Consider the following 72,089-nt stretch of genomic DNA (forward strand, 5'->3'; position numbering starts at 1 on the left):
GTACTACCTAGGGTCCTTGAGACTCTTCCGAACTCTGACACATTGGGGCTGGTCTTCCAATCTTTTATGAACTATTTCTTTAAGTATGGTCCTGGTGTGAGCATTGCCCGAGGTCCCTGAGGCCCTTTATGCTTCAAAATTGCTATGTTTGAAGGCCTAGTTCCCAGGTTTATTTTGGGCCTGCTAAGGCTCCCTATAGTGTAATGGGTACTGTTATGTAATTTATTCATTCTGGGCTGTAATAATCTCTGTAATAAACAGATTTGGTGCTTATTAGTAAAATTGGGAGGGGGGGGGTTCCTTATATCTTTGTTAAACTCGGGTAGACATCCTGCCTATAGGTTTATTGTGTTAATTTATTATGTGAATGTCATACTTGTAGAGATCCTGCCTATAGGATTTTTTCTAATTGTTTGTGACTCTGTATTTCCACATTTTTGGCATACTAGAGATACTGCCTATGGGTCTTCTGTTAACTCTGCATTAGGAATCCTGTTTATACAATCTACACATATTTTCAATCCCAACGTGCATTAGTGATCATGTATAAAAAGATTCAATTTATGTGAATTAACAAATTTTCCTTGAAATTTTACTAAAAAAATATTCTTCCCATGTATGATTAATGGATACCATGCCTATAGGAAAAAAAAATCAGTTTCAACTTAGATACCATGCCTATAAGAATAAAAGGAATCAGTTTCAAAACCTAGAAATCATATATATAGGATTTAAACTAATAGATGTCATGCCTATAGGGTGAAATCAGTTTGTGAACTTACAAACCATGCTTATAGAGGTTTAAATCAAGTCAACACTTAGAGATCATGTCTATAGGAGTTAAGTTAACTCTAAAAATTAGAAAGCATGCGATGTTTTAAGCGTCAATACCACACAAGAGGGGGTGATTTGTGTGGTACTCAATTTTTGCTATAGAAGAATATGGTTCTTCTAGGTGTTCTAACTACTACTTTTGCGGAATAATAAGTACATAAAATAAATAACACAGAGATTTTTACGTGGAAAACACCTTGCTCAAAAGGTAAAAAACCACGACCTACTACTCAGTAGGATTTTTCCAAACTTCTACTAAAATCACTGAGCCAAAACAGCATTTACAAAAACTCTTTGTAAACCTAAGGATTAACTCTAATCCCGTTGTGGCACACAACATCCACTGTTGCGACAACTTCAAGTTAGCTATAACTTGAACACTCTAGGTACCTAACATAATTACTTCTATGAAAGCTGAAAGGTACAACTTTAAACCACCTACTACAATTGAACTAGAATAAAAGATAGACACAATGGAACTGATTCTTCTATCTCGTTCAAGTAGCTTCAGGAGTGCACACTCAAATCACACATAATTTGCTTACAAAATTTCCTTGCTCTTTTGCTCTCAATTTAGTTTAACTTCAGCGTATGTGCATTACCTATAAAAGAGAACAATCACTATCATTTAATAGGTTAGTAATCAGAGTTTGATTGGGACTCAATTGCTGATCTTCTATCGTAGAAGAGTTCATGAAGATCTCAAACTCTTATCCGGATTCTGTTCTCTTCATATAAGGGGACTTTCTCCCCTTATATAATATGCAACCTTTTCAATCAGATTAGGAGATATTGCTGCTTGATTAGTAGGACTTATCTCCTTCACGTACATCTCACATGTATAGGTTGATCATGAATGTGCTTCACAAGATGGACCTTGTCCATAACTGAGTTCATTTGTCATTCTTCAAAACTTCACATGTTCTTAGGCCAACAAATTCCCCCTTTTTGATGATGACAAACTCTTTGTTTTTTACTTATTTGGAACTTGTAGGAACTCAACATAACCATCAACACTAAACTTAGAAAATTCACTTATCATCAAGGACCAGGTTAATTAGGTTATAAATATCACATATTTTTAGAATCACAATATTTCTTCCCCCTTTTGGCATCATCGAAAAGTTGCATACGATGTATGATACCCAGATTTTAATAAATACTCATGGCCACTGGGGCAACTGCAAGTGCAATCATGGTGCAATCATTAGTAATCAACAAGCATATTTAAACTATCAAGGACAGATTAATCATTGAACAAGAGAGAAACAACAGTTATCATTGATAGAGATATGTTGCCACCTACAATCCACAAAAAGAAAGAAAAACATTCAAACCAAGAGCAAAAATAGAAAAATCCCGAATCTGGGTCACTAGGGGTACTGAACAAGTTCAAGAGACAGAAGCTATGAGTCTTAAGGCTTGGATGAACTGGAGGGTTGGGTTTGAATTTGGAGAAGATTCAGCATGTTCTAGAGAATTCCATCATTATTCTCCTTTTCTTTGGCAAGCTCAGTTCTGAGACCATCCCTCTCAATTTCCACTTTAACCACACGAGCCTTGAGCCTAGCAATTTCAGCATCCTTGGCTGCACATTCCTAAACCAGAGTCCTAACTTTGCTGTTGATGGGTGTCTTCTGGGATGAACCAGGTTCAATTGGGATGGCATTGACTGGATAATCACAGGCAACAAGAGTATTGATGCCAAAATGTTCCTTTCTAGAGGCCATTTCCCATTTCTTTAGAGGCATGTTTAGCCTGTCTAGAACCGTGGTTAGTATAAAGCCATATGGAGTAGCATGAGCCTTGGAGCCATTTATGACCCTGTCTAGCAGTTTGATAATGAAGGCAGGCCAATTGATTTGATTTCCTCTCTCCAGGCACTCCATAAGAACCAGATCCATGTAGTTAGCAGTGTGCCTTCTCTCATGTCTGGGCAATAAGCACTTGTTGACAAATTCAAACACAACCTTGTGCTCAGGCCTCATCTCACTTCTCTGCACAGCCCTGGCTTCATTCACTTCTTCTGAATCATAAAACCTTTTGGTGATTGGAAGGGCAGTAGGGAGGGAGTCCAGACATAGCCACCTTTGCCTTGTATAGTCATCAAACCCTTCAGATGGTATGTCCAGGATCTCTCCTAGTTTTTCTGCATCAAACTGCACTTGGACTCCATTCAATAGGCTACTGACAACTCCATCCTTAACAACAGCATTGGCCATAAATTCAATCAGCTTATTTCTGGCGAGCCTACCATCCATCTGAAGGACCATGTCCTTCCATCCCTGAGCAGCTAAGGCATCCACCAATCTCATCATTCTTGGTTCCACCAGGTCCTTCAATAGTCTACCCTTTAAAATATTTCTTCTGCCAAAAATGGCAAGCTTGTCCTGTTCCTTCGCAGAATCGTTTTCTTCTTCTTCTCCACTCCAGTCATCATCATCAAAAACTTTTGATTGTTTGGTTTTCACTGCAGATCTTGTCCTCTTGGCTAGTGTGGGTTTGTCAGTCACAGGCACAGAGGAAGACTTCTTGGAAGAGGTCTTGGGCTTTTTAGGCTTAGGTATAGGAACCTCTACTGTTATACCCTTTTCTTGATGGACCAGTTCTATCTCTTCTTCCTCAATAGCCTCTGAGGATTCTGCAATATTTCCCTTTCCTTTATCCTTTCTCTTTTTCTTACTTTATTCTAAGGCCCTTTGTAGATCAACTTCACTCTATTTCACCTTGCTTCTTGTGGCTCTACCCCTTGGCAATGAGGAGGCAGTAGGTGTTGGGGATGAAGCCTTTCTTTTCTTGGAAGGCTTAGGAACATTTGGGGATTTTGTTGTGGGAGTTCTGCGTTTCTTTGGGTTATAGCTTACCCCAACCTTTTTCAGTAGATCAGCTAGGGTCTCTTCAGTAGATGAAACAAGTTCATCTCTCTGTATGCTCAGATGAACCAACCCCTCAGCAGCTTCCCCAGAACCACTTCCCCCTGACTTCATGCCACTCTCTTCTACCCTTTCATGTTCAACCCCACAGATAGCAGGCACTACATCTTTCCCAATTCCCCTCTCTTCACCACATGCACCCTCTCTCTCTTTTTCTTTTTCAAAATTCTTTTTACCTCCACTCCTACGTATCCCAGGCAATTCAACATCCCTAATTGGTCCAACCAGAACAAATTTAGTCTCTAGATTTTCAATCACAGATGAACTAACCTTAGAAGGAGATTCTTGAATCTTTTCAGAGTCAGAAAACCCATGTCTTTCCCCCTCATTAGTGGATTGATAGGATTCAGACTCAGAGTTGGAGTCGGAATTTGGAGCTTGGCGTTCTTTCACTTCGCTTGCTTTCAACCTTGTATTTAAAGCCTTCCTCAGAGCCCCAGATGCTACAGTCTTTCGAGCAAGCATTTTCACCCTTCGTAGTCTAGGTTTTGGAGATGCACTGGGAGGAGTAGTTGAGGATGAATTGGAAGGAGATAGTGGTGGAGGAGTTCCAGGATTGTCTTGTGGGTTAGACATGATTGTAGGTTTCTTGAGAGAATTTGGGAATTTTTGGAGAAGTGGCCAAGTGAAATTGAAGAAAAGTTTTTTGACGGTTTAAAATTATGATGAAGGCAGGAGAGTTGATGTGTATTTAAAGACAAATACACAGTTAATAAGTAACGATAGCCTTTTGCAGTGGTCAATTAGAGTCTAATCAACCTGGAATTCTGATTTTGAATGATCGATTTGGCTTCCCTAGATATTAGGCAAAAACTACGATTTAGATTTCTAGGTGGACGGAATTGGTTCAATGCTAACAGATAGAATTTTCTAGGAATTTGAAAAGTATAGGACTTCTGCTCATGATTGAATGATTAATCTTTCTAATTGTGCAGAGTATAGAAAACATACCTGAGTTTTCATATGAACCCATACTGATGAACCAAGTTCTTCATTTAGTAGTCTCTTGAACATGCCTCAAATGACATAATAGAGAAAAAAATTTAAGAGATTAGTGAGTCATATAAACACATGTCACATGAGTATACTAATTAAAGTATGAAGTTGAGTAAGAATTAATCTAGATATTTACACAAGTTCAAAATTCCTAGCCAATTTTTTTTCATTGTGCATCCCGAGCTGGACCTATTAGGTGATCTTAATCATCCCTAATTCCAACCTGTTCCTCTCAAAGTTTTCTCTACTCAGTGCTTTAGTGAAGATGTCAGAAATTTGCTTATCAGTAGCACAGAATTCTATAGAGATCAATTCTTTCTCATAGTTGTCTCTTAAGAAGTGGTGTCTAACATCTATATGCTTAGTCCTCTTATGATGAACAAGGTTCTTTGTCATACTTATAGCACTAGTGTTGTCGTAGAATATAGGAATGCAACCAACTTCAATGCCAAAATCTACCAGCTGTTGTTTGATCCATAACAATTGAGCACAACAAGATGCAGGAGCAACATATTCAGCCTTAGCAATGGATAAACCCACTGAATTTTGCTTTTTAGTGGCCCAGGATACAAGACATGAACCAAGAAAGTGAGCTATACCTGAGGTGTTTTTCCTATCCACAAGGAAACCTGCATAATCAGCATCAGCATATCCTACTAGATTGAAATTACCACCTTTGGGATACCAAAGACACATATCAATGGTGCCTTTCAAGTATATTAGTATCTTTTTGATAGCAGTCAAGTGAGACTCTTTTGGATTGGCCTGGAAGCGAGCACTAAGCCCTACACTGAAGATTATGTCAGGTCTACTAGCAGTAAGATACAAGAGTGAACCAATCATACCCCTATACAACTTTTGATCAACTGATGAACCAGGTTCATCAATGTCTAATTTTGTGGCAGTTGCAATGGGCGTGTCTATTTCCTTTGATTCCTCCATTTTAAACTTTTTGATAAGCTCTTTTGCATACTTCTGCTGTTGGATCATGGTTCCATTTGGGCTTTGTTTGATCTGTATGCCTAAGAAGAAGTTAAGCTCACCCATCATACTCATTTCAAACTCAATCCCCATTAATTTTGCAAAATCCTTACTTAGCTTATCAGTGGTGGCCCCAAAGATTACGTCATCAACATATATCTGTACCACAAGGAGATCCTTACCTTTTTACCTTAAGAATAAGGTATTGTCGATTTTACCTCTTTTGTACCCATGTTCAAGCAGAAATTTGAATAGTCGTTCATACCATGCTTTTGGAGCTTGCTTGAGTCCATAGAGAGCCTTATCTAATTTGTACACATGCTCAAGACATTCCTTGCTCTCAAACCCTGGAGGTTGTTTCACAAACACTTCTTCTTTCAGGTAACCATTTAGGAAGGCACTTTTGACATCTATCTGATGAAGATTGAATTCCATGTGTACTGCAAAGGCTATGAGGAGTCTTATTGCCTCTAGTCTTGCAACTGGAGCAAAAGTCTCATCATAATCTATGCCCTCCTCTTGGCTGTAACCTTGGACCACCAGTCTTGCCTTGTTTCTTGTAACTGTTCTATCTTCGTCAAGTTTGTTTCTGAAGACCCATTTTGTACCAATAACTGATTTGTCCTTGGGTCTTGGAACTAGATGCCAAACTTGACTTCTCTCGAACTGATTGAGTTCATCATACATTGCATTCACCCAATCTGCATCCTGCAAATCCTCAAAAATATTTTTAGGTTCAATAAGAGATAAAAAGGCATCAAAAGCACACATATTCTTTAATTGTGATCTAGTTTTGACTCTAGATGTTGAATCAGTGATAATTTTCTCAATAGGATGAGAAATTTGATACTTGTGAGGTTTCATAACCAACTGGTTTCTGCCAGATGTTTCTCCCATGTTCTGTTGCTGAGGAACAGGCTCATGAACAGGTTCTTTTAGAGGGTTTGTTTCAATTCCTCTTCGATCAGTTCCCATGTCAGGTTGCCTTGAATGGAAGAACCTGTTCCATCGCATGTTCCTTCTTTTGGTGCCACTTTAACTTGTGTTGAGGCTTCAGTCATATCCTTTACCAATCCAATGGCTTCATCTTCATGTTCCTGTCTCTTAAAAAGAAAGTTAGTTTCTTCAAACACTACATGCACACTTTCTTCTACACACAAAGTTATTTTATTGAACACTTTATATGCTTTGTTATGTGAAGAATATCCCAAGAATACTCCCTCATCACTTATGGGATCAAACTTACCTAGAGAGTCTTTTTCATTATTGTGCACAAAGCACTTGCATCCAAATGCCCTAAGATGGGATATATTTGGTTTTCTCCCTTTAAGTAAGTCATAGGGAGTCTTTTCAACAAGAGTTCTAGTCATGCATCTATTGATAATGTAACATGCAGTGTTCACAGCCGCTGCCCAGAGGCTGTAGGGCAATTTACTAGAAAGAAGCATAGTCCTAGCCATGTCTTCAAGAGTCCTATTCTTTCTTTCAACTACTCCATTTTGTTGAGGAGTCCTAGGGGTAGAGAAGTTATGATCTATACCATTCTCATCATAGAATTCAGCAAACTTAGCATTTTCAAATTCAGTTCCATGATCAGACCTAATGGATGCAAGTTGATTTCCTAATTGTTTATGAGTTTTTCTAACAAAAGCAGTAAACATGTCAAATGCTTCATCTTTAGATGTTAGAAATAGTACCCAGGTAAATCTAGAATAGTCGTCAACAAGTACTATTACGTATTTCTTTCCACCTCTGCTTATGGTTCTCATTGGACCACAGAGATCTATATCGACCAGTTCCAACGACTTGGGTGTGCTTACCTTTTTCTTGCTTTTGAAGGATGATCTTACCTGCTTCCCCCTTGCATAGGCCTCACAAATTTTGTCTTTCTTGAATTTGATGTTAGGTAACCCTATCACCAGTCCTTAGAGACTAATTTGTTTAGCTGATTCAGACTAGCATGACCAAGTCTTTTATGCAACAGGAGGGGATCATTATCCAACACACTTTAACAGGTGAGTTCATTTCTAAAAGAGTAGACAAATCTACAATGTAAATATTGTTAACTCTTTTTCCCTGCAAAATAATCTTGTCAGTGGTAAGGTTAATCACAAAGAATTTAGTAGAGGTAAATGCTACAAGGTTACCTCTGTCACACAGTTGTGACACACTGATCAAGCTGTATTTCAAGCCATCTATCAAGTAGACATTCTCAATGGAGTGAGAATCTATCTTACCTACCTTTCCAACCCCAATAATCTCACCTTTCTTCCCATTTCCAAATGAGACATTACCTCCCTTTAGGTCCTCAAGTGAAAGGAACTGGTTCTTGCTTCTAGTCATATGTTTTGAGCAGCCACTATCCATATACCATATTTAGCTACTTCCCTTCACTTGGACCTGCACAAAGAAATCAAGGGTTAGTCTTAGGAACCCAAACTAGTTTGGATCCCTTTCTATAGGCAAAAGGATAAATCAAATTCCTTTTAGCCTACCTAGGCAGCCTATTTTTCTCTTGAACAAAAGCTTGTTCTTTTGACTGACCTTTTCTTTTGCATTACATTCATTTTTGTAATGGACAGTCTTGCAACAGTGTGTGCAAATTTTGTTCTCAGGAAGAGTGAGGTACTTACCTTTAGGGTCCCACTGAGGTGCTTAAGTCCCATAACCAAGTCCTCTTTTATTGCTACTGTGATGTTCTTGTAGCCAGGAAAGTGCATCAAAAGCCTTGTTCCATTTGTAAGTTCTGTCTAGTTCATGTTTTACCTTCCGTAGATCTTCTTTTAAGACTATTATCTGCTCATCCTTCCTGTACAACTCATCCTTCATTTTCCTAAGTTTTCTTCTAGAGTGAGATATGTGTGACCAGCTTTCTTTTTACCTGTTCCTAGTTTCAGTTTTAAGTTCTCAGACCTAAGTTCTAGGACACTGGTGTCAAGTTCAAGAACCTGGTTCTTCAACTCAGCATTTTTACTATCACTCTCATTAGCCCTAGACTCTAGATTTTTGCACTTGGCTTTTAGGATCGCACATTCCCTAGACAGATCTTCCTTCTCATTGTTAATTATCTTAGACTCATCAATGAAGTCTAGCAATAGCTGAGACAACCTTTCTTTAGACAAGAATTTGATCTTGTCTTTGAGATGAATGATGCTTACCTCTTGTTCATCATCTGATTTTCTAATGGCCATAAGTGTTTGTTCATCTCCAGCTTCATCTTCTGAGTCCTCATCTGATGTTTCTCCCAAGCAACAACCATAGCCTTTGTTTATCCTTTGTTCTTTTTTGGTTGAACTTGTTCCTTCTTCCTGTTCCTTCATTCAGCCCTTTCCTTCTTCCACTCAATTTCTCATTGAGGACAGTTCTTGATCATGTGATCAGTCTTACCACATTTGTAGCAGCCCTCGTTGGTCTATTTCTCAGGAGCCCTTGGTTTGTTGAAGGTTGTACCTTTTGAAGAATACTTTTCTCTCATCAGGTACTTTTTGAAATCTCTTGTAATCATGGCCATTTCATCATCCTCCAGATCTGAACCTTCAGCTATTCTGAGAACCAAACTTCTTTTCTTCTTGGGCGCATTCATTTTCATGGTTTGCCTTCTTAGTTCATAGGTAGTGAGGTTTCCAATCAGTTCATCCAGTTTGAGGGTAGCAGTATTCTTTGATTCCTGAATAGCAGTGATTTTGCTTTCCGAAGAGACTGGCAGAACCCTTGTCAAAATCTTCTCAACTTTGTCTTCTTTAAGAATAACCCTTCCAAGAGACTTAAGTTCATTTGTCAGTGTGGTGAACCTTGTATACATCTCCTGAATGGTTTCTCCTTCCTTCATGGTGAAATTCTCATACTGAGAATACAGTAGTATTCCTCTGAACCTCTTCACTTGATGTGTTCCTTCATGGGCCACTTGCAAAGTGTCCCAGATTTCCTTAGTAGTGGTACAACTTTGAATTCTACTGTACTCGTCTGGACCCAGTCCACACACAAGCCATTCCATGGCCTTGGCATTCTTCTCCCTTTTCTTCAAATCTTCAGTAGTGCAGTCAACTCTTGTTTTTGGCACATCCACTCCTTTAGCATTCTTCTTTGTGGTTGCTAGAGGACCATCAGTGACTATGTTCCAGAGTTCATAGTCTTCTCCTATGATGTGATCCCTCATCCTGTTCTTCCACCAAGAATAGTACTGACCATTAAAAAGTGGAGGCCTAGCAGTGGATTGCCCTTCCCAGTTCGCAGGTGGTGCACTCATTTTGATCTTTTCCTAAGGTGTTAGCCTCTTCAAGGATAACCCGCTCTGATACCAATTGATGTTTTAAGCGTTAATACCACACAAGAGGGGGGATGTGTGTGGTACCTAATTTTCACTATAGTAAAACCTGGTTCTTCTAGGTGTTCTAACTACTACTGTTTGTGGAATAATAAGTACATAAAATAAAGAACACAAAGATGTGGAAAACACCTGGCTCAAAAGGTGAAAAAATCACAACCTACTACTAAGTAGAATTTTCCCAAATTTCCACTAAAATCACTGAGCCAAAATAGCATTTACAAAAACTCTTTGTAAACCTAAGGATTAACTCTAATCCCGTTGTAGCACACAACATCCACTGTTGCGACAACTTCAAGTTAGCTATAACTTGAACACTCTAGGTACCTAATACAATTGCTTCTATGAAAGATGAAAGGTACAACTTTAAACCACCTACTACAATTGAACTAGAATAAAAGATAGACACAATGGAACTGATTCTTCTATCTCGTTCAAGTAGCTTCAAGAGTGCACACTCAAATCACACATAAATTGCTTGCAAAATCGCCTTGCTCTTTTGCTCTCAATTTAGTTTAACTTCTGCGTGTATACATTACCTGTAAAAGAGAATAATCACTGTCATTTAATAGGTTAGTAATCAGAGTTTGATTGGGACTCAATTGCTGATTTTCTATCGTAGAAGAGTTCATGAAGATCTCAAACTCTTATCTAGATTCTATTCTCTTCATATAAGGAGACTTTCTTCCCTTATCTAATATGCAACCTTTTTCGATCAGATCAAGAGATATTGCTGCTTGATCAGTAGGACTTATCTCCTTCACGTGTATCTCATATGTATAGGTTGATCATGACTGTGCTTCACAAGATGGACCTGGTACTTGACTGAGTTCATTTGTCATTCTTCAAAACTTCACATGTTCTTGGGCCAACAACATGACTATTGGATCGAAAGGGGATAAAACATGCCTTTATGGATTAAAATCGGTAACTCACTTAGAAACCATGCTATAGGTCTATAATTAAATAATTCGCAGAAACCATGCCTATACGACTCTGTTAACCAGTTCTAGGTTTGACCAATTTTGGGTTATCACTTAGGCAAAAATCAGTAGGGATTGCTAATTATTCTAGGCCTAAAAACTGTGATATCTTATTGCCTAAAAATGCCCAGATTCAAAGCTTCATAAAATCAGTAGGCAAACCAGTAGGTCCCGATGCTCGCCTTAATAAACTGCTTCTTTATATTCTGTTCTGCTCATCTAGATATCCTGTCTATAGAATCCTAAATTAACAAAGTTTGCTGATTTAATTACGTCCATTTGTTGTCTACTTGTGGAGGTCAATATGAGCCCCTATTTGTTCTTTAGATGAAGTCTTATCTGAATTTTTGTTTGTCGCCTAGGTTTTCTCATTTTAAGCAACATAGGTTAGTCTAGAACCACCCTAAATAGAGGTCCTAAATACCTCCAGGACCATAAGTAAGGGACGGGTAATGCACGCATAGGGTATGGTTTAGAATCAATTAGTGCGCTTAAGTAACAACTTGAAGATAGTAAATGGGTAGTAAAGGAAATGATATCCCATGCGCTAATGCTATGGGTAAAACCCCGACTTGAGGGAGTTGCAAAGCATTGCATGGAATGATCCTATAGGCTAAAAAACTTAGGACCACCCCCTATACTCCTGTGTAAAAAATAAGTTGAATATTGTATCTGTCCAAATTGTTTTCTTCCCTTTTAAGAATAATTCTCTTAATTAATGTTCGACCGAGACTCACCATTGTGGACCTCGAGGGATGCCTAACACCCTCCTCTCAAGGTAATTTCGAGCCCTTACCCGATCTCTGGTAATGTAAAGTGGTTATATGAGTTAATTGCTCTAGGTGCCCTAACGCACCTTAATCCGTTAGGTGGCGACTCTTTCAAATCCAATTCCCTACCCTCACGGAAAGGAGTTGTCCCAGAAAATGTCGAAACCCAACTTCGCGAGAAAAAGGGGCGCGACAGCATGACGATTCTACTGGGGATATCTTTATGCTATTACCATAACGAACTTGTCTGTGAATTAGTCTTTAAGCATGTCTTTATTATTCAGTTAATACTTGCCCACCTCTTCCCATTCTATGTGGATTTATTTGCCTAGCCTTATTCATTTATGATTTCCCTCCCCTACTTTATCACGTTTACTATGGAAACTGACTTGTCTCCTTGTTTTTCTTTTCTTAAATGTCTTTACAATTATTAAATACCGCATTTTATCATTATTCATCATGTAAACACTTGGCAACATGTTACTTTCTTTTGCATAACTCATACTCAACATCATATTCCACTCGTGCGTACTAATACCATAGCGGCACTTGATGAGCGTCCGCGCTCTTCCTAAATTAAATTCGGAAAGGCTTATTTGTGGTAAAACTAGTCGATTAGCGGTGCAGTCGATGGTTCCATGCCTTCCCCCCTCAAGTTGTCCACTTGAGGGTACCAGTCTAGACTTCTATAGAAACCTTGCTCTGATAAATAACTGTACATGCATCATAGTCAAGCCTAGCCGGAGTTAATATGATGTCCGCATAATAACCCTCTAAGAAAGCCTTGTCCAAAGTCCACCGAGATTTCCATAATCCCAATGGACGCAATCACGATATGTGCATTATTTGGAGAGATAAATGCCGACATGCTAATTGTTAATGTGTAAGTAGTCGAATTCGGAGGGGCAAGGGTCTAACTATGTTCATTTTGCAGAAAATAAGGCACGAAGTCCCCAGGTTCGGCATGGTACGAAGTATACCACCGCTGTTGTTAGACTGGTGGGAAAATATTTCGCCAAGCGATAAATCACGTGAAAAGGGTTCTTGGAAATCTACCTTCATTATTGGACATCCAACCAAACAACATGCTGATCGAAGCCGCTACTATGTTCTTGGATGGAGAAAGAGCTATATTCCATTTTGGTGACATAGAAATGACTCCTCTCCTGGAGGAAATTGGAGGGTTCACTGGATTACCATGGGATAGTCCCGGTTTACTAGTATCAGAAAACTGCAAGACTAGGGGGTTTCTGAAAATGATGGGCCTGAGAAAGAATGAGGACTTGGAGTGCTTGAAGAAGACTTACATACCCTTTGACTTCCTCTATGAACGATACGAACACAACAAATCCTACCGTATCTTTCATGACGAATTCTCCTTTACTTCTCTGGGTTGGACTCATCACAGAGTTTTTGTATTGATCGTCTGCTTTCTAGGTATAATAGTGTTCCCAAGCCAAGGGAACAGAATTCACACCAGGTTAGCCATGGTAACCAAAGCTTTAATTGAGGCAATTGAGGTACAAACCTATACTATTGTCCCGATGATTGTAACAGACATATACCGGGCTCTAGATCGTTGCAAGAAATGGTTCAAACACATTGAAGGTTGTAATTGCTACTACAACTTTGGTTGTTAGAGCATCTTCAGAGGGGTCAATACCGCCAAGAGTTTCCACGAAGACCATGGAACGATCACATCGCTTTCCACCATCCTAAAAGAATGACCTTTATCCCAGACAGATTTTCGCAGAGAGAATGCTACAGAATGGCCACAGTTTTTCAACAATTTGACCGAGGACCGGGTTTACTAGATGTTTGAGTGGTTCCCTACCGATGAATTCATCATCAGATCCAGGGATGTTCCACACTTGGTGTTGGTTGGGTTAAGAGTAATACATCCCTATGTTCCTATCAGGGCCATGAGGAAAGCTGGTAGAAAACAAGTCATACCACGAGTCTCCAAAATGAGTCATTACAAAGGCCATTTTTCGGGCTGACGCCGTTCCATACAAATGTGAGGCCCAGCACATATGGCACTAAAGATTATCATAGAAAAGGATACCATTGAGCCAGAATGATATTACGCATGTCATGTATACTTCTACCCCTCATGGTTAGAAGATAACATAGCAGGAATATTCGAGCCAAGGGTTGGTCAAGGAAACAGGGTCATATATGAAGTCGATGAAGCACAAGTGAAGTGTGAGAGGCTACACAAGAGGGTCCTTGAATCTGAAGCAAAGAACCTGAAGCAACACAAGTTCGACATGGAATCAATCAATGAGTGGAAAGAAATGGCTACAAGGTTGGAAGAAAGATTGAAGTACTTGGAGTAGGGTCTAATGGAACTAGAAGGGAAGATGAGGAAAAGGGTCCTAGATTGTCAGAATGTAGAGGGTAACGAAGGAGGACATCTAGCAAGGGCATACCTGCTGCTGTACATGCACGACCTGGGGAATCTGATTGATGGAGCCAAGAGGGCCAAATGTGGGGAAGGTCCCTCCGGGACCAAGTAGATTAGATTTATCCATTTTGAGTCATTTTGTAATCCGAATGTAATAAGGCAGATGCCAATAGTAACTCATTTATTTATCATCGTTTTTAGGTTCGTCTTATTTATTACATTAATAAAATGAGGCATTTATCACCAATAAATCTCTCAAAATCTACTTGTCGCTAGGCCTACCTCGGGCACAACGAGATTCCCCAAATTAGGACGTGAATTTACGTTTCCGCAATACTTGTTTAAATCCTGCAAATGCTTTTCAGAATCCTTACTGACTTGTCTACTTTTTTCTTTTCTTTATTTTGATTATTCCAGTCTCACGAAATACAATAGAGTGAGACTATCCAGTTAGGAGTTAGACTAGGAATGTCATTGGTCATCTATTGATGCAGGGCTTTACCTTCTAGTTGTACTATACCAGCCATCTATTTCGTATTTTGTATTTCGTATTTCGTATTTCGTATTTCGTATGTTGTATTTCATATTTCATGTCTCTTGTATATTGTTGTTATTTTTATCACACATTTTTATGGTACTAATATATCATCTCCTATTGCTTTTTTTGAGCCGAGGGTCTCCTGGAAACAGCCTCTCTACCCTTCGGGGTAGGGGTAAGGTCTGCGTACATATTACCCTCCCCAGACCCCACTTGTGGGATTATACTGGGTCGTTGTTGTTGTTGTTGTTGCTGTATTTTGATTATTCCCATCCCCTAAGGTTGGTTCGCACATACTAGCATCATCAGCATATCACACCAGATCAAGAGGTCCTCCTCCTCCAAGTAATCCGAAAAGCAAGAGAAAGGCTAAGATGGATGATATGAGTGGGATCCAGAAAGAAAATGATGTACATGCTGAGAATGTTGAAACTTCAGACGGTCGGAGTACTCCGACCCAGAATGATTTGGTCCTACGATTGGAACAGAAAATACTGGAGTTGCAAGGAGAACATTAGTAGGTCTGCAACTTGGCGAACCTCTCCCTCACCCTAAACGTCCCAGAAGTTAACCAACAAAATGCTCAAAACACACCAAACCAACGTCCATAAAATCCTCCCGCACCCTATCAATACGCAACTCCTCCCCAAAATCCTAATCCTCCACCAATACCTACTCCCCCTCAGTACCAACATCTTCATACTCAATACCCACAAACCACTTACCATACTCCTCAGAATACCCCACAACCTATCCCCGATCCGTAAAACTCAACCAATGATCACCACTACACTCCAACCCCCGGCACCCACCAAAACAATCCCATATACATGAAAACCTTAACTCACTCTGCTTATCCCATCCCATACACTCCAAATGTCGAGAAGGACCTGCTCATTAAGAACATGGACAAAGAGCTCAAGAAGATCACAAGCCAAGTCTAGGGTATTGAAGGAGGTAAAGGAATTGAAGGACTGAATTATAAGGATCTGTGTATTCAGCCAGACGTGGAACTACCGGAGGGCTATAAACCTCCTAAGTTCAAAATGTTTTATGGAACGGGTAACCCAAAGGTACATTTGAGAACATATTGTGATAAACTCGTGGGAATTAGGAAAGATGAAAGGATTCACATGAAGTTGTTCATGAGGAGTCTCCCTGGAGATGCCCTATCTTGGTATACCAGTCAGAATCCCAAGAAGTGGGTTAATTAGGTAAGCATGGCATCGGACTTCATGGATCGATTCAGGTTTAACAAAGAGAATGAACTGGATGTCTTCTACATACAGAATCTAAAGAAGAAACCAACAAAGACTTTTCACGAGTATGCTACTCGATGGAGGTCAGAAGCTACAAAAGTCAGGCTAGCATTATAGGAAGAGCAGATGAACAAATTCTTCGTCATGGCCCAGGATTAATGGTAATAAAAAATCACAAGTTCTCCGACATCATCAAACTCGGGGAAAGTATTGAAGAAGGGATCAATAGTGGGATGGTAACCAATTTCGAGGCATTGTAGGGCACGAACAAAGCATTACAGTCAGGGGGTATATCAAAGAAGAAAGAAGTAGGGGCAGTAATGGTGGCCCAAGGTCCGAAATCTCCACTCACATACCAAACACCTCCACCTACATACCAACCCTCACCTCCCATATATTCTCAACCCACTACCTCCTATCACACTTATAACACCCAGCCAGCCTAGCACCATTCACCTCCAACCCGTTAAAACTATCAAACACCCAGACCCAATTTTGATCGCAGGTTGCCCAGACAATATACCCCTATTGCTGAACCTATTTACCAACTATATGAAAGATTGAAGTATGCCGGATATGTCACCCCCATTCCTGATGTTGCAATGGAAAACTCCTCCTAGTGGGTCAACCCAAACAAAACATGTGCATGCCATTCTGGCATGAAAGGGCATGCTATCGATGAATGTCGCACTCTGTAAGATAAGATTCAAAGCGTGATTGATATCAAAGTCACACAAGCAAAGGAAGCCACGCCAAATGTTCGCAACAATCCCCTCCCAGATCATATGGTTGAAGGAGTAAATGTGATAGAAACTGATGATAAATGGCATCCTGAGGGGTTGATTGGGCTTATTCGGCAAGGTGATGACTCTAAACCTGCAGTCACACTCACTCATATTGTGGTACAGATACAACCGCCAGTCGAAGTTGAAGTAGTCGCACTAGTCCCATTCAAAATTGAAGTAACAACACATGTGGTCACACTAGCTCTATTTTAAGTAGAAGTATCCACACCCTTCACTATGACAATAGCACCCACACCTCCTTTCAAGTCCAACGCCATACCCTGGGATTACGTTGCTGAAGCTAGGAGAAAGGGGAAAGTAAAGATGGAAGAATCCGGTGCCGCACAGGGGATGACCAGAACTTGAAGGATCTATACACCCGAAAATTTGGAAGGAACAATCAAGGAAGTTGCTACCAAACAACCCGTCATTGAAATAAGTCCAAACTATCTTTGGAGGCAAGTATAAGCAAGAGAATACAATGTCGTTGATCATTTGAACAAGACTCCCGCCCAGATATCCATCCTGTTGCTATTGCAAAATTTTTGAGGCGCATAGGAATGCTATGATGAAGGTGTTGAATGAAGCTTATGTACCCAACAACATCACCAGTGGAGAGATGGACAACATGGTAGGGCAAGTACTGGAGAGTCACAAGATCACCTTCCACGAAGATAAACTACCACCTAAAGGATTAAGTCACAACAGGGCACTACATATCACAGTACAGTTTGAGGAAAAATTCATTGCCAGATTCTTAATAGATGGGTGTTCAAGCCTAAACATTTGTCCATTGACTACTCTGAAAAGGTTGGCCAAAGATTTCCATGAGATACGAGCAGGGAGTATAAACGTGAAGGGGTTTGATGGGTCTTAGAGGGCCACAATTGGGGAGATTAACCCTTGTCTGCAGATGGGCCCAACTTGGTTCGATGTTAACTTCCATGTCTTAGACATATGAGCTACATACAATTTTCTATTGGGATGACCTTGGATACATGCCGCTAGGCTATGGATTCCACGCTACACCAAGCCATGAATATCGAATGGAAGTATTAGGAGGTAATCATTCACGGAGATGGAAGTAACCCTATTTAAACTAGTCAAATTGTCCTGGTTGTCGAGAATAGAAGAAGGCTAGGTGGAGAAACTTATCACTGCTTTGAGCGTGTCAATGCAATTAAGAAAGATAAGTGGTGGAGTAACAAAATAGAAAGCATACTGGCATGGTCTAGGTATGAACCCGGCAAAGGGCTTGGGAAGAAACTCCAAGGCATTACCAAACTGATACAGTTGAAACGTCATGGCACAACTTTTGGGATAGGATATCCATACACCTGGCAAGAATATAATGATTGGTCGCCACCGTGGCATGGTCCTTCTTACCCTGTCGAGCAGCTAGTGCCACATCTGAGTCAGACTTTTCACCAGGACAACACAATATGGGGATCTGCAGAGGAGGAAGGTTTGGTTGGGTTGAGGAACTTGTTTCTAAAAGACGAGAATATGGATTGAAATGTGATAGTTGAGGAGGAGGAAGAAGGCCTCACCATTCAGACTGTGGAGAAGGGAGTTATTCTCAAGAATTGGACTGTCACACTATCCCGGGCCCATCGAGTTCCTCGGTAGCTTGGCAATTTGCCTGACCTATTTTAATAGCCATTTTAGGTATTTAAGATATTTTTAGTATTTTATTTTAAAGACGCATTTTGTTTCGAAATAATTGCTCAAGCCATCGAGCCGTACCTGTTTTGGATATTTTCAAAATTTAATTAATGCATTGTTATTTAGTATTCATTATTATCTTTTATATTTTTTTTCTACAACATTATATTACTTTTCCTGATAAACCGATGACTGTGACATGTAATGAGATAACACAATATAAGGATAGTAACTAAGAAGAAGAGGATGAAATACCTGAGGAAGTTGTCAGAGAAGTTGAGAATTTTGAGAACAAACCTATGTCCAATCTGGACGAAATCGAGGCAATCAATTTGGGAGATTCCGAAACCGTCAAAGAGACTCGCATAAGCATTCACCTATCACCGTTAGAAAAGGAAGAATAAACTTGTTTCCTTAAAGAATATGAGGATATTTTTGCATGGTCATATGATGATATGACGGGCCTCATTAGCTCATAAGTTGCTCACCAATCCAATGTGTCCGCCGGTAAAGCAGAAACTTTGAAAGTTCGAACCAGACATGAGCCTAAAAATCAAGGAAGAAATCACTAAGCATATCAAAGCCAAAGTCCTCCGGGTAGTTATATACCTAACTTGGTTAGCCAACATCATACCGATTCCAAAGAAAAATGGAAAAGTTAGGGTATATGGCGACTATGGGGATTTAAAAAGAGAAAGTCCCAAGGACGATTTCCCACTGCCAAATATACACATCCTAATCGACAATTGCACCAAACATGAACTCCAATCCTTTGTAGATTGCTTCACAGGCTATCATCAGATTTGGATGGACGAAGAAGACGCAGAGAAAAAAGCCTTCATCATACTGTGGGGAGTGTACTACTACAAAATGATGTCATTAGGTCTAAAGAATGTTGGGGCTACCTACATGAGAGCCATGACTACCATCTTCCATGATATGATACACAAGGAAATAGAGGTGCATGTTGATGACATCATCATCAAATCTAAGAGGGCCACAGATCGCATAATAGACTTGAGAAAGTTCTTTGACACTCTATGAAGGTAAAATTTAAAACTGAACCCCGCAAAATATGCATTTGGGGTTCCTGCAAGAAAATTATTGCTCATCAGCCACCGAGGAATCGAGTTGGACCCATCAAAAGTGAAAGTTATCCAAGAATTACCACCACCAAAGAGCAATAAGGACGTGATGAGCTTCCTGGGGCCTCAACTACATCAACCGCTTCATAGCGCAGTCCACATTAATATGTGAATCCATCTTAAAAATGTTGAGGAAAGATGTTGAAACCAGTTGGACTGAAGATTGTTAAAGGCTTTAGACAAAATTAAGGAATACCTATCCACACCACCAGTCCTAGTCCCGCCGGAACATGGAAGACCTTTGCTACTCTATTTTTTCATACTAGATGGGGCTTCCAGCAGTATTTTGGGACAATGTGACGAGACAGGAAGAAAGGAGCAAGCCATTTATTACTTGAGTAAGAAGTTCACACCTTACGAAGCATAGTATTCTCTGCTAGAATACACTTGCTGTGCTTTGACATGGACAACTCAAAAATTGAGGCATTACTTCTATGCCTATACCACATACCTCATATCCAGAATGGAACCTCTAAAGTATATATTTCAGAAGCCCATGCCTACCGAGAAGTTAGCTAAATGGAAAATATTGTTAAGTGAGTTCGATATCATCTATATAACTCAGAAGGCAGTCAAAGGACAAGCATTGGCAGACCATCTTGCTGAAAATCATATGGGAGGAGAATACAAACCACTGAAAACATATTTTACTAACGAAGAAGTGTCATTCGTAGGAGAGGACATTGCTGAAGCCTATGACAGTTAGAGAATGTTCTTTGACGGAGCTGCCAATTTCAAAGGAGTAGGTATTGGAGCAATTTTAGTATCAGAGACAGGTCAACATTATCTAGTATCCACCAAGCTTAGGTTTCCTTGCACCAACAATATAGAAGAATATGAGACTTGCATCATGGGGCTCAATTTGGCCATCGATATGAATATATAAGAGTTGCTAGTAATTTGTGATTCAGATCTTCTATTACATCAGGTTCAAGGAGAATGGGCTACAAAAAACACCAAGATACTACCATACTTGTATCATGTGCAAAAATTGATGAAGAGGTTCACAAAGATAGAATTCAAACATGTGCCTAGAATTCAAAATGAATTTACAGACGCACTATCCACCTTGTCATCAATGATACAACATAAAGACAAGAATTTCATCGATCCTATCCCAGTGAGGATACATAATCAACCGGCTTACTATGCTCATGTTGAAGAAGAAACGGATGGAAAACCTTGGTTCCATGACATTAAAGAATATTTGGAAAAGGGAGAATACCCGGAACAGGCGAACCATACTCAGAAATGCACATTGCGCAAGCTGTCCAATCACTTCTTCCGAAGAGGAGGAACCCTGTATAGAAGAACTCCTAGTCTGGGATTGTTGAAGTGTGTTGACGCAAAAGAGGCTTCCAAATTGCTTGAGGAGATATATGCCGGAACTTGCGGACCACATATGAACAGTTTTGTTCTAGAAAAAAAGATACTCAGAGCGGGATATTTTTGGATGACCATGGAAACAGATTGCATCTAGTACGTCCAAAAATGGCACCAATGCCAGACACATGCAGACATGATAAAGGTACCACCAAATGAACTCAATACAACAAGTTCACCTTGGCCTTTTGCTACCTAGGGAATGGATGTCATCGGTTCGATCGAGCCCACTACTTTAAACGGACACCAGTTAATTTTAGTGTCCATCAATTAATTTACAAAATGGGTATAGGTTGAATCTTAAAAAGCTATAACTAAGAAAGTTGTCGCAGATTTTGTTAAGGATCGTATTGTTTGTTGACTCAGGGTTCCCAAGTCTATCATCACTGATAATGCCACCAATCTCAACAATGATCTAATGAAATCCATGTGTGAAACCTTTAAAATCAAGCACAAAAACTATAAAGCATACATGCCTCAAATAAACAGAGTTGTGGGAGCTGCCAACAAGAACATCAAGATGATACTAAGGAAGATGGTAGAAAATCACAAACAATGGCACGAGAAGTTACCATTTGCCCTATTGGGGTACAACACCACAATCCGCTTGTCAACTGGGGCAACTCCCTATTTACTGGTTTATGGTACCGATGTTGTCATTCCCGCTGAGGTAGAAATTCCTTATTTAAGGATCATACAAGAAGCTGAACTCGGTGATGCAGAATGAATAAGGAGCCGTTATGTGCAACTAGCCTTCATAGATGGAAAAAGAATGAATGCAATATGTCACAAACAGCTTTATCGGAATACAATGTCCCAAGCTTTCAACAAAAGGGTCAAACCAAGATAATTCACACCGGGGCAGCTAGTGCTGAAGTGGATCTTACCACATCTGGATGAAGCCAAAGGGAAATTTTCACCCAACTGGCAAGGTCCTTACATGGTTCACAGGGTACTAACAGGAGGAGCACTCATACTTGCAGAAATGGACGGAGAAGTTTGGCCAAAACCTATCAATTCAGACGCAGTCAAGAGATACTATATTTAGATTATTTACATTCCTTCATCTAATGTAACTGAATTACGCTTGACCTGATTCCCGTCTAAGAGGGGATACGTAGGCAGCCCTGTGGGTTTGGTCACATCTTAATAAAATCTTCATTTCCCCAAAACTAGTAACTGGGGCATAATTTTAAGGAGGACCCTTAAAATTTCGGAGCAAATCCAGTCGACGTCATCATATGCAAGACAGTTAAAGTAACTGGGGTAGAATTTTGAGAAGGATTCTACAAATTCTGAAGCAGGTCCAACGAACTCTGTCACACGCAAAACGACCGAAGGATCACTCACCAAATTGCGGTAGAATTTTGAGGAACCCTCAAAATTCTAATGCAAGGAAGTCGCAATGTCTCTAAAAGTATCACAATTATTTAGTTCATCCAATATTATATACCACTATATTTTCCAAATTGATACTTTTTCATCAATAAGTGCATATTTTCGAAAACATTATTTCTATGGTAGCCAAGTGTTACCCAGGATAACTTGAATAGGGACTCTAGAGAAAAGCAAAGCAGATCAAGCAGGCAAAGGCATAAACCAACCTTCCCTGCAAAACTCACAAGTTTTCTTTGACTACAGTGACAAGGAATAACCACAAGTACGTGCGCCTTAAATCAACACCTTCAATCAAACCACCAAGCGCAAATATATCTCTAGCTATGAAATATTCTACTCTCGTTTGCTATTTGTCCATATTTGCATAAGGCTAAGCATTGCCTTCTCTTTGCATGAGACAAAGCCCTCTCTCAAATCTTGCATGAGGCTAAGCCCTGCCTCCCTATTCGCATGAGGCTAAGCATTGCCTTCTCTTTTTATGAGACTAAGCCATGTCTCAAATTTTGCAGGAGGTGAAGCCCTGCCTCCCTATTTGCATAAGGCTAAGCATTGCCTTCTGTTTGTATGAGACTAAGCCATGTCTCAAATCTTGCATGAGGCTAAGCCCTGCCTCTATATTTGCATAAGGCTAAGCATTGCCTTCTCTCTGTATGAGACTAAGCCCTGTCTCAAATCTTGCATGAGGCTAAGCCCTTCCTCCCTATTTACATAAGGCTAAGCATTGCCTTCTCTTTGCATGAGACTAAGCCATGTCTCAAATCTTGCATGAAGCTAAGACCTACCTCCATATTTGCATAAGTCTAAGCATTGCCTTCTCTTTGCATGAGGCTAAGCCTTGTCTCAATTTTTGTATGAGGCTAAGCCCTGCCTCCCTATTTGCATAAGGTTAGGCATTGCGTTCTCTTTGCATGGGACTAAGCCCTATCTCAAATTTTGCATGAGGTTAAGCCCTGCCTCCCTATTTGCATAAGTCTAAGTATTGCCTTCTCTTTGCATGAAACTATGCACTGTCTCAAATCTTGCATGAGGCTAAGCCATGCCTTCCCATTTGCATAAGGCTAAGTATTGCCTTCTCTTTGCATGAGACTAAGCCCTATCTCAAATCTTGCATGAGGCTAATCCCTGCCTCCATATTTGCATAAGGCTAAGGATTTCCTTCTCTCTGCATGAGACTAAACCCTGTCTCAAATCTTGCATGAGGCTAAGCCTTGCCTCCCTATTTGCATAAGTCTAAGCATTGCCTTCTTCTTGCATGAGACTAAGCCCTGTCTCAAATCTTGCATGAGGCTAAAACCCCACCTCCCAAATTTGCACAAGACTAAGCATTGCTTTCTCAAGAGACTAAACATTGTCTCCCTCTGCATAAGTATTACCCTGTTCTGAACTTTGCATTATATTCTTCTCTCAGGGTTAAACGCTTCCCCCAAGCAAGAACAAGCTTTTTCTTGTTATCACCTCCGATATCATGTTCGGCACTTCATGGGCTAATATATAGCCAACTTGCCCAAAGGTGTCATTGTCCAAAGGCATCGTCCTCATAGCCTGAAGACGCTATGTCATGGCATGAGGATCTCTCAACACTGCACATCATTATTCAAAGGTGTCATGGTTTAGAGGCACCATTTTTATGGCCCGAGAACATCATTTCATGGCCTGCGAATACCCCATCTCATGATTCATGGCCCAGTACGTCATGGTCTAAGGACATCATCCTCTCCGTCCAAAGACAACCTTCATGGTCCAAAGGAAACTTGCATCATGTTTAAATTCCTGCAGTAATCTACACACTTGCATGCATCATGTTTTACGTTTTGTAGGAAATCCAGGAGGTGACCGTTCTTCATACAGGAGCAACTTTCACCCCGGTTTTCACTCATACAATTTTTATCTTGCTGCTATCTCAAACATAATCGATTCTCATCAATTACTCGCCTTTACCCCATGACCGTTCAGATACCTGCCCTGTGATACATCTGTTATGCTTCAGACTCATATCCATAACTCCGTATAGACCCATCTGATACTATCCTTCCCAAAAGGAACCCTTTCCAAAACATACGACCATTCTTATAACAATTCCATCGGTTTCATTCACCGTTGGGTCCAGAATTATACATGGCCTGATTCCTGTAAAATCAGGGATATGTAGGCAGCTCAGAGACCAGGGTGCGGCCTATATTTTTCAAACATCCCATTTGGTCAAAATCGGTCATTATTTCTTTACCTGACAACTCTTTCATCCTTCTCGGGTAAAGTGGGGAAGCTATTGATACCTAATTTTTCCCTCATACATTTTAAATATGCATATATATTTTTAAAAAATAGTGCACATGCATTTACAAACATACACAAGTATTTCTATAGTTTTTCTATAATTTTTAAAGCTTTATATCAAGTTATTTCTGTATTTTTATATACAAATATCCAATAATTATCTCTCATATCATTTTTATGATGATTTAATCATCTAAATTTATCATTCATGCCCATATAGTGCTCAAATATTTTAATGGCATTTTTTATAATTACATTTCCATTTTAAGGCTAGAATTGCACATTTTGCAATAATAGCCCATATATATGCATAATTATATCATTTATACATAAAATACTTTCTATATTTTTATAATATTAAGTAATTATTTTAATTCAAAAAATAATATTTTTTATTATTTATAAATTATTTTATTAAATTAAATGGGTATTTAACACATAGCCCCTCTTCAATTAAATTTCCGGACCCCAGCCCAATAACTAGTCAGCCCAATTATCCTAACCCATAACCCAATACCCAAACCCCACTACCCTACCTGTCTAATAACCCGCCCAGCCTAAAATGAATCCTGGCCATTGATCTCAGAAGATGAACGGTCCAGGATCGACCTTCCTTTTTTAATTATACTAATCCTAAACCCTACCCTCATTTCCCCCCAACGCGCCGCCACTGGATCCCTTCTCTCATATCTTCTCTCTCTTACCCCCTATAACCCTAGCCCGCTATCACAAATCCCCCTTGATTCATGGGGTTTTCCTTCATTTCATGCCTTATTCGGCCTCATCTCTCTATTGGTTGTATGATTTTCATGTTGCTTGATATGAATCTCAAAGACTCGAATCAAATCTAGTTCAAAGTCTCACTTTTCTCGACTATTCCGTCTATGTTCACTCTGAAATCTGTAAGCACGAATGTTTTGGTATTTTTATAGTTCCAAATCTCTGGTTCAAACCAGATTTGATTCGCTTCTATCTATTTTCATGAACCTAGCTATTTCTGCTTCAATCCGTTTAGATCTCTCTAGATTTGGAGCGATTTTGTGTTTGTTTGGTATTTTTCCCCTTAATTTTTTTTTTGCTTTTACTATTATTGTCAAACGATTTCATTTCCCCTAAAAAGCTAGGGTTTTGGTTCTAATGCATTTCTACAAAATATGTTTTAAACATTTAAGTGTTTTCATCTCTAATTTTTTATTTACTTCTTCGAATGATTTGTTTACTTAATTTAATTAAGCTCTATATATCTGTCTTTGTAGTTCATAGAGTTTTGATTATTTGGCCATTTATTCTACTGTTCTTGCCCGTATACCTTAGCTCTGCCAATTAAAGTGTTAATTGATTTACTTGCATAAATAAGGGTTTGAATTTAGTACCCGTATTTTCTTATTAAGTTCTTACTTGTTCTTACCTTATCTGTGTACCTGTACTACTGGCTGATTTTGTGTTACTTACTCCTAATTGATTTCGGAATTAGTTACTACTTTATTTAACCTCATTCTTAGCTACTGATTGACTCTGTGTGAGATTTTGCTTAAATTAAGTGGTACTTATTTGATTCTGTCCTCTTAATTGATTCATGCTGACCTTAACTGATTGGTTAATTGATTTTCGTACCTTTTTTGTGTGCAATTAATTTTCATACCTTTTTTTACTTTATTGTATGTTATAAAAACCCTTTCTTTGCCCTGATTTTAAACACGGACATGCGTTAGAACCCATTGAGAAATAACTTCTTCACTAAACAACTTCACAACTTTAAAACTTTCTATTTCTTAAAAACTTAAGTTCTCTCTTTGTTCTACTATTCTGGTTTCTGCACTATTTGGTCGGCTGAAAGCCAAGGCCTAACTCTCTGGAATTTGGCTACTGTTGCATCCCTATTTGCTTTCTTCTCGGCTGGTATGCCTTAACTCCTAGTATTCCATTATGTTCTATATGCTTTATTCAATTAGTCTATTTTAAATTACAGCATGATTCCGTTTGCTATATGACTGCCTGATTCCACTTAGTGATGTTGTTAAGCTAAGCTATATTCAATAATATGAAACTCTTCCTAATTCAGTTCATGTTCTGAACATTGCTAGAAACATGTGATCAATGTGTGGCTAATTCATGTGTCATGTTTGTTTACTAATTGTTTCTGTGCTTTAGCCATGGTTGTTTTATATTAGCATCTAGCCTAATCAAAAATGCAAACTTGTTCGAACTATGTGCTGAACATGAATTTTGTTTATTCCTTGGTGCAATCCTGTTGCTATTCTGTATGTACTAATTTCTAAACTTGTCCCCCCTTATCCTCTATGTACTGGTTTTCAAACTTCTACTCTTATTTATTTAGGTTCCTACCACCCCCAGTGTGTGCACTGCCTAGGGTCCTTGAGACTCCTACGAACTCTGACACGTTAGTGCTGGTCTTCCAATCTTTTATGAACTATTTCTTTAATTGTGGTCCTGGTGTGAGCATTGCCTAGGGTCCTTGAGGCCCTTGGAAACTTTGACACACTAAGAACCTAATCCTATGTGCCATGGATGGATCCTCCTTTATTCTTCAAAGTTGCTATGTTTGAAGTCTTGGTTCATAGGTTTATATTGGGCTTGCTAAGGCTCCCTATAGTGTAATGGATACTGTTATGTAATTTATTCATTATGGGCTGTAATAATCTCTGTAATAAACAGATTTGGGGCTTATTAGTAAAATCAGGGGGTTCCTTATATCTTTGTTAAACTCGGGTAGAAATCTTGCCTATAGGTTTATTGTGTTAATTTATTATGTGAATGCCTAGAGATCCTGCATATAGGATTTTTTTTCTTCTAATTGTTTTTGACTCTGTATTTCCACATTTTTGGCATACTAGAGATAATGCCTATAGGTCTTCTGTTAACTCTACATTAAAAATCCTGTTCATAAGATCTACACATATTTCCAATCCCAATGTGCATTAGTGATCATGTATATAGGATTCAATTTATGTGAATTAACAAACTTTCCTAGCAATTTGTTTTAAAAAAATATTCTGCCCATGTATGATTAATAGATACCATGCCTATAGGAAATAAAATTCAGTTTCAACTTAGATACCATGCCTATAGGAATAAAAGGAATCAGTTTCAAAACCTAGAAATCATGTCTATAGGATTTACACTAATAGATGTCATGCCTATAGGGTAAAACCAGTTTGTGAACTTAGAAACCATGCTTATAGAGGTTTAAATCAAGTCAACACTTAGAGATCATGTCTATAAAAGTTAAACAAATTAGAAAACATACCTATAGGATCTAAAAGGGATATAACATGCCTTTATGGGTTAAAAACGGTAACTCACTTAGAAACCATGTTATAGGTCTATAATTAAATAATTCACAGAAACCATGCCTATAGGACTCTGTTAACCAGTTTTGGGTTTGACCAATTTTGGGTTATCAGTTAGGTAAAAATCTGTAGGGATTGCTAATGAATCTGGGCCTAAAAACTGTGATATCTTATTTCCTGAAAATGCCCAGATTCAAAGCTTCAAAAAATCAGTAGGCAAACCAGTAGGTCCCGATGCTCACCTTAATAAACTGCTTCTTTATATTATGTTCTTCTCATCTAGATATCCTGCCTATAGGATCCTAAATTAACAAAGTTTGCTGATTTAATTGTGTGCATTTGTTGTCTACTTGTGGAGGTCAATGTGAGCCCCTATTTGTTTTTTTTTACATAAAGTCCTATCTGAATTTTTGTTTGTCACCTAGCTTTTCTCATATTAAGCAACATAGTCATTCTAGAACCACCCTATATAGATGTCCTAAATTCCTCCAGGACCATAAGTAAGGGATAGGTAGTGCACTCATAGCGTTCGATTTAGAATCAATTAGTGCGCTTAAGTAACAACTTGAAGATAGTAAATGGGTAGTAAAGGAAATGATAGCCCATGCGCTAATGCTATAAGTATAACCCCGACTTGAGAGAGTTTCAAAACATTTCATGGAATGATCATATAGGTTAAAAAACTTAGGACCACCCCCTATACTCCTGTGTAAAAAATAAGTTAAATATTGTATATGTCCAAATTGTTTTCTTCCCTTTTAAGACTAATTTGCTTAATATAAGTTCAGCTGGGACCCACCGTTATGGACCTCGAGGGGTGCCTAACAACTTCTACTTAAGGTAATTTCGAGCCCTTACCCGATCTCTAGTGATGTTGTTACATCTCGCATTTTCATACGTTAAAAGTTTTGTCTTCAGTGAATTGACGTAGACTTGGGGATGCAATCATCTTGACGTTAACGTATTTATGCTAATTATAACAAGCGAGAAATAAGTGTCATGAAGGATAAAGGGTACACGAATTAAAGAAAACAAATTTCGTTGAAAGTAGCCAATTTGGGATAAAATACGGGTTGAGCAATAATACCTGATAATTATGGACTAGTACCATACAAGGTACCATATGAACATGATAGTATGATATATAAAGTATATTAAAAATAAGTAGAATTTTAAGTAATTTGAGATAATTTTTAATTACGTGGGTAATTGATTAATTATCGGGTAGCGGGATATTACCTAATTAATTAATTTAATATTTTAAGATAATCTTGCCCCCCATGTGGCAGCCCTCCCTACCAAGACAATGACTCTTAAAGTCATTTGAGAGGTGGCAACCTAATGACTTATATTGAAGACACCTTTTCAGTATAGTAGTTTGAAATAACCAAGACAATATTTCATTAAAAAGACCCCATAATCAAAGGAATAGGAACGTTAGCCATTTCTGTCATTTTCTATTTCTTAGAAAGTGTTAACCTTTTAATTTTCCAAACATTTTTAACCAGAAACTGAATACTTCCTTAAGCAACGAAATTCTTCAACCAATCCAACGAAAATTGTTAAAGCTTTAGCAGCATAAAATTTTGCGATTACAAAAGAATACGGTGCAATCTTCGCCAAGAATATTATACGGAGTTTTTCCTACTCCAGGTATGTTAAGGACATCCCTTCTTTCTTTTGGCATGGTCCAAATTATACTGAAGAAACGAGCAAACACACAACTTCCATAAATTACTCCATTCATAGAGATACTAGGGGTGTCTATATTCTTGATTCCCCATGAGAATTATTATTATCTTCTGTTCAGGGGTCTCATAATAATACACAGTTGAAAAAAAGTTTATCCGAAAGGAATATTGGGATTTTTACGTATTTTTATGCATTTCACCCATTTATGCATATGCATTGACCCATGACCAGATGGTGTTGTATACGCGTATATATGTAAATATATGTATATGGGATATGGGAAAAGGTTACGGCATTATATACGTACCACCACCTGATCAGCTGCTATATGTCGATGATATTGCCCACAGTGGCCAAGACAATATGATGGGATGTCCTCAGTGGCTTAATGATATAATATACACCCATACCTATGCACGGCACGACATTTATACGCATGTTCATGACATTATAAATGTTTTAAAATTTACAAAGTTATTCAGATTTAAAGACGTGTTTCTATATTCAATGTTTCACCTATGTCTTTTACGTACTAATTTTCATGCCTTACATACTCAGTACATTTTTAGTACTAACGCCCTATTTCATGGGGCCTCCATTTCATGCCCGCAGGTGCAGGTAGGTAAGCTGACGGTCCCCCTTCTTAGGGTCCCTGATTAGTGAGAGTTGGCATGCTTCACTTGATCCGGAGCTGCTTTTGATTTTGGTATGATATGTTTATAATATATATATATATATATATATATATATATATGTGTGTGTGTGTGTGTGTGTGTGTGTGTGTATGTGTGTGTGTGTATGACGTGGTTCTGTCCCGTCTTTGTACAGTTGTGTTTTCTTTAGAGGTCTGTAGATAGTATGTCTAGTTGGGTAGTATAGGGCCTTGCCGGCTTCCAGTTTTGAGATGTATAGTTCTCTATAACAGCCTTGTCAGCTCGCCCTACGTATGTTGCACGCATATGTATGTATGCCTTTTGGGGCAGATTTCCTTCATGTACATTATTCTCGTAATTCAGCAGATGTTATTCAAGTTTATTTCTTAGACGCATGCTTAGAAATTTTTGACAAGTAAGACTCAGGCACCCGTCGCAGCCCATCGGTTTGGATCGTGATAAAAGGGATATCAGAGTAGTTCTGTCCTAGGGTTATCTGCAGACCGTGTCTAGTAGAGTCTTGTTTATGGGTGTGTTGTGCACCATACTTATAAACAGGAGGCTACATAACATATAGGATGTTATCCTCTCTTCTTATCCTAGATAGTGCAGTATAAGAAATTCATGTTCCTAATGATATGTGATATTTTAAGAAATGCATCCAAACACTACAGCCACCCAGAAGGGAAAGTCCGTGGCTAGTGAGACTACTAGTCAAGCGCCACGATTTACCAGTGCTTGAGGAGAGTCTCATGGTAAGGTTCCATCTCAGACTTCACATACCCTGCCCTTTCCACAAGAGCTTAGAGGGGAACCAGCTCCAGCGCACACCCTGTACATTCAGCACCTCAACCGAATGCACCGGGCCATGATATGAGAGATGTTATTTAGCTATTAACCCAATTAGTAGTTGCGCAGGCTCGAAATCAGGAAATAGGTATTGGTCATGCAGATAGGTCCATCAATGCGAGGGTTCGTGACTTCATTAATTTAAACCCTCTGGTATTCACTGGAGTAGATCCAAATGAGGACCCTCAGGTATTTATTGATAGAATGAAGAGTACGTTAAGGATAATGAAGTCCACTACGACTGAGTCAATTGAGCTAGCCTCCTATAGACTCTGAGATGTTGCAGTTAATTAGTACGAGCCTTGGGAATTGTCCAAAGGTGAGGATGCCCCTCCAGCGGTATGGCAGGAGTTTACAGAGGCTTTGCTTCGTCATTATCTACCACCAGAGCTTATACAAGCCAGAACTGATAGGTTCTTGTCCCTTCGGCAGGGCAACATGAGTGTTCGGGAGTATAGTCATTAGTTTGATTCATTGGCTAGGTATGCTCGCACTATTGTATCTAAGATGGAGGATCAGGTTCAACGGTTCGTGATGGTACTAGAGCCTCACTTGCTTAATGATTGTATGTCGGTCTCACTTCATCCAGACATGGATATTTCTCGTATTCAGGCATACGCTCAGGGTGTAGAGAAGCATAAACAGAAATAAAAGGGTCGAGCGTGAGTATGATATGGCCCAGAATAAGAGAGCGAGGCCTTCCGGTCCTTCTATTGAGTTTTGAGGTGATCAAAGGCAGCAGTACCCGAGGTATCCATCCCAGCCATCGGCTAGTGTGCCCCTCAGTTTGACGGTAAGAGATTTGATTGTTCCTCATATTTAGGGTCTGGTCAGAATTTCAGGGCCTCAGGTTTGTAGTATAAGGGTGAGTCAAATCAGATGAGTCCGCTCTTGCCACGGTGTGCTCAATGTGGTAATAAGTATACTGGGCAGTGCCATATAGGATTAGGTGTTTGTTATAGTTGTAGTTATCCGGGCCACATTATGAGGGATTATCCGATGAGAGGTGATGCAAGCATAGCTCAGCCAGCGGGATCTGTAGCTAGTTTGTCATTATCAGTACGCCCCTGGCAACATCCACAAGTACTAATGAGTCGTGGTAGAGGTAGAGGCAGAGCATCTAGTTCAAGCAATCCTTAGTACCACATTTATGCGTTGGCAGGACGACAGGACCAAGAGTCATCATCTGATGTTGTTATAGGTATATTATCAGTCTCCTCATATGATGTATATGCACTAATTGACTCAAGTTCCACCTTATCACACATTTCTCCGTTAGTTGCTAGTATGTTTGGAATAAAACCTGAATTGGTTAAACCTTTTGAGGTCCCTACACTTGTTGGGGACTTAGTGATACCTAAGCGAGTATATAGGGATTGCATGGTAGTAGTTCATAGTCGATCTACCGTGGTGGACCTAATCAAGTTGGATATGGTAGAATTTGATGTTATAATGGGTATGAATTGGTTTTTTTCTTGTCATGCCAACATTGATTGTAGATCAAACATAGTTCGATTTCAGTTTCCAGAGGAACCGATTTTGGATTAAAAAGGTAATACGGTGTCGCCGAGAAGTAGATTTATTTCCTATCTCAAGAAAAGGAAGATGATCAATTAGGGCTGTATTTATCACTTAGTTCGGGTTCAGGATATGGAAATAAAGTTACCAACCATTCAACCCATCCCAGTGGTTAATGAGTTTCCCGATGTTTTTTCCGATGAACTTCTGGGTTTTCCGCCAGAGTGAGAAATTGAGTTTGTCATTGACCTACTACCAGATACTCACCCAATATCTATTCCTCCCAATAGGATGGCCCCTGTAGAGCTGAAAGAGTTAGAGGAACAACTAAGGGACTTGCTTGAAAAAGGCTTTATCAGACCTAGTACATCCCCGTGGGGAGAACTCGGTCAAATATATCCTTCTTTTTGGAGGATCATTTACATGCTCTGATATTTCTCCAATCAGGCCGAGGGAATGACCTTCACTCTCGATCACTTAGTCAGGTTATACAACCCTCATCTCTACCGAGGTTTGATCAAGCTTCATCCTTGATCTGCGAAGACATTCTTTTCGAGCATCGATGAGGACAAGGACCGGGGGTGGATGAGCCGGTTTTTCAAAGTGAGGACATCAGACATTATCCCAGCTGATAGGATGCCATTCCCGGAGGAATGGAATATGCAGCGTAAGTGTCCCTACTTCGAGTTTGTTTTATTGCCCCTTCTTTCCCCTTCTGAAATGATTTTCTTTTGACTATGCATCCACCATTTGGTACCCCTCCGCGGTTCAGAACCTTTCGGGGTGGATCAGACAGCTAGACTCTGTCTTTCTTTACAGCGGGCGTGCTTGGCGTGATTTGGCAAGGACGTAGTGGCAGGCTAAAAACCATGGTAAGCACTTCTTACTGTCGTTGCAAAATTTCTTATGAGTATTCTTTGTGGTGGTGAGTTTGATATGTCACGCTCGTGTAGGCCTCGTGGACGGTGTGTCGATGAGGCCGGCTCCTCCTGGTGAAGAAGGTGTGAGCACCTAATTTTTGACAATATTTAATTTTTTATCACTTCTTCTATGTAAATATTTTAGGGGTTTTAACCTACAATTTTTAGCTTTGTTACACTTTTTATTATAGGGTAAAAATACAAAATTTTAAAAGGTGAATTATTACTATTACTATTATTTTATTTTTATTTTTATTTTAAAATAATAAAAACATTCCGAAAAATATTAATTTATTTTTTAATTTTCAGGAGTGATTTAAAAAATAAAAAAAGGGAAGTATTGAATAAAAAAATAAAAGTAAAAGTAGGTGGAATGCTCTTTTAAAAAGTAAAAGAAAGTAGAAAATTAAAAAAATAAAAGTAAAGTTTTGTGGAAATTTTAAAAAAATATAAAGTAAAAGAAAGTTGGAATTAAAAAATAAATATAAAGGTATCTGAAAATTAAAAAAAATTTAAAGTAAAAGAAAGTAGCATTTTTAAAAGAAAAGCAAAAGAAAGTGGATTGTTTTTTTAAGAAAAGTTAAATAAGTGGAATTCTCTTTTAAAAAGTAAAAAAAAAAGTGGGATTTTAAATAAGATAAAAGTAATTATAGTTGGAATTTAAAAAATAAAAGTAAATAAAGGTAGGATTTCTTTTAATAAAAAAATAAAAGTAATTTGTAAGTGGGATTTCTTTTAATTATAAAATAATAAAATATTTTTTTTAAAAAAAATCTGAAAAATCTCGAAAACTTTGCTATTAATAGAAGAGAAAATTTGAGAATAAAAAAAAAAAGATCAGAGGGGGAGGAGACAAATTAAGGTTGAAAATTTTCATTAAATTTTTCTTTCAACATTTCGGGCCTTGAATCTTGGGTTTGAAGAATAGTTGATAGAGATTTTGTTGTTGCTGCTGTATTGACTCTACAACTTTCAGATTTTATTCATTTGAATTCACTCTCTTGTAGGTATGAATTCATGCTCTTGAGTTAAAAAATGTCGGAACATCTTTATTGAAGCAGAAACAAATTGATTTGGTTCTTTTGATAAAGTTTCTTTCGTATTGGATCTGTTCGCATGAATGATGTTTACAAATGTTAACGTTATTTTAGTATGTTCATGACTCTGTTTCGTTTTTTTCTTTCTTTCTTTCTTTTTTTTACATTTTTTTTTATTTTTCTTGGGTCATAACTTGTAACCAGCAGGTAGTGTTTTATTTACATTTAGATTTCAAGCCCATGTAGCACCATGTTCATATTTTGAAATTTAAAGAAGTATGTGAAGTTGAACAATTTGTCAACACTAAGATGGAAAAAAAATAGATTGCATTAGTGGAAGGATCTTATCTTCAATTTATGTTATTGGCTGCATATTTTCTTAAATTAACCATGTGAAGATTCAACTTCCTCTGCTTCAAAATGGTACTATAGAAGTTATAGTGGTGATACTACAACTTTCTATTTAGCATAGTGTTAAATAAATTAATTACTTTAAGTGTTCTTTGTTATAATCAAGTTTAAAATGCATTTTTGTATGCCCATGTTTGTTTTGTTCCTTCTGGTTCATCCAAATAGTTCTCAGCATGGTTTCTTTTTCTTTTTGTGCTCATATGGTCATTTAAGATTCATTATGTTATAAAATTTTGTTAGTTTCTTTCTAGAATTTGAAAACGAAAGTCGGTCTTTTGAAGATGATATGGAGATGAACCCAAAGCTGGCATCTGTCTTTTGTTATTTTCACATAAATGCCAACTCCACCTTTCTGAATTATAGTATGCTATAACAAAAGGCTCCAGTGATATACATGTAGCTAACCCATTTCTTTAGGCCTTTTGTACTTATCAATTTATACCACTCCATCCACAATAAAGCCTCAAAACTCATGGCCCTCATTTAATTAATTTTAGATCCTTAGAATTCGAGGCATGCCATTTAGCGAATTTTCTATGGCCCTCGCAAAGTTGAAAAATGCGTAGTTGCTTTAGGCGCGTAATATAAAATTACCTTCCTAAACTCGGGTGTGTATTTCATGTGACCCAAATTCAAATCTTAACAACGTTAAATAAAATATGTCTCAGACTACAGGTGCATTTCATGTGGCGTGGTCCAAAGACGTGTTTTAGATGACGTTGAACTTAAAAATAATTAAAAGCGATTTAAAGTTAAAAATGCACATAGGTTTAAAAGTATTTTAAAATCAGATAATTGAGCCAAAAATAATAGTTGAGCGACCGTGCTAGAACCACGGAACCCGGAAATGCCTAACACCTTCTCCCGGATTAACAGAATTCCTTACCCGGATTTCAGTGTTCGCGAACTGTAATACAGAGTCAATCTTTTCCTTAATTTGGGATTTGAGCTGGTGACATGGGACACCATAAATTATCCCAAGTGGCGACTTTGAATTTTTAATAATAAATGAATCCCGTTTCGATTGTCACTTTAAGTTGAAAAACTCCCTTATATCCTTTCCGGGGTGTAGGAAAAAAAGGAGGTGTGACAGCTCTGGCGTCTCTGCTGGGGATAAGAACCCAGAATCTCTGGTTCAGGGTTCAGAATTCGAGCTTAGAATAATTGTTGTATTTGGCTTTATTTATATCTGATTTTATTCACATGTTTGGGCCTAATGTGCTAAGTGCTGCTTTTTACCGTTTTGATATTATCTGAACTGTATATAAACTGATACGAAACACTTCTCTTCTCATCTTCGGGGATGTGCTCGCTAGTCAAGACTCCCTATTATGTTAGTGTGATACCTTGAAATAAGAAAGAGGCTCGGACAAGTTACTAAGCCGGATGACCTTTTGGTTCCCGGTACGTAGCCCCTCCTCGGCTCGAGTTGTCCGCTCGGGTACACAGTCTAGAACACATACCCAGGTTTTGAACCTAGAATAACTCAGCCTCATACGGGATCCCTAGTAGGAACGTTTGTTTGCATCATATGCATTTGACTTTGGAGACTCAACGCAGGGGTTCGGTCTGTCTAGGACAGGTGTACCCGAAATGAAAAGACCATCCTGATGCATCTTACTTGCTACTTGTGCATTCATTTGCTTCGGATTTGCATGTTGACCGGCTCATAGAGAAAAAGTTGAAAAGGAAAATGTGGGGACTGAGAGAGATAATTGTCTGTTTTTGAACACCAATGTCCAAAACATACCAAAACTCTGCCAAAATTTTGAAAAAAAAAGAGAAATTTTTTTTGAAAAAAAAAGAAAAATAAAGTTGGTTTTTGTTTTGTCAAAATTGTCCGAACTAAGTCAGTTTGATTTTCGCCAGATGTGGGATACGTAGGCAACCCCCATCGGGTCCAACTTCCCTTTTGCAAAAATAGCCCAAAAGAGCAAAAAAAATTATTTTATTTTAAATAAGTAGGGTGATGCCATTTTTGTCTAAAATAGTCGAATGTCCCCAAAAGGACGTTGGAAGGCCGTTTTAGCAAGAACAACCACCTTTGGTCCCTTTTTCAAATTTTTGGCTGGTTAGCAAGCACAGCCTTAAAATCTTCTCCCCGGAAGTGTTGAAAGGTCGTATTTGCAAAGCCGGGTTTTATTTTTGAAATGAAAATTTCACAAATTAACTTTTCTTGAGTCAAATGAGTTATGATTTTGCTTAATCACCCTAATAAATGTGCAGAATGAGCACGAGTCAAAATTGCCAATAACAGTCATGAACAAGATCCCTTTGGAGCTGTGTATGTGGTGGGAAGATCTGGGTAAATCAGGGCAAGATAAGGTCAATCTATACTTGGGAGGACTCACCGAGTTGTTGAAGACCAGGCCTAGAGGGTACATCATAAAGGCATTGGTTACATTCTGGGACCCGGTCCACATCGTTTTTCATTTCTCATATTTTGAACTCACCCTAACTCTAGAAGAAATAGCTGAATATATTGGGAGCGTTGAAGTTCCTCTGAGACACAAGTATCTGGTTGCTCCAAGAGTCATCGTTGTGCATAAATTCCTAGATTCCTTAAAGATAAGTAGGAGGTCCATAACCCAGATTTGGCCGCAGGATTTTCCACTCCGCAATTTATATACCAAAGATACGGGCACATAAGAGGGTTTAACAATCCAGAAAACAAAATTTGTAGCAAAGGGAACCACCTCAAATGGGAAGAACACAGGTGTTTTGCTTTTATGGTGGTCTTCTTGGGACTTCTGGTGTTTCCTAGGAAAGATGGAAATATCGACATACAAATAGATGGGGTTGTCAGCACTTTGCTTACTCAGGCCAAAAGCACCCTCGCACCCATGATAGTAGCTGAAATCTTCCACGTTCTTACAACCTGCAAAGCCGGAGGAGACTTTTTGAGGGGTGCAACTTGTTGCTGCAGATGTGGATAATCGAACATCTATGCCATCATCCTCAATTCCTCAGTTATGGGTCGACAGAGAAAACCTACATAGAGGAATTTTATACGAGGGTTGATAGGATCAGCTTGCCAGAAGGGGTTATAGAATGGGTATCACATCTCCGTTCCATCAGTACAAGTCAAATAGAGTGGACGTTTGGGTGTCTTCCCGTAGATGAGATCATATACATGCCAGCTTCCGGGCCTCATTTCCTTTTGATGGGTCTCAGGAGTATCCAGCCTTATGCCCCATACCGGGTTTTGAGACAATTAGGGAGATATCAAATAGTTCTCAGGGATGAAGACATTAGTCGCCATGTGGTCGAGATTGGTCCCGATGGTCAGTTTCATGAAGCAGCAGTCCGCCAAATTTGGAGCGAATGTCAGTACTTGACGGCGAACACTCGAGTGCGTGATCTGTCTAGAGGTGAAGTTGCACCAGTATATCTTGCCTGGTATAAAAGGGAAGTTGAGTTTGGAAGGCCGGCCAAAAGACCTCATCTTCAAGAATTTGTCGGAGCATCACAAGAGCAATGGGATTGGCTGGCCAAAGAAAATGAGTACAAAGCTACCATAGGCAGGCTAGAAAAACAAGTCATGGACCTTCAGTTTGAGAATGGTTTGCAAGCTGCCGCGGATGAAGGCGAGAAGAAAAAGCTAACTCAGGAAAATGAAGCCCTCAAAGCCCAAATTCAGAAAATAAGAACAGCTGCTAGAAACCCGGATAGAAGACGAGCGGATGAAATGCTTATAAGCAGTCTGAAAAAGAAAGCCCTTGAGTGTCAAGATGACCTGAAAAAGTCTGAGGCCAACCTAGCCAAAGTCCGGGCACAATGGGCAAAGGAGGCGGAAGAGCAAGCAAAGTTTGTGAAACAAATGAAAAGAAAGTATGAAGGGACAATCACCAGCCTGAAGAGAAAAATGACTACCCTCGAGAATGAAGTAGCCAAGCAAGCCAAGGACTTCAAGGCTGATAGGGAACACTGTTATGATTTGATGGCTCAGATGGAGGAAGAAATTCAATAGTTGCAAAATCAACATCTCCACGACACTCAGGTGTTAGAAGCCCAGAATCAACAGGTCGGGCTTCTGCTTCAGGAAAAGGGTAGAATCTGAGAGCGGGTCATTGCAAACTATATTGTTATGAAATGCCAAGCATGTGAGGATATGACTCGCACCACTTTCTTCGCGGCAGTGATGACGTTTGTCCGACAGATAATGAGTGACTTGGAGAGGCATCAAAGGGATCTTGCATATAGGCCCGTGGCGAGACCGAATGATGTCCTGCGGGCCCTAGGAGCATTTGAGGCATTAATGTATTCGTGATTTTTTTACTTGAGTCTGTATTTTCTTTCTGTTAAAGTCTGTTAGTTTCTTTTGAGCCTGTTAGTTTTTGAGTCGTTATAATCAAAGTATTTGCTTTTTGAAAATCCCAAAAATATTTTATTACTTATTTTTACACTTATACCCCAGAACTACGCTCGGTCTAATTCATGCGGGGTCATGATACGTAGGCAATCTCCATAGGATTCGACCATAACCAAAAGAAAAGAGAAAGAAAATAAGAAACCGTGAGAAGGAAAGAAAATAAGAAAGGGAAATGAGAGAATAAAAAAACAAAGAGAAGTCAAACAAAGAAAGGCAAGAAAAAAAAAGAGAAAAATGGAAGTTGCACATGGAAATAAGGAAAAGCCGGGATGACACAAGCAATCGAGCAAATACATAATAGAAATGATTAATTACTTAGGTGCATTGCATTCCACAAATATGTGGTTACCAATCTGTTAAGCTCTAATCACTAACGAGTTTGTTGTTGATGCTGTAGAGCTAAGGCAGGTGGTTAGTTTGTTGAGAATTCTGGCAACCCATCTATACAACACCAGGTCCAAATGCGAATTGATCATGTCGAACCAAGAACTTGATGCGAGTAGCATCGATCCTTCAAGAGAGGTGGAAAAATTGGATGTTAATTCGATGAAAGAAGAGATGTATAAGTTGAAGTAGCAGATGGCCGAAATGCACCAGGCTTGGGCAAAAGGGCAACCACCAGCAGCTTACCCTACCAACCTTACTTTCATCCCGCAATTGACTCAAACCCAGGAACATCCTACTATTGATTCATCTACAGGATTTCCTATTTACCATCACTACCAAGGCACCACCTCCCAAACCCGCAAGCTCCACCACCCAAACCAGTTCCGTACCCTCCTCCACCAGCCACTCCTATCTTCGTAGCACCACCGCCTGCTACAATTCACCGATCCTCCAGCGAGCCTTTATTCCAGGCTTATGACAACCAGTATTACCCCCTAAGCCCACTTTCAAAGCTCCGGAACCCTATTCTTACACTCCTCGTTTCGATCTTCTTGTGGAATCTGATAAACCGTCCAAAAATCCCGAACATGAGGAGATGTTCAGGAAAGTTAAAAGCTTAGAACAGTCATTCAGGGACATGCAAGGGTTGGGAGGTCAAGTAAGTGTGGCTTACAAAGACCTATGTCTGTTTCCAGATGTGCAATTGCCGGCAGGGTTTAAGATGCCGAAGTTTGATTTGTACGATGGGCACGGTGATCCAATAGCGCACTTGAGAGGGTTTTGTAGCAAAATGAGGGGAGCTAGAGGGAAGGATGAATTGCTAATGGCATATTTCAGTCAAAGTTTGAGTGGTTCAGCATTGGAATGGTATACCCGGCAAGATCACAGAAGATGGTACACATGGGATGATCTAGCCCAGGCATTTTATTGTCACTTCCAGTACAATCTCGAGGTCATTCCGGATCGGTTGTCCTTGACAAAACTTGAGAAAAAGCACAATGAAAGTTTCAGAGAGTATGGTTTCCGTTGGAGAGAGCAAGCAGCGAGGGTTGACCCTCCGATAAAAGAAAGTTAAATGGTGGATTATTTCCTGTAGGCCTTAGAGCCCACTTTTTTCATTCATCTGGTATCGGCTGTAGGCAAATCCTTCAACGAAGTGGTGAAAATAGGGGGTATGGTAGAAGAAGGGCTCAAGTCGAATAAAATCATGAACTATTCGGCTATTAAGGTAACCACTCAAGCTATTCCGGGTTGCGCGGGAGGAATAATTGGGAAAAAGAAGAGAGAGGATGTGGTGACAATTGATTCAGAAACTTGGTTCGGACCTAGAGGCTCATCTTACCACTATAATTAGCCTCGACCCCACCACCAAACTTACCCCCACACCCAGTATAATCCACCCCAACACTATTACCCCCACCAGAACCTCATTTTTCTGTCCACCACGCCCAAACATACAACTAACCTCCTGCCCACGCGCAATGGCGTGCGCCCATTCCCCAAAACACTTATCCACCACCACGAGCCTACTGAAACCCCTCTGGACCAAGTTTCCGGCCTAATCAAGCATTTAAGGATGAAAGGTTGCAGAAAAATAAAACCTTTACTCCATTGGAAGAGTCATATACTAGTCTGTTTCATAGGCTAAGACAACTGGACATGCTAAGGCCAATACAGTCAAAATTATCAAATCCTCCCCCAAAAAATTAGGATTATTCTGTAAGCTGCGAATATTGTTCTGGTACTCCGGGTCATGACACGGAGAAGTGCTGGCACATAAAAAGTGTTATCCAAGAGCTCATTGTTACTAATAGAATTGAAGTTCAAGCTCCAGAGGCGCCCAATATCAACCAGAATCTGATGCCAACCCACCAAGAGACAAATATGATTGAAATAATGCATAAGGGAGGGGAGCCCAGGAAGCCTTCACAAACCGTCATGATGATACGATCCACTGAGGTCAAGCCAATTGAACAACCAACAATTGAAAGATCAATGGTCAAGTCGAGCGAGACACACGGTGAACCATCTATGGCAGTTAAGAAGAGGTTTTCAAGTGTTGTGGCAGAAAAAAAGAAAGGGTGAAAGTGGTTGTGCCAGGAGTTGCAAGCAGACCTATCGTAATTATGGAGGGTGCCCGCACAGATCATGTCATTATTAAACCGGTAACCTAGTTACTGATAGTCAATAGCAGGGCTATTCCATGGAATTATGAACGAGTGACAGTGACTTATAAAGGGAAGAAGTTAAAGAAGAAGTTTGTGAGACCCAAGGTTTGACTCGTTCGGGGAGATTCTTTGCCCCCGAGGAGTTAAGAAAAGCTAAAGATAACCCAGTATTAGTGAAGAAAGCTGTAACTGAAGAAGAGGCAGAGGAATTCTTGAGAAAGATAAAGATGCAAGACTATTCTATCGTGGAACAATTGAAAAACACGCCTGCTCAGATTTCAATATTGGCATTGTTAATCCACTCAAACGAGCATCGTCAAGCCTTAATGAAAATCCTGAATGAGGCTCATGTTCCTGATAAAATCTCAGTGAATCATCTGGAAAAGATAGCCAACAAAATCTTTGAAGTGAACAGAGTCACTTTTTCTGACGAGGAATTGCCTGTAGAAGGTACTGAGCACAACAGAGCTCTTTACCTTATGGTGAAATGTGAGGACTCCGTAGTTACCTGGGTATTGGTCGATAACGGTTCCAGTGTGAACATTTGCCCTCTCTCCACTCTGAGCAAGTTGAAAGTAGAAGATGAGAGGATTCATAAGAACAGTATCTGCGTGCGGGGATTTGATGACGAAGGCAAAGATTTAGTTGGTGATATAGTGCTAGAGGTGACAATAGGGCCAGTTGAATTCACAATGGAGTTCCAGGTGCTAGACATAGTTGTTTCCTACAATCTGCTGTTAGGTCGACCATGGTTTCACGCAGCTAAAGCAGTCCCATCGACACTACACCATATGGTCAAATTTGAATGGGATAGATAGGAAATAGTTGTGCACGGCGAAGATAATTTGTGCGCTCATAGCAATGCCGTTGTGTCGTTCATTGAAATGGAAGATGATAAGGGGTCGTGGGTCTACCAGGTTTTTGACACGATGTTGGTCGAGAAAGTTCCAGAGGGGAAACACATTCCAAATCCGAAGATAACTGCCGCATCAGTCAGGGTGGCCTTTGAAATGTTGAAAAATGGTTTTGTACCAGGCAAAGGTTTGGGTTCATCTCTACAGGGCGTCATACAGCCGGTCTCCCTCCCTAAAAACTTGGGAACATTTGGCCTGGGATTCAAGTCCACAGCCGCAGACATAAAAAGAGCCAGGAAATTGAAACAAAGGGCATGGGTCCTTCTAAAGCCGGTCCCACATCTTTCCAGATCATTTGTCAAGTCCGGTACCAGAAGTCGCCCAGTAACAGCAATTCCCAGTTCTGTGATTGATCCTCACAAGGAATTAATTGAAAAATTCGAGAAATTGTTCGACGATGTAAACATGGTGGAAATTGGATAAGGTTCTAGCAACACAGAAGTGCAATTTGTCAGGCCAAAAACAAAGCTTAACAATTGGAAGGCTACTCCTCTCCCCACTCGAAAGGAGTTTTGGTAGTTTATTTTGATTTTCCTTTAGTTTGTCTGGGTTATTCCAGGGTTGTAATCCAGATTGTTATCTTTCAGTCTGTTTGAGTGTGCAAACCTTGTTATCTTTTATCATTCAATGAAATGCAATCTCCCTTTCTTCATCATTCCTGATGGTTTTCCCTTTTGTTTTTCTTTTCTTTTCTGTATAGTTTTTTTTATGCTGGTTCTAATGACATAGTATGCATGAGGAATCCTCAGCCTAGTCATAAACATCAATCTGATTTTGAAATAATAATTCAAGAAGTAGAGTGTGACAACGAATCAGAATATGATGAGGATGAGACTTTTGAAGAGATTAGTAAGGAATTAAATCACTTTGAAGGAAGACCCAAACCCAACCTGAATGATACGGAAGCCATCAATTTAGGGGACGCAGATAATATCAGAAAGACTAAAATAAGTGTCCACCTTGAACCAAAGATCAGGGAAGAGATAATCAAAGCACTAATTGAATACAAAGATATTTATGCATGGTCATATGATGACATGCCAGGTTTGAGCACTGATTTGGTGGTCCACAAATTATCCACTGACCCGACATTCCCTCCCGTCAAGCAAAAATTGAGAAAGTTCAAAACTGATATGAGTGTGAAGATTAAGGAAGAAATCACCAAACAGTTGGACGCAAAGGTCATTCGGGTCACATGATATCCCATTTGGTTAGCTAATGTTGTGGCAGTACCAAAGAAGGACGGCAAGATCAGAGTATGCGTTGATTACCGCAATCTCAATAAAGCAAATCCATAGGATAATTGTCCACTACCCAATATCCACATTTTGATCGATAATTGCGCCAAGCGTGAAATTGGATCTTTTATGGATTGCTATGCAGGGTATCATCAGATTTTAATGGATGAAGAAGATGCGGAAAAGACGGCATTCATCACGCCATGGGGAATTTATTGCTACCGAGTAATGCCATTTGGTTTGAAAAACGCTGGGGCAACTTATATGAGGGAAATGACTACTGTGTTCCATGATATGATACACAAGGAGATTGAGGTATACGTAGATGATGTAATCATAAAGTCAAAGCAGCAGGCTGACCACATCGGAGATTTGAGGAAATCTTTCCAGAGGCTTCGCAGGTACAACCTCAAACTTAACCCTGCCAAGTGCGCATTTTGTGTTCCATCTGGAAAATTGTTGGGATTCATAGTTAGCCGTCAAGGCATTGAGTTGGACCCATCAAGGATCAAAGCTATCCAAGAATTGCCGCCTCTGAGGAACAAGACTGAGGTGATGAGTCTGTTAGGGAGGTTGAACTACATCAGCATGTTTATTGCTCAGCCCACGACAACTTATGAGCCTATTTTCAATTTGCTGAAGAAGGATGATGCGGTCAAGTGGACTGATGAGTGTCAAGAAGCATTTGATAAGATAAAAGGATACTTGTCAAACCCACCTGTGCTGGTTCCACCAGAACTAGGGAGACCTTTGATTCTTTACTTGACAGTCCTGGAAAATTCATTTTGGTTGTGTATTGGGTCAGTATGACATCACTGGCAGGAAGGAACAAGCCATCTACTATCTTAGCAAGAAGTTCACGGCTTATGAGTTTAAGTACACTCACCTGGAAAGGACATGTTGCGCCCTAACTTAGGTAGCACAGAAATTGAAACATTATTTGTCATCCTGCACTACTTACCTCATTTCGCGCTTGGATCCATTGAAGTATATCTTTCAAAAGCCTATGCCCACAGGAAGACTTGTGAAGTGGCAGATTTTGCTCACGGATTTTGACATCATCTATGTAACTCGGACCGCGATGAAAGTCGAAGCATTGGCCGATCATTTGGCCAAGAACCCGATCGATGAATAGTATGTTCCATTGAGAACTTATTTTCCCGATGAAGAGGTGATGCATATCGATGAACTGGAGCAGATTGAAAAACCAGGTAGGAAACTTTTCTTTGATGGGGCTGCCAACATGAAAGGAGTTGGAATAGGGGCTGTGCTTATTTTTGAAACAGGGCATCACTATCTTGTTACGGCTAAACTTCGTTTCTATTGTACCAACAATTGGCTGAGTACGAGGTGTGCATTTTGGATTTAAGGCTAGCTACAGACATGGATGTCCAGAAGTTTTGGTCTTGGGAGACTCGGATCTTCTGGTGCACCAGATTCAAGGATAATGGGAAACACAGGATTTAAAACTCATACCATACCGACATTGTTTGCATGATCTTTGTCAGCGGTTTCGATCAGTAGAGTTCAGGCATATTCCAAGGGTCCATAATGAGGTGGCCGATGCTTCATCAATGTTGCACCATCCGGACAAAGCTTATGTCGATCCTCTACATATTCAAGTCCGAGATCAGTATGCTTACGGTAACATGGTGGAAGAAGAACTTGATGGTGAACCGTGGTTCCATGATATCAGGGACTACATCAGAATGGGGGTATATCGGGTGCAAGCCATGGGGGATCAAAAGAGAACAATTCGACGGTTGGCAAGTTGATTTTTCTTCAGTGGAGGAGTTTTGTATAAAAAAACACCAGACCTTGGATTGTTAAGATGCATAGATGCTAGACAAGCTACGACTGTCATGTCTGAAGTACATTCGGGAGTCTGCGGACCACATATGAACGGATATGTGTTGGCAAAGAAAATTCTTCAAGCAGGTTATTATTGGCTCACCATGGAGCGAGATTGTATCAGGTTTGTGCGCAAATGTCATCAGTGCCAGATATACGGAGATTTGATTCATTCTCCACCATCGGAATTGCACACAATGTCAGCACCATGGCCTTTCGTTGCTTGGGGCATGGATGTCATTGGACCAATTGAGCCAGCAGCATCCAACGGGCACAGGTTCATTCTGGTAGCCATTGATTATTTCACCAAGTGGGTTGAGGCTAAAACTTTCAAGTCTGTAACCAAGAAAGTAGTGGTTGATTTTGTTCACTTAAATATCATCTGTCGATTTGGAATCCCAAAGGTGATCATCACAGATAATGGTGCTAATCTTAACAGTAATTTGATGAAAGAGGTATGTCAGCTGTTTAAGATACACATCGCAATTCTACCCCATATCGTCCCAAGGCGAATGGAGAAGTCGAGGCAGCCAACAAAAACATAAAGAAGATACTTTGGAAAATGGTAGAAGGTTCCAGGCAATGGCATGAAAAATTACCATTTGCGTTGCTGGGTTATCGCACTACTGTTCATACTTCCGTAGGTGCAACTCCTTATTTGTTGGTATATGGAACTGAAGCAGTGATACCTGCGGAAGTTGAAATCCCATCCCTTCGGATTGTCGCTGACGCTGAGATTGATGATGATGAGTGGGTCAAAACCCGTTTGGAGCAGTTGAGTTTGATTGATGAAAAAAGATTGGCAGTAGTGTGTCAAGGCCAGTTATATCAAAAGAGAATGGAGAGAGCGTACAACAAAAAGGTGTGTTCCCGAAAGTTTGAAGTGGGTCAGAAAGTATTAAAGTGCATCCTTCCACACTAGGCCGAAGTGAAGGGAAAGTTCGCCCCAAATTGGCAAGGGCCATTCATTGTAACAAAAGTGTTGTCCAATGGTGCTTTGTATCTAACAGATATCGAAGGCAAATGTGTAGACATGACTATCAATTCTGATGCAGTCAAGAGATATTATGTATGATTTCTTTGGTTCAATTGTTGATTGTTTGTACTTGGCATTATTTCGAAGATTGGAATGATGAAGGCAATTTGTTCTTCTATCTAAACACTCTACCCTTTGTTTCCCCTTTTGAGCCTCATTTATTTTATGTCATACCCCTTTTTGGAATCAATAACGAAAAAAAGAGAAAAGAAAGAAAAGAAAAAGAAAAAAAAAAGAGAAAAGAAAAGAAGCGAAAAGAGAAAATACAAGAAAACAAAGAAATTTAGGTGTGAACTATGTTTGACCTGATTTCTGTTAAGGATACGTAGGCAGCCTCACGGCTCGGTCATATCATATCAAAATAAAAATCATAAATCCCCAAGCAAGAAACTGGGGCAGAAGTTGTGATTGTGGTAAGAGATCAGATTTCAGAAGTTGTAATTTTGACCCATTTAAGTTGCTTTGAGCCTTTTTGATACCCTTTTTCTTTCCAAACATATCCAAAGAGCCCACATTGCCGTCCAAAGAAAGACCTCCCGATCAATCTTTGAGAGATGCCAAGTCAAACAAGTAAAGAGAATTCATATCAGGGGCAACACTCCGGTTTAAGCAAGAGAAATAAAAAAATGAGAGAGTCTTATTGGTGAAACCCCTCGTGGGCACCATGAGGTGACGAAAGCTGAGAGAAAGTAAAAATGAGAGAGTCTTATTGGTGAAAACCTTCACGGGCACCATGAGGTGACAAGGAATTGAGGAATGAACAAATGAGAGAGGTTTGTCGGTGAAAACCCTTCAAGGCACTGCAAGCCGAACAAGGTCTGTAAGCTGGCGGAAAGTAAACATCGGGTTGCGGAGATCTTAGAGCACAAAGTAAAACAATTGGAAAAGTAATTGGTTAAATAGTCTGGGTTGATTAATCCAAAATGCATACCATGATTATTGGTGCCAGTTACTCCACTCAGATAAGTTTCTTTTTCTCTCTCCAACAGTCATCCAAATTTGGATTTTCTTCTTTATTCTTAATTCTCAAAATCGTCGCATTTCATTGCTGTTAATTTTACTCCTCTAAAGCTCTTCCAAGGTTAGCCTTGTTTCAACAAATAAGAAGGAATTTCAAAGTTTACTACCAGTTTCAAAATTGCACAAAGAAAAATGAGGCTAGGACATGCCAGAGATAGTGTGATGAAAAGTGGGACATAGAGGGTAAGCAAAAGTTAAATCAGTGAAATGGTCCAGTAATGTCGTGGGAGATGCAGAGGTCAGAAATGAAAAACAACGGTTGGGGTGTAGAGCACTCAGATCATCTAGGGTCCTGGGGTTAAGGATAAATCAGAAGGTCAAACAATTCTCGACCGGCTCAAGGCATCCAGTCAAAGCAAAGCATGACAAAGGAAGAACTACCTTCAGCAAGAATGCCACAACTAACCACCATGTTTTAAACTGACAAGATTTTTCTTTGATTTGAAACAGGGGCAAAAATTTCATTTGTTTCGGAGAAATCCTACGTGAAGAAAGAGCAACTACCAAGAAGGTTTGATCGCAAAGTTTTCAGGACCCTCCTGGAAAATGGGACCTAGTTTAAAGTTCAAACAATCATGAGTAGCAAGATCTAGCGTAAGTCGTACCCAAAAGAAATATAAGTTGCCATGTTTGAGATAGGATTCAATTAGGAGTTTTCAGGACCCTCCTGAATAATGAGACCTAGCTTTAAGAATTCCATTAGATAACAAGATTTAGCATAAGTTCTACTGTAAGGGAGTATAATTTAGCCATAAAATTGTCACTCTTAAGATAAAACTTGATTTTGATTTTCAGGACACTCCTGGATAATGAGATGAGTTTTAAGACTGTCTTAGATAACAAGATTCAACAGAAGTCATACCTTTAGAAGATATAATGTAGCTTTGAAACAGGCATTTTACTAGAAGTTTTTAGGACCCTCCTGGATAATGGGATCTAGCTTTCAAATTCTTATAGGTATTTGGTAGCATGATTCAATTAACACTCATGGATATGCCCGGCTACCAAACTGGGGCAGAAAATTTTCTTTTATTTTGTCTATTTTGTGGAAGTCAGGTGCTCATCTGAAGAGCAGGGAAAGACAACACTAGTTTCAAAGAATAGAAAGCAGTTCATACCCAAGCAATAAGGAACCCGCCTGGAGAAACAAGGAAGGACAAGTCAAAGAAGAGTAGTTTCAAGAAGAAGACAGTTCAAGTCAAGCAATCAGGATCCCACCAGGAGAGCAAGGCAATACAATTCAAGTTTTAGTAGTCAGGCGCCCACCTGGAGAGCAAGGGAATACAATTCAAGTTTCAGCAGTCAGGTGCCCACCTGGAGAGCAAGGGAATACAATTCAAGTTTTAGTAATCAGGAGCCCGCCTGGGGAATGAAGGGAAGAAGTACAATTCAAGTTTCAGTAATCAGGAGCCCCACCTGGAGAACAAGGAGATACAATTCAAGTTTTGGCAATCAGGCGCCCACCTGGAGAGCAAGGGAATACAATTCAAGTTTTGGCAATCAGGAGCCCACCTGGAGATCAAGGGAATACAATTCAAGTTTTGGCAATCAGGTGCCCACCTGGAGAGCAAGGGAATACATTTCAAGTTTTGGCAATCAGGCGCCCACCTAGAGAGCAAGGGAATACAATTCAAGTTTTGGCAATCAGGCGCCCACCTGGAGAGCAAGGGAATACAGTTCAAGTTTTGGCAATCAGGCGCCCACCTGGAGATCAAGGGAATACAATTCAAGTATTGGTAATCAGGAGCTCACCTGAAGAACGAAAGGAAATAGCAAGTCAAGTGTTGGTAATCAGGAGCCCACCTGAAGAACGAAGGGAAGCAGTTCAAGTTTCGAGGAAAAGCAGTGCAAGTATTGGCAATCAGGAGCCCACCTGGAGAACGAAGGGAAGAATCAAGGTTCAAAGGAGTTCAACAATCAGGAACCCACCTGAAAAACGAAGGGAAGCAATTCAAGTTTCGAGGAAAAGCAGCGCAAATGTTGGTAATCAAGAGCCCACCTAGAGAACGAAGGGAAGCAGCAAGGTTCAAAGGAAGACAACAATCAGGAGCCCACTTGAAGAACAAATGGAAAGCATCTCAGAATGCAATTCAAGTCAGCAACAAAGGAATCTCACTCAGAGAGTACAAGTCAGCAGGGCAGCAGAAACTGCAAGTTCAAGTTTGAAGATATAGATAGGATTCTTGTAATTCGTATATCATAGTTTAGTCTGGCTTCTTTTATTTTGTCATGGTGTAATAAAGAGTTTAGTAAGTAGAAACAACAGCAATAACAGCAAAATCACAGCTCTTCGGTAGTACCAGCTACCAAAACTTCTTGAACTACACGCGACCTGATTCCCTTATAACCCGGGATATGTAGGTTGTCCAAAACCAAGACTCGGTTGCACCCTTTATCTTTTCTCTTATCCTTATTTCTTCCCTTTTGAATAAAAATATGTTTAAAAATTATTCACATGGCTCACCTTATCTTTACTTGAAAACTCTTCATGTTTCCAAACAAAGAGGGGCAGCTGTGAGCACCTAATTTTTGACAATATTTAATTTTTATCACTTCTTCTATGTAAATATTTTAGAGGTTTTAATCTATAATTTTTAGCTTTGTTACACTTTTTATTATAGGGTAAAAATACAAAATTTTAAAAGGTGAATTATTACTATTAATATTATTTTTATTTTAAAATAATAAAAAAATTCAGAAAAATATTAATTTATTTTTTAATTTTCAGGAGTGATTTAAAAATAAGAAAAAGGGAAGTATTGAATAAAAAAATAAAAGTAAAATTAGGGAGAATTCTCTTTTAAAAAGTAAAAGAAAGTAGAAAATTTAAAAAATAAAAGTAAAGTTTTGTGGAAATTTTAAAAAAATAAAAAGTAAAAGAAAGTTGGAATTAAAAAATAAATATAAAGGTATCTGAAAATTAAAAAATTTAAAGTAAAAGAAAGTACCATTTTTAAAAGAAAAGTAAAAGAAAGTGGATTGTTTTTTTAAGAAAAGTTAAATAAGTGGAATTCTCTTTTAAAAAGTAAAAAAAAAAAGTGGGATTTTAAATAAGATAAAAGTAATTAAAGTTGGAATTTAAAAAATGAAAGTAAAGAAAGGTGAGATTTCTTTTTATAAAAAATAAAAGCAATTTGTAAGTGGGATTTTTTAATTAAAAATAATAAAATATTTTTAAAAAATAATCTGAAAAATCTCGAAAATTTTGTTATAAATAGAAGAGAAAATTTGAGAAGAAAAAAAGGAAGAGAGGGTGAGGAGAGAAATTTAGGTTGAAAATTTTCATTAAATTTTTCTTTCAACATTTCGGGCATTGAATCTTGGGTTTGAAGAAGAGTTGATAGAGATTTTGTCGTTGCTGTTGTATTGACTCTACAACTTTCAGATTTTATTCATTTGAATTCACTCTCTTGAAGGTATGTAATTCAAGCTCTTGAGTTAAAAAATGTCGGAGCATCTTTATTGAAGCAGAAGCAAATTGATTTGGTTCTTTTGATAAAGTTTCTTTCGTACTGGATCTGTTCGCATGAATGGTGTTTCTATGATTGAGTGAATTAAGGTTTGCAAATGTTAACGTTATTTTAGTATGTTCATGACTCTGTTTCGTTTTTTTTCTTTATTTTTTTTTACTTTTTTTATTTTATTTTCTTGGCTCATAACTTGTAACCAGCAGGTATTGTTTTGTTTACATTTAGATTTCAAGCCCATGTAGCACCATGTTCATATTTTTGAAATTTAAAGAAGTATGTGAAGTTGAACAATTTGTCAACATTAAGATGTAAAAAAAATAGATTGCATTAGTGGAAGGATCTTATCTTCAATTTATGTTATTGGCTGCATATTTTCTTAAATTAACCATGTGAAGATTCAACTTCCTCTGCTTCAAAATGGTATTATAGAAGTTATAGTTGTGATACTACAACTTTCTCTTTAGCATAGTATTAAATAAATTAATTACTTTAAGTGTTCTTTGTTATAATCAAGTTTAAAATGCATTTTTGTATGTCCATGTTTGTTTTGTTCCTTTTGGTTCATCCAAATAGTTCTGAGCATGGTTTCTTTTTCTTTTTGTGCTCATATGGTCATTTAAGATTCATTATTTTGTTATAAAATTTTGTTAGTTTCTTTCTAGAATTTGAAAACGAAAGTCGGTCTTTTGAAGATGATATGGAGATGAACCCAAAACTGGCATCTGTCTTTTATTATTTTCACATAAATGCCAACTCCACCTTTCTAAATTGTAGTATGCTATAACAAAAGGCTCCAGTGATTTAAGCTAACCCATTTCTTTAGGCCTTTTGTACTTATCAATTTATACCACTCCATCCACAATAAAGACTCAAAACTCATGGCCCTCATTTAATTAATTTTAAATCCTTAGAATTCGAGGCATGTCATTTAGTGAATTTTCTATGGCCCTCGCAAAGTTGAAAAATGCGTAGTTGCTTTAGGCGCATAATTTAAAATTACCTTCCTAAACTCGGGTGTGCATTTCATGTGACCCAAATCCAAATCTTAACAACGTTAAATAAAATGTGTCTCGGACTGCAGGTGCATTTCATGTGGCGTGGTCCGAAGACGTGTTTTAGATGACGTTGAAATCTTTCTTAAAAATAAGTAAAAGCGATTTAAAGTTAAAAATGCACATAGGTTTAAAAGTGTTTTAAAATCATATAATTGAGACAAAAATAATAGTTGAGCGACCGTGCTAGAACCACGGAACCCGGGAATGCCTAACACCTTCTCCCGGGTTAACAGAATTCCTTACCCGGATTTCTGTGTTCACGGACTGTAATAAAGATTCAATCTTTTCCTCGATTTGGGATTTGAACCAATGACTTGGGATACCATAAATTATCCCAAGTGGCGACTCTAAATTTTTAATAATAAATGAATCCCGTTTCGATTGTCACTTTAAGTTGGAAAAAACTCCTTTATATCTTTTCGGGGTGTAGGAAAAAAAGGAGGTGCGACAGAAAGGACCCCAAAACCCTGCAAGGGTAAGAAAAGGAAAAAGGAGGCGCCGACCGAGTCTCCCAAACCAGAAAAACCCAAAGCTCGCAGGCCACGGATCAATGCCACGGTATCGACTTCGGTTGTTGTGGCTAGTCCTCATTCTGAAGATGAAGGTGATGATGATGATGATCGCCCTTTGGTACAAAGGACAAGATGGAGTGCTGATGCTCCACAAGTTGTTGAGCGCAAGGTTGTCGAGCCGGGGATGGTCTATGTGGACATAACCCGTGCTGAAGAGACCCTCGAGGAGGATTCAGATGCAGTCCTTGAGCTTCAAGTCGGACATGGAAAAGTCTATATCAATGAAACCTTGGCTGGCGATTTCGGAGGGCCTGAACCTGAAGTTTCTCGGGGTCGAGAAGAGATCCTTACAGAAATTGATGCCCTAGGTTCCTTTAAATTGGGCCCTTTCGTTTTTAATGAGGGAAATTAGGGACTCCTAGGATATGGGTACCGCCGGTGTGGGGGCCTCTCATGGAGAGGGAGATGTGCTTGAGGGCTACTTCGCCAGCATCGACGTGGATACAGACCTCAATGTTGCCGTCGCGCTTGAGGAGGCCGAGAAGCTTCAAGAGTAGGTAATATTCTCGACATACCATTTGCGCTTCAAAAAAATTTTCCCTTGTCTTCTCAACTTTTCTACCTTTGTTGTAGGTCAAGAAATTGTATGACCATGCCTTTTCTAAGCTCCAAGATGAGCTCTCATGCCATGATAAGGAACTCGAGAAGCTCATTTCGAAACTAAATAAGTCAGAGGATTCCTTCGCTCGACAGGAAGAGGAGTTAGGTGAGCTTCGGGTAAGTCTCGAGGGGGTGCACAAGGAAAGGACCAACTTTGCCGAGCAGGTAACACGACATTCACATGCTCATCCTCTTATTCTTATCACTTGATGCTTATGATCTTGTTTTGCCTTTGCAGATTGGGCAAAAAGATGCCCTGGTAAGGCAACTTCGGGAACTGGTTGCGGTCAAGGATGCTGAGATCCTCGAGCTGAAGAGGCAGAATAGGGTTGTGACCTTGGAAAAGGACCTTCTGTGGGGAGAGTTGGCCTCGACCTAGGAACTTCTTCGAAATGCTTAGAAGGAGGATGTTGGACTATTTGTAGCCAAGGCTGAGGCTGTTGAAGATGCGTCCTTATACAAGAAGGATGCCGCTAATGCAAACGCTCGAGCTAGGGAGATATCTAAAAAGGCCGAGCAGAAGTTGGCTCGGGTCATTGCTTATGCTTTCTTGCAATCTCAGAGGCAAGCCCTCGATGAAGTAAATGCCGAAGGTGTCGATCTCTCGGTTGAGATTGAGAAAGCTAGAATCTTGGAGGGGAGATCAGTGCCTTCAACTACTTCAAATGAGGACTCTAGAAGTGATTCAAATGGTAGTGAGGGTGAGGAATAGTCTCACATAGTCCTTTCTGCTTCTTCTTTTCTTCCTTTTGTGTATGGGCTCCTCAGGGGAGTTTTGTAAAGACATATTCTGTAAATGAATTTTTGAGAATGCGAAGAGATCCTTTTGTTCTAAGTCTTCAAATTTATTTTTTAGTGCTTATGTAAAGCTAGTCTGTTGAATCTTGATGTCGGCTCTTTTAGAGCCCATACTTGGAATAACTGAGATCCTCGAGATCGGGCACCATCTCGAGGCTAGACCATATGCTCTTTCGGAGCCTATCTTGTAGTGGAAGAGATCCTCGAGATCGGGCACCATCTCGAGGCTAGACCGATATTGATAGACCCTTAGAGCTTATTTTCATTTTGACAGAGTTCCTCGATATCGGGCACCATATCGAGGCTTAGATTGATATTGATGGTCCTTAGAGCCTATAGTTATAACGACAGAGATCCTCGAGATCGGGCACTATCTCGAGGCTGGATTGATACAATCTCGAGGCTGGATTGATACATGAATCTTAACCCCTCGAACGTCGTATGACAGCGTCATTTGTATGGCATGATTGCAAAGTAACTAGTGTGGTCCCACCGATACACTTCCCCAAAAGTTGCACTGACATGGTCGGAATTTATTGGCCTTTAGGGTAGGCGGGCAGTCGTTGCTTGCTCTATATATGAGCTTGGTTTCCTTTCATCTGAGGACTTTGCTATTTTTGTAGAGCTTTTCCTCCTTGCATTAGTGTTTCCATCGTTTTAGTTCAAAGCCTTCGCTTAAGTTTTCTCCTTATTCTTGTTTCATCGTAGTTATGGTTGTTATGCCCAAATCCGTTCATCAAAAAGATGAAGGTTCTTCCCCTGCTTCCCGCTCGGTCGGCAGTACACCGCTGACGTCTAGTGAGCTAACCTCGAGGTGCTTTGTCTCGATGAGGGATTATATGTTAGAGAGGCCTCCCAATGTTCAAGGCCACCGGGAGCATGCATCAAGGCTCATCTTGTCAATAGGAGAGGAACACCTCGAGACAATTAAGAGAAACTACAGATGGGGGGAAAAGGTGATACTGCAGGTACCTTCCCCGGATGAGAGCATCATGGCTTATGTAGAGGGGTTTTTAAACGTATACACGTACCCCTTATGTTGGGTCCTCTTGACATAGTCGTGCTCGAGTTTTGCAGAAGATATCGGGTTACCCTAGCACAGGTTCACCCGTCGTTTTGAAGGATAGTGTTGCTGATAAGGTACTTTGCGGATAAAGCCGAGCTCGAGTTTACCCTCGGCCACCTTGTGTTGTACCGACCCTTACATTATTGAGGCCTGATTGCTCTACGACGTCGATCCACCCGGCCCTTTATTGCTAGTAGTGAAGAAGACGGTGACCGAGGGTGGATGAGTCGATTTGTCCGACTGCGGACTGTCAATTTATTGAGAAATGGAATTTCAGGCATAAGTGGTACACTTGCGTTTTTATCATTTTGTTCATAGTGGACGCAGAATCCCTAAAGATGTCTTCATTTCCTTTTCTACAGCAATCCCGTGGTTGCCATATGAGGTCCCTGATCTGGCGAACTGGACTTGAAAACTGGCAGCTTGCTCAACTTATGATGAGCATAAGTGGCGATATCTGTCCAAAGGTATATGGGAGGCCAAACACAACGGTACGTGCTATGTGGCTTATTTTCTTTGAAAGGTACTTTCTTTTATGCATATTAACTCTGTCACCACAGGAATTGGAGAATTTACTGAGATGAGACTGTGCCCCCTTGGAGAGGAGGAAGGATCGTCGACTTCGGGGTCGAGGAATGATAACAAACGGAAGGAATCTTCGAATAAAGAAGATGCTCATAGCAAGGCAAGCCCTGCTCGGAGGCTCAAAGGAGATATACTGGTTGACCTTGCAGCACCTGAGGTTTCTAGCCTCGGAAGAGTGGCTCCTCTTTTGCCGCCATCTTCTTTTCCCGTCGAAGGTACTTTGAGGGATATGGGCTTTCTACCATTGTCTTTATCTCCCGTTGAAGGTACTTCGAGGGATACAGGTTTTCTATAGTTGTCTTCATCTCTTGTCAAAGGTACTTCAAGGGATGATCGAGGCCAGGGGCTGCTTGAATCAAGCTACCATATCCCCACTGAGATCGGTTCCACTGGGGCCGGTGAGACCAGGCCAGTAGATGCATGCTCAACTTTTGAGGAGGCTAAACAGCTTTGTTCTACGGTGAGCTTTGGTTAACTTTGTTGGTTTTTTAGTTTTACATTTTCATTTTCTCATTGATCTTCTTTTTAATAGGTCTTTGACAAGCTCAAGTCTGAGTTTCTTCGTCGTGAAGCCAGGTTGCGGAAAGCCTTGGACGAGGAGAAATCCCTCAGACTTTTTGTTGATAAAAACAGAAAAGAACTGAGGCACCTTCGGTACGAGGTGATTCGAAGCCTGAACTACGAAAGCCACCTTGAGAAACAGGTAACCTTTTCTCCGAGGGAGTGCATGCTTCTTCTTCTATCCTTAGAGGTTAATATTTTGATACTTCAGTTTCAGAGCAAGGCAGATGACCTGGAATGCCTTTGGGCGAGGTTGGACAGGCCAAGTATGAGTGTAAAGAGCTAAGGGCTCAGATAGATGTCCATATTGTGGCCAAGAAGAATGCTTTGGACAAGGCTTCTACCCTCTAGGTACAGCTCTGGAATGCCCGTGAAAACAGCTCAGTCCAGACGAGCAGGATTGCAAGGCTCGACTCCGACCTTTTAGATATGAAGGTCGAGGTTGTGGATGCCCAGGCTGAAGCTAAAGAGATTCGAGCTAAGGCTGACAAGAAAGTGGTTTTCTACTTAAAAGACGCTGCTGATGCACGAGCTAAGTTAAGAAGGGCTTCCGATCGGAAGAGCAGAAGCAATGAGTATGCCCGGTGTAAGTCCCGGAGGGAAACCCTCGAGGAAATCCATGCTAGGGGCTTTGATCTCTGAAAAGAGATTGAGCAGGCCAAGGCAGATGAATACGACTCCAAGTTCCTCGTATCTGATGTCGAAGATAATGAGGGAGAGGCCGACGGGGCCGCAGTCCCTGAGGAGAAAGTAGAATAGGCTATTCTTTTTTGATTCTGTGTATAGGGCTCTTAAAGAGCATTGCAAATGTCGCCTTGCATGATTTCAAATATACATGTACAAGGAAGCCTTTCGGTTTCATTTTTCATGCACTTCTCTTTGCTTGTGTGTGTCTTTCTTTGTGTTGTATTTCGACGTTTGTCGATGATTAGCCAGATGAATTGGCCTTCAAGTAAACAACCCTTAGGTTTACAAATTGGCCTTGAGGCTTGTTATGCTGGCCCGTAGGCTTTTGAGCATCTGGTCGGTATGACCTTTAATATAAGCTGGCGACAACGGCTCTTACGCACTAGGTCGGCACGGCCTTTTAATTTAAGCTGGCGATAATGGCTCTTACGCATTGGGTCGGTACGACTTTTTAATTTAAGCTAGCGGTAGGGGCTCTTACACATTGGGTCGGCACGACCCTTAATTTAAGCTGGCAGTAGTTGCTCTTACGCGTAGGGTTTGTACGACCTCTAATATAGGCTTTATTTTTCCCTCGTTGAAGTTTTTGTGTTCGACCGACTCTTTGACAGTTTGGTAAGAACCTCGATTGTGACCATTATGTGACAATAGATGAGCACCTCGGGAGGTTTTACGCGATGGCTAAATTGTTTTGAAGACTTTTTGTTGTTTGGAGTTGATATGATCGAAGCTCTTTTGCTTATGCTGAGGGTAGCCTGGTTAACCGGTTCTTTTCGAAGTATTTCAAAGTAATTGAAGGCCTGTGATTTTATAATAATGGTTGGGCGTCCTTGAGTTGCGTTAGTTTGGCTAGTACAGCCTTGTGACCGTAGTCATTATATTTGGCCGTAACCTTTTAGTCCCCGAGTGAGGTAGCCTCGGAGTCTATATCGAGGGTATGCCTTTTTAGGGGTCTTACCAGTTCGAATATATAGCCTTGACTTTAAGATCGGGATTATGCTTTTTGCAAGGTCATATAAATTTGAGCATGCCTTGCTTGAGGTCTTACAGGTAGGCTACTTGGTACAAGTATAGATCATGTCTGGCTTGAGGTCTTACAGATTTGGGTATGCCCAGAGGTCTTATAGCGTTGAAGATGCCTTATGGAGGTCTTATGAGCTCGAAGTTTCCCGCAAAGATCTTATGGCCTCGAATTTTTGATAGCTCAATGGGTTTCCGTCCTGGAGGTCTTACGACTTCGAGTGGTTCTGGGGCCGTTTTTTGTAAAAATAGCAAACTTCTTTGAAGCGTAGAGTGTTTTGATGGTAAAAAATCAAAAAATGTTCCTTGATTACTTGGTACAAGAATACATAGTCATCGCCGCTGAGGGTTCGATTATTCTATGCGGACACGGTTCTTTCGACCGTTTGGCCCATTACATCAATTTTCTATTGAGACCCTCTTTGGCTCGTCTTGATTTCTTTAGGGAAATGATATCCCGGGGGGATGACCCCCAGTATTTGAGGTTGATTGAATAGAAACGTTGAATACTTGTTAAGTTCTCCTTAGGTAGCATATAGATGTTGCCTCGTTAAAAACCTTGTCGGTAAAACCCTTCTTGGGATAAAATCTGATCAAAGGAAAGGAGTGCAACGCATGATTTAAAACCTAAGGTCTTCAAGCTGGAGAGTGCTACGATTGTTCTAACTGGACTCCTGCACAAAGGTTAGTCTAAAACGTAAATAAAAGAGGAGAAGGTTATACCTTAGTTGCGATGGCGTTTCGAGCCTCAATATGCTTTAACTGCTTACTCCAGGGACGCAGTATGGTCCCTTGTTTGTTCACTCGGGTGCAGCCGAGGATGCAGCTTGTGATTGCTACTTCGCTGTTTGCCCATCCTTTGGCTCCTTCAATGTTGAAGGCGCCGATGCTGGTGCCACATCGTGCACTGCGAACATCTCTCTTGCAGCATGTTGTTCCCCGTATACCATTTTTATTCCATCCTTTTTTAGAAAATTCATCATTCAATGAAGGATTGATGGTATTGCTCTCAAGCAGTGTATCCATGGCCATCCGAGCAAGGCATTATATCTCATGTCCCCTTCGATGACATGAAACTTGGCATTTTGGGTTGTTCTATCCACGTTGACCGGGAGAGTGATTTCCCCTTTAGTTGTCTCTCTCTCCATGTTGAATCCGTTGAGGACTCGATAGGCGGGCATGATCTAGTCGAACAGTCTGAGCTGCTCCACCATCCTCAACCTGATAATGTTGGCCGAGCTACCTGGATCCATGTGTACACGTTTAATTTGAAATGTATTCACAAGAAAAGAAATTATCAATGCGTCGTTATGAGGTTGAGATAGGTCCTCGATGTCCTCGTCGCTGAATGCGAGAGCGTCATCAGGTATGTAACCTCGAGTTCGCTTTTCCCTGGTGATGGATATTTTTGTTCTTTTGATGGTGGGTTCCTGTGGGATGTCGACTCCCCCAAAAATCATGTGGATGACATGTTGTGGTTCTTCTGTTTCATTTTTCCTATTTGCCTCTCTTTCCCGACGTTGATTTTTGGCTCGGCCGCTGCAGAACTCTCGGATGTGCCTTTGCTAAACTGTCGGGCTACTTCTTCTCGAAGCTATCTGTAATCTCCGGTCCTATGACCGTGTGTGCCGTGGAATTCGCACACCAGGTTAGGGTTCCTCTGCGATGGATTTGATTGTACGGGCCTTGGCCACCTGGTTTCTTTGATTTTTACCTATAGCTGATACAATGTCTGAAACATCGACGTTGAAGTTGTACTCAGATAATCGGGGTGCCTCAGTCATCCCCGTGTATCTGTCGAATTCGGTTCTGTTTACGAGTCCCCAAGGATTCTGACCTCGATCTATCCTTCAGTCGTTTCGAGGTATGTTACACCTTGGGGCGTTTCTTCAATCTTTAGTGTATGGTTGATACCTTTCCATGTTTGGCTTTGGCTCCTTTGCCATGATCCTACTAGGATATACTGAGCCTGAGGGGGCTCCCGGTTGGTCTTCCTCGACCCTAATCTTTGACTGATATCGGTTGTGGACATCCGACCAAGTCATGGCGGGATATTCAACCAAGTTCTACTTTAGTTGCTTTGAAGCTACCTAGCTTCATTCGTTCAATCCTTGAATGAAGGCCTGCACTACCAAGTATCGTAGACTGGTGGTAATTCCATTCGCCCCATGTGGAAGCAAGATACAAACTCCCGCAACATCTCGTTTTCTCTTTTCTTGATTTTGAAGATGTCGGACTTCCTTGTAGCGACCTTGATAGCACCGCCATGTATCTTTATAAAAGAATCTACCAGCATGGCAAATGAGTCTATCAAGTTTGGGGATAGGTTGTGATACCACATCATTGCCCCTTTTGAAAGCGCTTCTCCAAATTTCTTTAACAGGAAAGATTCGATCTCGTCGTCCTTCAGGTCATTTCCCTTTACGACATATGTGTAAGCAGTGATGTGCTCGTTGGGATTCGAGGTTCCGTTGTACTTTGGGATATCAGACATTCTAAATTTCTTCAGGATGAGTTTTGGAGCTGTACTTGACGGGAATGGCTTTTGTACGAACTTCTTTGAGTCAACACCCTTCAGGATCGGAGGTGCGTCCGGGATCTGATTGACCCTTGAATTGTAGGTCTCCACCTTTTTATCATTAGCTTCTATCTTCTTTTCGCCTGATTCAATCCTCTTTGTGAGGTCCTCGAGCATCTTCATAATAGCAGAATCGGTTACTAACCCGTTGTTTCTTGATCTTTCCAGCACCTGTTGGTTCGAGGGGCCATTTCCGGTACTGTTGTGCTTGGAGTTTTTTGGTTTCTTTGCAGTTGAGAAATCGCTAGCTGTTGTGCCTGCAACATCTCAAAAATGACGTGAAGGCTAACCTCTTGTTCCTCCCGAGCTGGGGTTTTCTGAGCTTCCTGTTGGTTTTCTTGGCGTATACTCCTGTTAGTGTGAGAGATTACATCGACGTGATGGGCGTTGCGTGAGACCACATCTACAGGAATTGGTTCTGGTGCATCCTCAGGGTTTCGCGGTGGTACACCAATACCTAGAAAAGCTACACCATTCTCCCTATGGTCCTCAGGACCGTTGTTTCATGTGCATTCACTGAGTTAGACATTTTGACCTGAAATCAAAGATTCTTGGACAAGAAAAAGTGTGAAGGATAACTTGCATTATTCAGTAAACCAGCACGAAAACAATCACTATTATTTTTAGCCCCACGGTGGGCGCCAAACTGTTTACCTCGAAAATGGTAATAACAATTAGATTTGATTTTGTGGTTCTAAAAATACATGATTTATTTTTATGCTAGTTGTTAGGTAGTAGATGCTAAGTGTGAGACTTGAAAATAAGATAAGATTTTGAAAAAATAGTATGCTATGTAGACCGAGTGGCCGAGAGTCGGGGTCTCTAGCTAGACTATACAGGGCCTCGGGGTCGAGCTAAGCGTTAGGCTGTGGATAGTCGATGAAGGACTAATAGTTCCAGGAGCTTTAACGAGGCTCTTTATGATCAATGATGAGTAGTAAAAGAAGAACAATAAATGAAAGGCAATGAATGTAAGTAATAAATTTGAGGAAAGACAATAGAGAATGTTTAAGTTAGAGAGTAGAGAATGTTCTTGTTCTTGTATTGAATATCATGTGTGCAAAAAATAACAAAGGTCCCCTTTATATAGGAGGGGGAATCCCAACATAGTATAGATGCATTTATTACAATGATATGTGGCTGGTACAACCATTTAATGCCATGGTACGGGCTTGTGCTAGCCCAATAGACTGGGTCAGCTTTAATCACGTGCCTTGGGAATCTCCCACTCATTCATCATATCTGCCAATTTGCTCTGCCTCGAGGTCAAGCTGTACCTCGAGCCTTCTGGTTCATCAAACCTCGAGCTATGCTTCGAGCCTTCTGACAACGAGCTAATGGAATGTCATGATGATCCTAAAATCGGGCTCTCCGATTTTAGCCGTATACACGCATGTTCATCAGCCTCAGACTTGGCCGCATATAATGCAGTGGCCTTCTTCTAAGCACTTCAAAGAAGATCCTGGGTCGAGGCCAACTCTCCCTGCAAAAGATCTTTCTCCGAGGTCACAACCTCACTCTGTCTCTTTAGCTCGAGGATCTCCGTATCCTTGGCTGCAATTTCTTCCTGAAGTTTCTCCACCAGGGCATCCTTTTGCCTAATATGCAAAGGCAAAACAAGATAGTGAGCATCAAGTTACAAGAATAAAAAGATGAACACATGAATGTTATGTTATTTGCTCAGAAAAGCTAGTCTGTTCCTAGTGCACTTCCTCTAGACTTGCCCGAAGCTCACTTAACTCCTCTTCCTTTTGGGCAGAGGAAGCCTTCAACTCATTAGCTAAGAGGTGAGCTTCTCTAAGCTCGTCCTCACTGCATGAGAGCTCATCTTGAATATTAGAAAAGGTGTGGTCATACAATTTCTTAACCTGCGACGAAGAAGTTAGAAAGGCAAGGGTAAAACTTTAAAGCGCAAATGGTATGTCAAGAATATCACCTGCTTTTGAAGCCTCTCAGCCTCCTCGAGAGCAGTGGGGGCATCGAGATCTATGTCCTCGTCAACACCGACGATGTAGTCCTTGAACGCATCATCCTCTCCCTAAGGGGTCCCCACATCAGCAATGCCCCTGTTCTGGGCGTCCCTTATTTCCCCCGGAGAAATTGAAGGGCCTGATTCATAGCCGCCCATGGTATCAATTTCAATAGGGATTACTTCTTGACCCCGAAAAATTTCAGATTTAGGCCCTCCGAGCTCGCTAGCCAAGGATTCGTCGGCACGGACTGTACCATGTCCAACTTGAGGCTCGAAGACTGCGCCCAAACCCTCCTTGAGGGTTTTCTCAGCATGAGTTTGGTCCACATCGGCCATCCCAGTCTCAGCAGCCTTCTGACCAACTGCTTATGAAGCATCAGCACTCCGTCTTACCCTTTGTACCAAAGAGCGATCGCCATCATCATCGTCTTCACGAAGACTTGTCGCAGCAGTCGAAGTCAAGACCACGGCATCGGTCTTAGGCTGGAGGACCTTGGGTTTCTTTGATTCTGGAGACTCAGTTGATGCCTCCTTCTTCCTCTTCTTACCCTTATCGGGTTTCGAGTCTTGTTCTTTACTAGGATGAGGCGGTCTCATCAACATGCTTTCCCCAAGGCCTGCACAGGCATGGTATATCAAACTTACCACGATAAAGAATACTTATATTATATTTGGCAACAACAACAACAAGGGCTTACCGTGGTTCTTAGCCTGCCACCGCGTCTTGGCCAAAACATGCCAAGCACGTTTGCCGTATGGAAAAGTAGAGTCTAAATGTTTGATCCATCCCAGGAGGTCTTAGATAACACTGGGGAACCAAACGGTGGCTACATAATCAAAAGAAAATCAATTCAAAAAAAGAAGAAGGGGCAGTAAAATGTGCTCGATGTAATAATACTCACGCTTTATGTTCCATTCCTCCAGGAATGGAATCCTATCAGCAGGGATGATGTCTGAGGTCCTTACTTTGAAAAACCGGCTCATCCATCCCCGGTCTTTTTCCTCATCGATGGTCGCAACGAACATCTTAGCGGATCGAGGGTGTAGCTTGATAAACCCCCTCGGAAGAGACGGGAGTTGTACAATCTGATCAAGTGATCAGGGTAAATATCATTCCGTCGACCCGGTCAGAAGGATAAATCTGATCAAATGTCACTCGGTACTGATGACAAAAGTCAAGAATCACCGGATCTATCGATGGGGAAGAAGAATCTACGAGTCCTAAAGTAAAAGGGTATATGTATACGCTAAGGAAGTCGGCTTTGTATGTGACTATGCCTTCCTCAGCTTTGGGTATTTCTACTTGCACTGCCTCCCCCCATCGGCAGTCTACCTTTACTTTCTTCATATCGGTCACCACATTGATGTCCCGAGACATGGGCTCGCATCGACCCGGTGTATAAGGGGGTTTATCAATGGTAAAATCAGAGACTGTATCGAAGGGGCCAAGGATACATTGCTCAATACTTGGAGATGTTTTTGGCTTGCCCTTTGTCACGCCCCAAACCTGGGGAGGCATGGCTGGCACTCGATGCCGTAGTGGCCCGAGTGAACCACTCTATAATTCATTCATTCCTTTTTATAACTACCATTGGCCAACATGGCCACAACTCAAAATATAAAATTGTAAGTGGAAAACACTATATCACTGAACCATTTTTCTTAAAATATGAATACATATGGGTCGTTAAGGCCTCTGACATACTATACAAACTGAACCTCTATCTACAAAGCCTCAAGGATTATTTGACATCAAATGGGATAGGGTACCGGCCTACCCACAAGTCTGTAGAAAAACTCTGACATGATGACTCATAGACTCGGTTGTAATCTGAATGTGGTGCAGTCTTACCGATCCTTCGCTGAATGCAAACCTTGTTTACTGTGAGGGATCATCAAGATGTTTATCTATACCTGCAGGCATGAATGTAGTGTCCCAAACAAAAGAACGTCAGTATGAATAATGTACTAACTATGTAAAACATGTAAATAAGTATATAAAGGACATGGAAGAAACATAGAGTAAAGGACTCAACCTGTAAGTCCGGATAGCTCTGTAAATCGTGAAATATTTATAATGTCATGCATATGCGTGTAAATGTCATGTAATGCATAGGTCTGTACGTACATAATATCATCAAGCCTCTGAGGGCATCCCATCATATTATCTCAGCCACTGTGGCAGAATCATCAACGTATACCAACTGATCAGGTGGTAGTGAGTATATAACGCCATAACCTTTTCCCATATCTCGTATACATATATATACATATATACACGTATATAATGTCGTCTGAGTCATATTTCAGCCATTGTGGGCAATATCATCATCGTATACCAGCTAATTAGGTGGTGGTGCGTATATAACGCCACAACCTTTCCCATATCCCATATACATATATATACATATATTACGCGTATATAATATCATCTGGTCATGGGTCAACATACATGTATAAACGCATGGAATGTATATGAAATACGTTAATAAAATCTCTTTGTACGTCATAAAACTATTATGTCTCTGATTAATATCATGAAATAAATTTTACCAACTTACGTATTTTTGAGACCCATGAACAGATAATAGAATAAGAATTCACATGGGGAATCAAAAATATAGACACCCCTAGTATTTCTATGAATAGAGTCATTTATGAAAGTTGCGTATTTTGCTCGTTTCATTTGTATTATTTGGATCATACCAAAAAGAAAGAAGGGATAGCCTTAACATACCTTGTATATACTGCCCAACCACCTCATTTGTTGCTTTGTCAATAATAAGAGAAACGATACTATCGTCATCGTTTAAGCATCGTAACTATTATATGTCGACCACAACCTATTTTATAATAAAATGGGCTGCATCTCCCCTATGTATATGACTTCCCACCATTTACAACAACAACCAAACAGCTCAAATAATATCAACAACAATCTTATTAATCCTCCCAAACAGTTTAACAATTGTTACGAGCGGTAAGTTTGGTTACGATTAACAAACTATAATTTAAATCCCTTTATTTTCCTATGAGTATGTGTACAGCTACAAAAATATTATACTTATGTTATTACACCAACAACAATAATACAATGCCAATAACCAATCACCACCCAATCAGCCCCTTCAAAAATGCAAGAGCATCTCCCACAATCTAATAAAACTATATCCAATACTAGTCCACCATTTTTAGTTACTGCTCCATATGGTTTCATGGTGCTAATAATTCCATTACTTATAAAAGCTCACACATATAAAGAAAGAGGGATTTCTTGCCTTAGATGTACAATAATAACTCTTATTCCCACATTAATTCAACTAGTACTTGCCATGAACATCTCTTGCTCCTACAGTCCATGAAGAACAAGATGAAATCCCATAACATGAAAAAGGAATCAAATTGAACTGAAATCCCAATCAATTTACCATTAAATATTTGAAGAAGAGCTACCCTTACCTGCATACATGACTAAAAATGTTGCTTGTGCATAGGGTTTGATTGAGCAAAGTGAAGCTTCTTGTTGCTGGAAGTTTTCCCTCTTTTCCTTGCTTCAAAGGAATTCCCAAATTGAAGAACAATTTTCAAAGTGGTGAAAAACTCTCGTCCATGTGAAGGAACAAGTTGAAAAAGTTTTTCTTTCCCCATAGAATATCCAAAATAGTGTATAAATCCTCTATGGTCAACTATGGATACTACACACGTTCATAAGAAGCCTTCTAAGCTAAATGAGGTTCTTAATGTGCTGGAATGTTTTTGTGTGAAGAAAAATCTGCAACCTAGTAAATCTCAAGTTGTATATTTTTCCTTATGTACTATGTGGCACACAAATAGATATATATGCTTTGTATAACTCATACACTTTCTCATCAAGGTGATGACAAGCAAGTAGCTCATTAAATGCGGTGGTGAAGCAAGCACCTTATTTCCATTTCTTTGTTGATAGATAATTGTTATCTATATAATATATTGTAATGTGTAGTAATATAAAATATATGTTCTTGACATAATGTTTGCACTCTACTATCGTGGTCATGTGGTACCATATAAAATAAATACATACTCTATTATTTTACTAAAACATCCATGTAAAGATAAATATATTTTCTCAACTTCTAATTTTCCTAATCTCATATAAAGAGTACAAATTTTCGTATGCTTAATTCATAAAATGGTAAAAAGATAACCTTCTTTTCTTATGAGAAAATAATTTATATCTTTACAATAAAGAAAATCTAATAAACTTTCTTATATTATATATGTGTATAATTTAAAGCATATTCGAAAGTAGTAATATTAATAACTATATAAAATTATACTTTTTAAATATTTTTCTAAAAATAAATGTTCCACTCAAAATAAATATCATATAAAAATGTATCTAACGGTACCATAATCTTACGGAGTCTTACAATAACATAGTCGCAAATCCTCTATAACCTTATGAATTGTCTTAGTCCCTTCAAGCTCATATGGATTACTATGGCTCATCCTAATATTAAAGTACAGGATGTAACACCCTTAGACGGGCGTGATGAAGAAGTGGTACCTTCTTTCTAAGGTACCGTTTTTGAAGTTTTTGCCATGACTATAAATTAATTTCAAAGAAAGGAGATGAAGAAACAAGCACAGAAAGAAGATAGATGCAGAAAGTTGTGAACTTAGCTCTAAAAACTTGAAGATATTTTAAAAGTGTGGATGACAAACGAATTAAAGTATTTATAGAAGCCATTTGGGCAATGTTTGAGTTGCGGAAATGTCGAACCAATAGCAGTTCGTGGGCTTTTCGGTAATCGTGCTGACAACGACCCCTGTGCAACTTTTGAATCATATAATTTAATGCCTTGACGGGGCTGACGTCCTGATGGGAATATCAAAGAGGCAAGAATTCAAGACCGTTTCTTATCATTTCACTCTAAGAAATGCGGGGACTATCTGTATATGGCTAAAATCGGAGAGTCTGATTTTGTGATCATTATGGCATTTCACAGCCCATCTTCAGAAGCCTCGAAGCACAGCTCGAGGTTTGACCCCGAGGGTTCCCAATACTCGACCTTGCAGCAATGAAAATCGGTAGCTATATTAGACAAGCGAGAAATTTCCAAAAGGCACGTTGCTAAAGCTGACCAAATCCACGAGAATAGTACAAGTCCGTATCGTGATATTAAATAGTTGTACCAGCTGCATATCTTTGTAATAAATGCATATGTACTATGATGGGTTTCCCCCTTCTATATAAATGGAACCCTTGTCATTTTGTAAAGGGACATGATATTCAATACAAGAACAAGAACATTCTCTGCTCTCTAATTTAAACATTCTCCATTGCCTTTCCTTTGATTTATTACTTACATTTATTGCGTTTTATTGATTGTTCCTTATTTATTATTCATCATTGATCATAAAGAGCCATTATTGAGGCCCTTGGAACTATTATCCCTTCATAGATCATCCCCAGTCAAGCTCATTAGATCAACCTCGAGGCCCAGCTAAGTCCGGTCCGAGGCCCCGATTCATAGTCGTTCGGTTTGAATAACCACACTGCCTCTTACTCTTATTTTACCCTCTTAGCTCATACTTAGCATCTATCGCTTAACAACTAGCATTAAAATAAATTACATATTTTTAGAACCACAAAATCAAATCTAATTGTAATTATCATTTTCAAGGTAAACAGTTTGGCGACCACCGTGGGGCTAAAAATAATAGTGATTGTTTTGGTGTTGGTTTACTGAAAACACAAGTTATTCTTCACACTTTTTCTTGTCCAAGAATCTTTGTTTTCAGGTTAAAATGTTTAACTCAGTAAAAAACAACGGTCCTACGGACCATGGAGAGAATGGTGTAGTTTTTCCATGCGCTGGTGTACCAATGCGAAACCCTAAGGACGCACCAGAGCCAATCCCCGTGGATGTGGGCTCACACAATGCCCAACACATTGACATAAGCTCCCATACTAATAAGAGCATATGCCAAGAAAACCAACAAGAAGCTCAGAAAACCCCGGCTCGGAAGGAACGAGAGGTTAGCCTTCACATTATTTTTGAAATGTTGCACACACAATAGCTGGCGATTGGTCAACTGCAAAGTCACCAAAAATCTCCAAGCACAGCAGCACCAGAAACGGCTCCTCGAGCCGAACAAGTACCGTAAATATCGAGCAACAACGGGTCAGTAGCCGAACCCGCTATTATAAAGATGCTCGAGGACCTCACAAAGAGGATTGAATCGGGCGAAAAGAAGATAGAAGCTAATGACAAAAATGTGGAGACCTACAATTCAAGGGTCGATCAGATCCTGGGTGCACCCCAGATCCTGAAGGGTGTAGATTCAAAGAAATTAGTACAAAAGCCATTCCCATCGAGTGCTGCTCCAAAGCCTATCTCGAAGAAATTCAGAATGCCCGATCTTTCGAAGTACAACGGGACATCGAACCCCAACATGCACATCACTGCTTACACATGTACTGTAAAGGGGAATGATCTGAAGGACGACGAGATTGAATCTGCGCTATTAAAATAATTTGGAGAAACACTTTTAAAAGGGTCCATGATGTGGTATCACAAACTATCCCTGAATTCGATAGACTCATTTTCCATGCCGGCAAATTCTTTTATAAAGGCACATGCTAGTGCCATCAATGTTGCTACAAGGAAATCTGACATCTTCAAAATCAAACAAAGAGAAAACGAGATGCTACAAGAGTTTGTATCTCGCTATCAAATGGAGTGAATGGAATCACAACCAGTGTCCGATGACTGGGAAGTCAGTCCTTCACCAAAGGTTTGAACAAACGAAGCTCGATAGCTTCGAAGTAGCTAAAGCCGAACTTGGTTGAATATCCCGCCATGACTTGGGCGGATGTCCACAACCGGTATCAATCAAAGATTAGGGTCAAGGACGATGAACAAGATAAACTAAACTGAACAGGGTAGATAAACAAGATAAACTAAACATGAATTAGGGATTGAGTGATTTGATAATAGTCGGTATTGTGAGAATTTCAAATTTCATTCTGGCGATAATAGACTGGACAACAGAAGAAGATTCATGAGAAATTTAGAGAATGGTCATTCAGGAAGATGTTTCCCTAAAGCAGCAATGTGAGCAAAGTTAAGCTTAAGGGACTGTATGTGCCAGTTATACTAAGTGACACTATCGCGGGCAAGGAATTTTGTTATCTTTGGTACAGAAGGATTACCGCAAGGTCAGTAAGGGTCATCGATGATGTGAAAAGACGCCGAGATGAAAAGGTAAAACATCTATAGGTAGATCCTCATAGCTCCAACTCTTAGTACTCCCCTAAAGGGGGGAATATAGAGTGACATGGCATTAAGCTAGAATTAAGTGGTTCTAGTAATTATGGAATGGTAAAGGAAGAATGCGACACAACATCAAGGAGAGGAAGTAAGGGTCCCTGCCCGGGATGTTATTGATTAGGGGTGTGCATTTGATTTATCGATTTGATTTTGACCCGTATCGATAATTACTTATCGATTATTGATTTGTACATATACTTATCGTTATCGTTTCAATAAGGTTTCGATTTTTTTGATTTTGATTTATCGATTTTTAGGGCTTGTCGGTTCGGTTATCGATTACACCAATAAGCCAAAGGCTGGTTCCCAAGACAATTGTCCCTTTAATGCGTTTTTGAGTTTGCTTCTTTAACTGTAAGCTAAACAAAAGCACAAAAGTATACTCATTGAATTCGTGATGTCTCCAGACTCTGAATTCAATGGCAAAGCAAGTTGATTGATGATAGGAAGAAGAGACCATTAGAATTACATAGAAAATAGATAGTTATTTATTACTACGTACGCATATATAGAAGCACGATCTCTCTTGCCATATATAAGATTTAAATAAGAGGTACATTAACAACAGTCCGGCCAAGGACAAGAACATTGGCAATCAGGATTAAGGCATTCACACGAGGGGGCACCCATCAACTTTCTTGGTTTTACTGCATAAATTTTCATCAGTTGTTGTGATGATAACTGTGGCAGCATAGAACTTGATGTAGACTCGATATGGTAGAGGCAAAAAACAATAATCATCATAACAGCAATGGTACAACAAAAGAAAATAAAGTTCCAACAAGCACAACTACGTGATTACCAAAAGAAAATTAACAGCAAGAACATGTGTCATTAAAGAAGTAGAAAACTAAGTTGCAATTAGATCAATATCTCCTACAATCTTGAAGTCACGGTCAGCTATAAATTACTGTGATCGTGAACTATTTGCAAAATAAGTCCCATGGAAAATAATTCCTTGAAATGTCTTTAGTTGAGCGCAAGTAACACATTTCTTTTGTGCCTCTTATTTGTCTTCTTCTGATCAAAATCACCAGTTGATGGCAGCAAATCAATGGGCAGCAAATCAAGTTCAACTTCACGAGCCCAACTTCAGCGTCCATGTTATAGCTATGATGGGCAGCAAATCAAGAATCAACCCTCAAGTTATTAAAGAAAAAAATATTAAGAACTTTGTAATACATCACATTCTTTTACAAGTATATTATTTGAAATGGAGAACTTACATAGCAGCTAACAAACTCTAGCAAACATCGTCGGTGGAAGCTTCTTTGCCAAGATTAGTAAAATCTAATAAGAATATATATTAACAAGTCAAGCAATTAATATATTATTTAACTATCTTAAGCAATAAAATAAAATTAATTAAAGTATACATACCTTCCTCGAGTGTCTCGAGAAAATCTAAATCTTCCTCAACATTTACAGGAAGCGATTCACTCCGAAGCCAATCTTGAAGACACACTAGAGTTTCAACCAATTTAGGAGTTAATGAACTCCTAAATTGGTCAAGAATACGCCCTTCGGTACTAAATACACTTTCATATGCCACACTTGAAATAGGAATAGCAAGTACATTTCGAGCCATCTTAGAAAGAATAGGAAATCTAGGTGAGTTCACCTTCCACAAAGCCAAGATATCAAAGTCCGGTCTTTCATTTTCACGATCTTCTGCAAGATACTTTTCCAATTCTGTTTTAAAATCTACACCTCTACTTGCAGCTTTATGTTTCCTTATTTCATCTAAAATTTCA

The 72,089-nt window shown here is 39.8% G+C and overlaps 1 protein-coding gene across 1 annotated transcript; it reads left to right on the forward strand.

Annotated features, from left to right (window-relative positions):
- The first annotated feature begins 40,546 nt into the window (after positions 1-40,546).
- LOC138881089 (uncharacterized) lies at positions 40,547-42,811 on the forward strand. The gene is made up of 3 exons (XM_070161290.1): positions 40,547-40,895; positions 40,965-41,142; positions 42,064-42,811. The coding sequence occupies exons 1-3, from the start codon at positions 40,547-40,549 to the stop codon at positions 42,809-42,811; spliced, it is 1,275 nt and encodes a 424-aa protein (XP_070017391.1).
- Positions 42,812-72,089: the final 29,278 nt, after the last annotated feature.

This window comes from Nicotiana sylvestris, chromosome 11, assembly GCF_000393655.2.
Source record: "Nicotiana sylvestris chromosome 11, ASM39365v2, whole genome shotgun sequence".
Taxonomy (NCBI): Eukaryota; Viridiplantae; Streptophyta; class Magnoliopsida; order Solanales; family Solanaceae; genus Nicotiana; species Nicotiana sylvestris.

Coding starts and splice junctions, on each gene's coding strand:
- LOC138881089 (XM_070161290.1), top strand. CDS start 40,547: ATGCCGAAGTTTGATTTGTACGATGGGCACGGTGATCCAATAGCGCAC. Junction 40,896..40,964: donor TGACCCTCCGATAAAAGAAA/GTTAAATGGTGG, acceptor TATCGGCTGTAG/GCAAATCCTTCAACGAAGTG. Junction 41,143..42,063: donor ACAATTGATTCAGAAACTTG/GTTCGGACCTAG, acceptor TGACTTATAAAG/GGAAGAAGTTAAAGAAGAAG.